This window comes from Erythrolamprus reginae, chromosome 2 (assembly GCF_031021105.1).
Source record: "Erythrolamprus reginae isolate rEryReg1 chromosome 2, rEryReg1.hap1, whole genome shotgun sequence".
Classification (NCBI taxonomy): Eukaryota; Metazoa; Chordata; class Lepidosauria; order Squamata; family Dipsadidae; genus Erythrolamprus; species Erythrolamprus reginae.
Window position 1 is genome coordinate 198,533,939 of NC_091951.1, and position 72,089 is coordinate 198,606,027.

The 72,089-nt window shown below is 41.2% G+C and overlaps 3 protein-coding genes across 3 annotated transcripts; all 3 read left to right on the forward strand.

The window, feature by feature from the left end:
- Positions 1–4,696: 4,696 nt before the first annotated feature.
- On the forward strand, positions 4,697–13,559 carry LOC139161667 (lysozyme C-1-like). The gene is made up of 4 exons (XM_070741102.1): positions 4,697–4,845; positions 5,036–5,197; positions 7,325–7,403; positions 13,274–13,559. The coding sequence occupies exons 1-4, from the start codon at positions 4,710–4,712 to the stop codon at positions 13,338–13,340; spliced, it is 444 nt and encodes a 147-aa protein (XP_070597203.1). The 5' UTR covers positions 4,697–4,709; the 3' UTR covers positions 13,341–13,559.
- Positions 13,560–26,306: 12,747 nt separating this feature from the next.
- On the forward strand, positions 26,307–30,876 carry LOC139161668 (lysozyme C-1-like). Its single transcript, XM_070741103.1, has 4 exons — positions 26,307–26,495; positions 26,686–26,847; positions 29,280–29,358; positions 30,610–30,876. The coding sequence occupies exons 1-4, from the start codon at positions 26,360–26,362 to the stop codon at positions 30,674–30,676; spliced, it is 444 nt and encodes a 147-aa protein (XP_070597204.1). The 5' UTR covers positions 26,307–26,359; the 3' UTR covers positions 30,677–30,876.
- A 26,335-nt stretch (positions 30,877–57,211) lies between these two features.
- LOC139161666 (lysozyme C-3-like) lies at positions 57,212–60,355 on the forward strand. The gene is made up of 4 exons (XM_070741101.1): positions 57,212–57,399; positions 57,591–57,752; positions 58,758–58,836; positions 60,083–60,355. The coding sequence occupies exons 1-4, from the start codon at positions 57,264–57,266 to the stop codon at positions 60,147–60,149; spliced, it is 444 nt and encodes a 147-aa protein (XP_070597202.1). The 5' UTR covers positions 57,212–57,263; the 3' UTR covers positions 60,150–60,355.
- Positions 60,356–72,089: the final 11,734 nt, after the last annotated feature.

The following is a 72,089-nucleotide window of genomic DNA, read 5'->3' on the forward strand; positions in this document are numbered from 1 at the left end:
AAATCAAACATGAAAATAACCAAGAAAGTAAAATACAGTAGTACCCCTAGATACGAGCATAATTGGTTCCATAAGGGAGCTTGTATCTCGATGCAACTCGTATTCTGGAACAAATAACTTTTTTCCCCTCCGAGATAACCAAAAGCAAGGATTCTAACCAAAAGTAAGGATTCCTGCACCACCTAGTGGACACTCGGCTCGTATCCCGAATTTCAGCTCAGGAGTAGACAAGAAATGTCTCTCCTCTCCTAGCTCATATCTGGAAATACTCGCATGTATCTAGAGGTACTACTGTATTTAGGTATTTGGATATCAGCAAAATCCATGTCATTAAAAGAAGAGAATTCTAATAAATTGTTAAAAAAATTAAAAATGATTTAATAACTTGGAATAACCTGAAATTATCATTGTTAGGAAGAATTTCTACAATTAAAATGAATATTTTACCCAAGTTTTGTTTTTATTTCAAGTAATCCCGATAAACCCAGGAAAAGAATTTTTGAAAGAATTAACGTAAATAACAAAAAAAATTATATGGCAAGCAATGTTCCCTCTATTTTTTTCCCGGTGTGGGCGGAAAAGTATAGTGTCTGAGCGGCAGTCCCTTTGGGACTGGGTGGCATAGAAGTATAAACAAACAAACAAGCAAACAAATAAATAAATAAAAATTCCCTTCTTTTTTATTAAAAGAAATTAATAATAAAACAAAACCAAAATCTATTACAATACTATTATTACTATCTTCTCCTCTTTTTCCATTCCTGTCTCCTCCCCCCTTGTGTGTGTGTGTGTGTGTGAACTCTTGAACTATTTCCAATAACAGGTGAGCTACGGGGAATGCTGATGGCAAGATAAAAAACCTAGAATAAAGCAGTGTGCATTAGAAGACATAAAAGAAAGAGGAGGTTTAGCCTTCCCGAACTGGAAACTGTATTATCAAGCTGCATCCTTAACTTGGATTAAAGAGTGGCTTACCCTACAAAACAGAAGATTATTAAATTTAGAAAGTCAAGACTTAATGTTGGGTTGGCATGCTTGTTGTATGGTATGAAAAATATAGAACACATTCTTACTTTAAACCCTGCTGTTCTGTTCCAGAAAACTCCCTAATCTTATGTTCCCGGGTCTATTTGACCCGGACTGGAAATTGATCATTTTAGGTACTTATATTTGGTCTTTTTGAAAGCTTTTTTCACCTGGAAACAAGTTTGAACATTTCTGCAGACAATGGAATGAAAATTGAACTGACAAAATTAATCCTTATTGGTTTATTTTGCACATAAATGTACCTCCCCCCTGTTTTTTTAGGTTTATTGATAATTTTGCTTGCAAAATGCATTATATTTTACTAAATTGGTGTGGGATTGGTAGCTTGAACATTTCTGAACATAATGATATGAAAATTGAACTGGAATTTTTTTTTACAGAGACTCAAACTTGGCTCCGGGTCACATACGACCCAAACTGAACAGCAGGGTTTTAAGAGACATATAAACAGAAAAGCACTTATAGCTGTTTCGATTGATATAAAGAAAGATTATTTTTTAGTCCTACCAGAATGGATATCTCATATCGAAGCTATAACCCATCCAAACTTAATACAGAAGGGTAAGATATGGAAATATAAGGACTTAGTAGATAATCAGTGGAACTTAAAAACAAATCAGGACTTGTTGGAGTCAGGTATTGTTATAGATTAGTGGCAATATGCCCGGATTAAATTTAGGTTTTTCAAAGATTAAAAAACCATATATTCTTAGAAAAGATAACAATATCTTAGGCAAATTATTAACAACAAATCTGATTGGAAAAACATATAATATTTAATTAATTGCAAAAATATAGAATGGACAATAAAGGACAACATGATTAGTTGGTGTAGAAATTTAAATAAAGAGATAGACTTAAATACCTGGGATAAGGTATGGACATATAATTGGAAAATAACAAAGTCAACTTCCTTTAAAGAAAATCAAATTAAGATGTTTTATAGATGGCACTTGCCACCAAATTGAATTGCAAAAATGTTTCAAACTAAGTCACCTAATCGTTGGAAATGTAAAATAGAAATAGGTACCTATTATCATACTTGGTGGACATGCCCAAAAGCAAAAGAATATCGGAACCTAATAGAAAAATGGTTAAGAGAAATAACCCAGCAAGAAATCAAGAAAACACCAGAATTTTTCTTATTAGGTATACCAAATAATAAATATAAAAAAGATATATATTATTTAATAGTTCATATATTAATAGCAGCTAGGATAGCCTTTGCTCAACAATGGAAGGAATCTGAGATTCCAAAAGAAACAGACATACTTAAAAAAGTTCTGGAATGTTCTGAGCTCCATATGATGACAAGAAGGTTAAACAATAAAGAAGAATCAGAATTTTATAATGTATGGCAAAATGTATATATTTGGTGGGAAATAAAGAAAAAGGGATAATTTTGTTGTTATACTATTTTAAATATATTTCAACTAGTAGTTTTATTGTATTAGAGAGTGATTATTTACAATACAAATGTAGATTCCTTTTTTTCTTATTCTATAATTTTCTTTACTTTAGTTTGATTTAATGCATAATTTAAGAATTTCTATATATGTTTATATAAATTTTAGATGTGTTTTTTATTCTTTATTTATTATGTTATAATTAATACTTTTACACACCTTAAAGATGACGTTAAAAAATGATAAGATTTTTTTCTTTGTTTTCTTTTTTCTTTTTAATGTACTTGTTAATGACTTTTTCTTGAGCAGAGCGACTGTAGCTCCACTGTATGTTATATGTTATGTATGTCATGTTTGTTTATGCAAATTAATAAAAATATTATTTTTTTTAAAAGGAAACTACTAAGCAAGATTCAACCTGTAAAATCTTCCAGTCTGTAATAATTTTAACTAGACAGAATGCAGATTCCTTTTTGAGATTTCATTCAATGGGATTTGCAGTACAGCATTCTAGTGAGAATTGAATGCCAGGCTAATCTGTATTTCAAGGACCCAGGAGGATTCAGCTGTTAATTTCAGCAGAACTAGATGTGTCTTCAGTCTTAAGTTCCCATAGCCAAATGTAGCTCATTGTGTTCCCCAATACCTCTAAATCTGTGTCACAATAACTCAGGACCACTGGTGGCTCTTCCTGGAAAATTTGAAAGCTATTTATCTGAATACAAGTAACCATGGTAAAAACAAAAAGGAATAATTTGGAACCATGTAAAAGTTGATATGGAGAAGTGCAGAATACACAAACATTTATAACAATGATTCCAATTCAGGAATGGAATCATGTCACTGAGGGCCAGTAATGAGGAAGCAAAAAGGGGTTCATGGTCTTTTAAAAGAGAGCAGGGTGAAGGCTGTGTGGATCTTGGAGAATAATAATAATCTGAGAAAGCTGCAAAATAGAAAGTTATTTCCAAATATTTGCATAAAATTAATGTATAAAGCAGGAAAAAATAAGAGAGAAATTTTGGGTGATATTTTATGAATGGATGGAGAGTTAAGACTTTCCTGCTTTCTGGGATCCAAGACGTATTACTGTTTAGTAGATCAGATCAGAAATATAGGGCAGATAAAAACCAGTGCCTTGAATCCCCCAGAAACCAAGTGGAAATTAACTAACCCCATCCCTATCTCTGCTGCCCACTTCATGACCAGATCTGGCTTCTGAATAGTCTTCTGCGACAACCTATGTAGAGTTCACTGCATAACATGAATAATTTACAAAGCCTGGTTGCGCAATTCAGCAATTTCAGATGATGGTGGGAAAAATTATTTACTGTATATTGTCACTAAGAGCTGACAGATAATTGATGACACATAATCAATCAATGTTGTTTTGAGAAATCAATGAATTTTTATTATAGCCATTCATTTTATCTGCATTTCTTCACCATGGCCACAAATCAAACAAATTAAATTAAGTTTAAAGAATTCAAGATAATGTTTCAGAAAGTTTTTTTTAAAATAAAGCATCCTGGTAAGAGTTACAGTTGCTAGAAGGTATGAATTCATTGTCCATCCATGTCAGATTCTCTTATAAAAGCAGAAAATACCAAACTAGAACCTCATCCATACTTTTCTAGCTCTCCCCCTTTAAGTACCATCAAGGAGGATAATAAGGCAATGAAAGGAAATAAAATAAAGTTATCTGAGTAATTTCAGTATGTTGCATTTCTCCACAAACTTCATCAGATTGAAAAAAAAAACATTCAAAGAAAAGTTGTATAGAAGCAACCAAACAGAAAAATCAACCAAAGGAGAGAGAGAAATGTCTTTGGAATGGAGGTCCAAAAAAATAAAAAAGGCAGCAGTCACCACACAATAAATGCCCTCTTCCTTTTCCACATACATCAGATGCAAAACATATTAAAAAATGATACGGCTTCAACCATCACTTGTTCATTTTTGGCACTTCATTCACTTTGACCCCGGATCTCCCATGGAGCTAAAAATTCTTTCCTTACATATTTTTTTATTTCGGTTGGGCTTCTTACAAAATTAAAATTGACAGTTAAAAATATATTTTTTTCTTCCTCTTTCTCCTCAACATCCTCTCTTGATCTGTTACTGCTTCAAGTTTGGAAATTACTATTGCTACATACTTATCATTCGCTCTTGAGTTTCCACTTTCACAAGCTGTGACTATAAAATCCAGTAGATGCACCAGAGAAGTCAGAACATCTCCTCGGAGAAGCTGTAGCAATGAAGGCCTTGGCACTCGCTCTCCTCTTCGTCTTCACTGCAGCCAATGAAGCAAAAATATATGAAAAGTGTGTATTGGCTTCAATTTTAAAAAGAAGTGGCATGGATGGATATCGCGGGATCAAATTGGCCGATTGTGAGTTTACTCTTTCTATCTCTCTATTTTGGCCTGGTCCAGGTTTTCAAGAGGGATGGGTCCTTGGAACCTTCCTTAGTTGGGGGAAGAATGACTGAAGATGGTTAAATATGCTGTGTAAGAAACCAGGATAGTTTTTCATTTATAGCAGTAACCTTTTATACTCCTTTGTCTGTTTGCTTTCTTCCAGGGGTCTGCATGGCTTATCATGAAAGCAAATACAATAGCCAAGTTGTGGGGCCACCAAATACGGATGGCAGTCGTGACTATGGGATTTTCCAGATAAACAGCCGCTATTGGTGCAACAATAACCAGGGCCCTACAGCTAATGGCTGCAATAAGCCTTGCAGTGGTAAGACACCTAGTATTCAGAATAAAGTACAGTATCTTGATGAAAAGAATGCAACAGTTGTTAGGCTGTTTCAAAATTCTGTTATTTTTATTGTTGTTGTTATGCTGTAATATTCCTGCAATCCTTATAATGTTTGTTTCCTGATCTGACCTACTACCAAGTGTACCTATTACACTAGAAAAGGGGAAATAGGTAAGGTGAATCTTTTGAACAGGAGTTTTAATCCTTCTTCTCCTTTAGTGCTCTTTGTACTTGTTCAGTTTTGCCCAGCGCTTCAGGAAGTTTAGTGTTGAATCATCTTGCCTCTCAAAGTTCCCGCTTGGGTTCTTACCACTGTTGCCAGTAGGCTGCGCGCGTGAGCGCGCGCGCACACCAAAATGCCACCCTGCGCACCCTTTTCCATAGGCGCGCAGTCCCCATCCCCCTGCCAGCCCGCGGGCGGGGGGGTGGGGGCAGGGAGGTGCCGGCAGTAGAAGGCGCTGCCCCCGCCCGATCCGCTCCCTCTCCTCCTCTTCCAACGAAAGAAACGCGCGGAAGCTGCTTGCTTTCCATGAAAGCAGCGCGCCTTTTAAACATGCTGCTTTCCTGCACCTCTTTCCTGGGGGGGGGGAGTGGCCTCCTCCTCCCCCCACCCAGGAAAGAGTTGCAATAAAGCAGCGTGTTTAAAAGGCACGCTGCTTTCACGGAAAGCAAACCCGGCTTTCCTGGCCGGCACAGGTCTTTCCTGCCGCTCTCCTCCGAAAACACAATGGAGGTCCATGATGACAGGCGAAGCGAGGTGGAGCAATGCGAGGCTCAAGATGGTGGCGGAAGACCTCCGTTGTGTTTTTGGCTGGGGGGGGAGGAGGACCTTCCTGGCTTTCCCGGGCAGCTGGCTCTAGCCTTGTGCCGGTCAGCAAAGCCGGAGACGTGGAGAGAAAGGAAAGAGAGGGAGGGAAAGAGGAGAGGAAAGAAGGAGGGAGGGAGGGAAGGGAGAGAAAAGTGAACGAGAGGGAGAGAGAAAGGGAGGAAGAGAGGAAGGAAGAAAGAGATAAATATAAAGGGAGAGAGGGAGAAAGAGAGGGAGGGGAAGAGGGGAAGGAAGGAAAAGAGAGAGAGAAAGAGAAAAAAGTGGAAGGAAGAGAGAAGGAAAGAAAGGGAAAAAGAAAGAGAGAGAGAGAGAAGATAGGAAGGAAGAGACAGGGAGAGAGGGAAAGAAAGAAAGAGTGAGAGAGGAGAGAGGAAGGAAGAGTGAGAAAGAGTGAGAGAGGGGAAGAAAGCAAAAGAGAGAGAGGAGTGGAAGGAAGAGAGAGGGAGAGAGAAATGATAGAAAAAAAGGGGGAAGAAAAATGAGAAAATGATTGAGGCAGAGAATGACAGGAAAGAGAGAGAAATAGAGAGAGAAGTGATTCTTGATTTAAAGCATATGGTAAAAGCACTTAAATAATAAGAGAGAGAAAACCCCCCAGCCCTCACCTGTTTTTATTAATAGTTATGTTTTTGGATTTGCTGGTTATTTTAGTTTTAATAGTAATAGAGTTTTGTTTTGTTTTATTATTAATTTATTTTAATAAAAAAGTAGGGATTTTATTTATTGATTGATTGATTGACTGATTGATTGATTGATTGATTGATTTGTTTGTTTGTTTGTTTATTTGTTTATTTATTTATTCATTCATTCATTTATATATTTATTTGTTTATTTATTTATTTATACTTCTATGCCGCCCAGTCCCAAGGGGACTGCCACTCAGACACTATACTTTCCCGCCCACCCCGAAAAAAAATTAGAGGGAACATTGGTTCTTACCATCTCAAGGTTCCTGCTGGGTTATCTGTGATAGTATCCTAGCCACCATATTTTCTTACCCTTCCGCAATCTTCTCCTCCACTTTGTACTCTATTTTCCAAATTGTCACAAATCCTTTAAGTTCCTTCACACAGCCATATCTCATTTTGGGCCTCCACACCACCCACCACACGGTTAGTCAATGTATAAAAATTAGGTTATAGAAGTGAATACATTACATAATAACTATTTAGGTCCTACAATTTAAATGCCACTTGGGTAAGAATCTGCTTTAAATAGCAATATTATGCAAGTCTTTGATTTTTTTTTTTGAAACATCTATTTGTCTTTCCTGGCAGATTTCACAAATGATGACATCACAGATGATATTGAGTGTGCTAAGAGAATTGTCCGTGATCCCCAAGGGATGGATGCCTGGTAAGTCAATCTTCCATTAATGTCTTCCACTTGTAACATTGGGTAGCAATTGAACTGTCTTGAAAGTTAATTATCTTTCTTTAAATTATTATACAACTTTTAACCCTGATGGTAAGATACAATTTCTTGAATATGGCAATTTGTATTTTTCTTGCTAGAGAGGTTGGTTGATGCCTATTATAGCTGGATAATTTCTTCCCAGTAATTTCCCATCTGTTGCCCACTTTTGTGCTTCTCATTTGTTTTAATATCTTTTATCACAAGTTAAGCATTGGAGTTTGGTATAGAATTGGGGCATGTACCAGAAAAAATAACAGATGGCCCTTTAAACACGAAGGCTTTGATCCCATGGAAGAGTTCAACAAGATCAGAGAACTGGTAAACAAAGAATACAGGGAGAGAAGTAGGGAGAGATCATTTGTTGTGAAACTTCCAATCCAATCCAAAACGGGCTGCAGCAGCAAACGGTTAGATGGGAATTTGAACTCCCATTAGCCCTAAGCTAGTATAGACCCAGATGTGGGTTACTCGCGGATCTGTATGGTTTGCTCAAACTGATAGCAAACTGCTGGTGACATTACCATGACATCATGGAATTGGTTTGGTTGCTGGAGTCTCTGGAGGCCATCATCCCCCTTTTTTTAAAAAATGATTTTTTTTCTGATTTTTTTTTGGGGGGGAGGATTTTTTCCTATTTTATTTTCTTCTGCATATGCGTAGAACCTGAGTTTCCAGCATTGAACATGCATCATCATATTTGTTTTGGATTTTTTAAAATTATTATTATTATGGTATTTGTTGCCACTGTGTATGAGTGCGCCTGCTGTGAAGGAGGAAGCGAACCAGCAGCGGGGTAAATTAGAACCCACCCCTATGTTGGAACCAAAGTATCTCTTGGGCATTACTAGTCATATGGGTTTTGTTGTAAGAAATTGAAAGTTAGGACTATTTTAACTAAAACAAAAACAAAAACAAAAAAAAGTGTTGAATTTTAACCTGGTGGAAATGAAATCATTGACAAACCAGCAAAGAACTTTATCAATCAATATACAGGAAAGATCATATCCGGTTCCGGGTGAGCAGTGAGGAGCATGGTGGGTCCGCTGCTCCCCTGAAATGACGGGAATCATCAGGAAAATGGGTCAATCCGGGCTTAAGACGGTTGGTGATGGGTCGGAGCCCACTAGCCACTTTGTCCCCCTACTTCTGTGATCTTGAGGGTCGGGAACTTTCCCGCCTGTTGGGGGGGCCGCCGAGAAAGACCGCGGCAAGGAAAGGTGGCCAGTTGAGATATGGAGATGGCGGCGGCGTTCGGCGTTTGGTGTTTGGCGGAGCCTCGCAGAGGACACAACCTCTGTGAGATGCAGCCTTGCCGGAGAGAGGGGAGAGGACGAAGGAACGCCGAGCCATTGCTGAGGGGGTGTCGAGGGTGCCGAGGGAGAGCTGACAGAGCGCGGCACCAGAGGAACATCTTGCCGGCGCGGAGAATGGCGGCGGGACCGGACAGAGGTCGGAGGCTCGCGGCGCCGGCGGAGAGGTGATGAGAGAAATTATGGGGAGTAAAGGGAGCCGAGTCCCCTGCTGAGATGGATCCCCAGCTCGACTCCGGAGGTGAGAGGTCTGGTGCCGAGATGGTGATGACTGGGAGCGGCAGAGACAACACGGGGGAGAGAGAGAGAGAGAGACAGCGGGGAAGAATGGAGTCCAGTGTCGGAAGCTAGCCGTAACACCAACAGACGAACGAGGACATTTAGGGGCAATTAAGTTAGCCCCCTCCCGTTGGCACCAGTGGGTGAGAGCTACTGCGGGCCAAGGGGAGTCAAAAAACTGAGGACTATTCTATTTACTCCCCCCCCCCTCTTCCCCTTTTAACCTTAATTTCTGTGATCTATGTATATTACTGCTGAAAGACTATGCTCCCGGTGGACTGTGGATGAATTGAAGAACACTGCCCCCTTGTGGACTGTTTTTAAAAAGACACCCAGAAAGAGAGAAAATTTTTTAAGATCAAGGCTTTTAAATTAGACTAAGACCTAAGACCTGTGAAGACCAGAAGAACATCATGCCTGGACTGACTGATTACTGATGATTGAAGAATATTTTTAAGATCTGTTCATACCATCAACGAAATTAATTTTATATTAATCTATATTAACTTATAATTTTAGTGTATATTGTATATAGTTATATTTTTAACAGTTTTTAGTGTTTTTAAATTGTTATTAACTGCCATTTTATACTATTATTAATTTAATTGATTTTTAACGTTATTAGGGTTCTAAGTAATGGATGATTGGGATAAATTTGCTTGTGGTTACGAATGGAATGACTGGTACGATATGGGCGGGGGCGGGGGGGTATGGTATGGATGAGTGTATCGAGAGTAGTGTGAATGATATGTCTGGCCCACCTGACGCCCGGGAGACAGGAGAGGGAGGGGCACCGATCTCTGGGGTGGCAGGGGGTCGGAATATCCCTGTGTTGCTGGGGAGAGGCAGATATGGCGGGGGCCACAGAGTTAGCCGTTCCAGGGGAACGAGGGACCGTTGCTTAATAACGGTCCCCTGTTCTGGCTCTGTGAGCCCAATCTTGGGTACTGGTGATGAGTGTAACTCTGGCCCTGGGCTCAGGTTGCTGCTGTTGAATGCCAGGTCGGTGGTTAATAAAGCTCTCCTCATCCGGGATTTGATCCTGGATGAGGAGGCCGACCTGGCATGTATTACTGAAACCTGGCTGGGCCCGGAGGGAGGTGTTCCTCTCTCTGAAATTTGCCCAGCCGGGTTTCAGATATGGCATCAACCGCGACCCCAGGGGAGGGGGAGGAGTGGCTATTGTAGCCAGGGAGAGCCTTTGCCTGCGTGGACTCATTGCTCCGGAAATAGCGGGTTGCGAGTCTCTCTTGATGAAGTTGGACTTAGGAGTTCAGGTGGGCTTATTTCTCACGTACCTGCCTCCCAGCTGCGTGTCAAAAGCCCTGCCTGTGCTACTCGAGGAGGTAGCCGGGTTGGCGGTAGAGTTCCCCAGACTTATTGTCTTGGGGGACTTCAATCTGCCGTCACTCGGCGAAACCTCTGGGTTGGCACAGGAGTTCATGGCCACCATGACAGCCGTGGACCTGACTCAAGTAGTTCAGGGTCCGACTCACGAGGGAGGGCACGCACCTGACATGGTATTCCTTTCCGAGCAATTGAGTAATGGTCTGAGACTAAGGGGCTTAGAAGTGTTGCCTTTGTCATGGTCAGACCATTTTCTACTACGGCTTGACTTCCTGGCTCCAATCCTCCCCCGCAGGGAGGCGGAACCAATAAAGATGTTCCGCCCCAGGCGCCTGATGGACCCAGAAGGCTTTCAGACGGCGCTTGGGGTTATTCCAGAGGCACTCGTCCACAGTTCGGCGGAGTCTCTCGCGGAGGCCTGGAACAGGGCTGCAGCGGGGGCTCTTGACCGGATTGCGCCTTTGCGACCTCTCCATGGCGCTAGACCCCGTAGAGCCCCATGGTTCAACGAGGAGCTCCGGGAGTTGAAACGCCAAAAGAGATGTCTAGAGAAGCGATGGAGGAAGAGTAGGTCTGAATCCGATCGAACACTTGTAAGAGCTTTTATTAAGACTTACAAAGTGGCGCTCAAGGCGGCAAGATGCGCGTACCATGCCGCCTTGATTGCATCAGCGGAATCCCGCCCGGCCGCTCTGTTTAGGGTGACCCGCTCCCTTCTCAACCAGGGGGGAGTTGGGGAGCCCTTACAGAGTAGTGCCGAGGATTTTAACACGTTTTTCGCTGATAAAGTCGCTCGGATCCGGGCCGATCTCGACTCCAATTGTGTAACAGAGTCGACTGACAACGAGTCAGTCGAGGTGACTGGGGCACGTACTTGTCCACCTGTCTGGGAAGAGTTTGATCTGGTGACACCTGATGAAGTGGACAAGGCCATCGGAGCTGTGAGTTCCGCCACCTGCTTACTGGATCCGTGTCCCTCCTGGTTGGTTTCGGCCAGCAGGGAGGTGACACGGAGCTGGGCCCAGGAGATTACCAACGCTTCCTTGGGGAGGGGAGTTTTTCCATCACTCTATAAAGAAGCGCTTGTGCGCCCCCTCCTCAAGAAGCCCTCTCTGGACCCAGCCGTACTTAACAACTATCGTCCAGTCTCCAACCTTCCCTTTATGGGGAAGGTTGTCGAGAAGGTGGTGGCACTCCAGCTCCAGCGGTCCTTGGAAGAAGCCGATTATCTAGGTCCCCAGCAGTCGGGTTTCAGGGCCGGTTACAGCACGGAAACCGCTTTGGTCGCGTTGATGGATGATCTCTGGCGGGCCCGGGACAGGGGTTTATCCTCTGTCCTGGTGCTCCTTGACCTCTCAGCGGCTTTCGATACCATCGACCATGGTATCCTTCTGCACCGGCTGGAGGGGTTGGGAGTGGGAGGCACTGTCCTTCAGTGGTTCTCCTCCTACCTCTCTGGCCGGTCGCAGTCGGTGTTAGTGGGGGGTCAGAGGTCGACTCCTAGGTTTCTCCCTTGTGGGGTGCCTCAGGGGTCGGTCCTCTCCCCCCTGCTATTCAACATCTACATGAAACCGCTGGGCGAGATCATCCAAGGACATGGGGTGAGGTATCATCAATATGCGGATGATACCCAGCTTTACATCTCCACCCCATGCCCAGTCAACGAAGCGGTGGAAGTGATGTGCCGGTGCCTGGAGGCTGTTGGGGCCTGGATGGGTGTCAACAGACTCAAGCTCAACCCGGATAAGACGGAGTGGCTGTGGGTTCTGCCTCCCAAGGACAATTCCATCTGTCCGTCCATCACCCTGGGGGGGGAATTATTGACCCCCTCAGAGAGGGTCCGCAACTTGGGCGTCCTCCTCGATCCACAGCTCACATTAGAACAACATCTTTCAGCTGTGGCGAGGGGGGCGTTTGCCCAGGTTCGCCTGGTGCACCAGTTGCGGCCCTATCTGGACCGGGACTCATTGCTCACAGTCACTCATGCCCTCATCACCTCGAGATTCGACTACTGTAATGCTCTCTACATGGGGCTACCTTTGAAAAGTGTTCGGAAACTTCAGATCGTGCAAAATGCAGCTGCGAGAGCAGTCATGGGCCTACCTAGGTATGCCCATGTTTCACCATCACTCCGCAGTCTGCATTGGTTGCCGATCAATTTCCGGTCACAATTCAAAGTGTTGGTTATGACCTTTAAAGCCCTTCATGGCATCGGACCAGAATATCTCCGAGACCGCCTCCTGCCGCACGAATCCCAGCGACCGATTAGGTCCCACAGAGTGGGCCTTCTCCGGGTCCCGTCAACTAAACAATGTCGGTTGGCGGGCCCCAGGGGAAGAGCCTTCTCTGTGGCGGCCCCGGCCCTCTGGAACCAACTCCCCCCGGAGATTAGAACTGCCCCTACCCTTCCTGCCTTCCGTAAACTCCTTAAAACCCACCTTTGTCGGCAGGCATGGGGGAACTGAAACATCTCCCCCGGGCACGTTTAACTTATGCATGGTATGTCTGTGTGTGTGACTGTTAGCATATGGGTTTTTTTTAAATATTTAAATATTTTAAATTTGTCTGATTGCTTATGATTTGTTTTTTACATGTTGTGAGCCGCCCCGAGTCTTCGGAGAGGGGCGGCATACAAATCTAAGTAATAAATAAAATAAATAAATAAATAAGATGAATGAAAGATAGGTGCCGCTGGCTATCTGGGAATTCCTGTCTCCTGCTTGTGGGAGAAGGACTTGGACTAGAGACCTCCAAGGTCTCTTCCAATTCTGTTATTCTCATATTCTGTTATTCTTGAAGTAGGTTTACATAACCAAACAAACAACTATGTATGTGGTTTGGAAAGACATGCAATATTCTTATTCTTACTTCTAGGGTTGCCTGGAGGAACCACTGCAAGGGAAAAGATGTGTCGTCATTCATTCAGGGCTGCCGGCTCTGAGATGGATGAGCCTGCATTTCTCTTCTACATTTCTCCTCTTGTGATTAAAATGATACTATTTCTTACATAATCTATCTTTCATAATTCAATTCGAAGCATGTACCCACAAGTTGGGAAGAACACGTTTGTCTGCATACAAATAATGATTTAAAATCATTTTTAAACTCTTCAAATATTGCTTGAAAATGTTCAATAAAATGGGTATTGTGCATTTTGCAATTTTCATGTCATCCTTCATTATTCTCACATAACTGAACTAGTTAGTAATCTTTTCTATGGCAGGGGAGAACTGTGTAATCAAATACATCACTGGTTCAAAACTTGGCATCACCTAAGAGAGATCTTGATGCATCTCTTCATACAATATGAGTGAACTACAGTAGAAACTCTGGTCACGACCATAGTTTGTTCTGTTACTTTGATCACAAACTGATTTGGCTATGATTCAAACCTAATTTTGGAAATATGGCGCTTACCAAAAAATGGTGCGGTAGGTGAAATTGGCTATGAAAAAAATATGATTTTTTTTTTAGGTCAGAACCTGATTTGGTCGTGGTCAAAAGAGTTTTTGACCAGAGCTTCTACTGAAATTCTTCCATGAATATTCTAAATTGGCAATCAAGGCCAGACAATATCTAGGATGTACCTCCAGTTATATTAAGCCTTGGTTTTTGCTGTACAGTATAACTGATGTCTGAATTTAGAATCTGGTGGCCATCTTACTATCATCCATTATCCTGGCAGATACCAGAGTGTAGGAAATAGATGCAGATAGCGTCGTTTTTGCAAAGAAAGCAATTGTTGAAAAATGTGGATTTAAAAGTTCAGTAGGACATTGGGATATTAAAGGTACAGAGTTCAGGACTGGAATACAGGAAGGGTCTGATATTCTGATAAACGAGTCAGCTTGGGCAAGCAGATTAGTTAACAGTTTTAATCACACCACTTTCAATAATTGATTAGAAAATCATTATTAAAAACCTGGAATGAAATTAAAAGGAAATATTACTCTAAAATCCCTAGATGGTTATCTACCATGGAAGCTATCTGCTACCCAAATTTGATAGACCCAACAAAAACATTAAAATACGCAGATATTCTTTATTCAAATGGGAACCTAAAAACCAGACAAGAACTAGAACTACAAAATCATAAATTAGAATTGTGGACCTATACCCAAATAAAATCTAGATACAACAAAGATAAACATACACCCGGCATTGAAATCACCACAAAACCTCTAGACAAAATATTGACAGGGTATGAGGACAAACAGATTACTAAAATTTATCAACTACTTTTAGAACATGAAAAAATAAAAGACACAATTAAAAATCCTATGGTAGCATGGGCTAAAAATGTTCAACATGATATTCATCTAGCAGATTGGGAAAAAACATGGAATACAATATCTAAAATAACACTGTCAGCTGCATGTAAAGAAAATTATTACAAACTCTTCTACAGATGGTAAATGCCATCATCAAGATTAGCAAAAATATATCTGACATTACAAGACACCTGTTGGAAATGTAAAAAAGAAAAAGGTTCCTTTTTTCATATGTGGTGGTCCTGCCCCAAAATTCAAAGAATATGGAAAACAACTCATAATTGGCTCACCGAAATTATAAAAGAGAAGATAGAATACACACCAGAAGGTTTACTCTTAGGAATTTGGAAAAGATCTTATACCAAACAAACGCTCTTCCTCATAACACATATAAGCACTGCAGTCAGAATCTCATTGGCACAAACATGGAAAAATGAACAAACTCCATCAGAGAGCTTAATTATTGATAAAATATATAAATGTATTGAGATGGATGAAATGACAAATTCAATTAAGGGGATTGAAAGTAAAAAATCTAAACGAATTTTGGAAAAATGGCACGAATGGATTCGAAACAAAGGTTGAAAATGTAACAATACAAAGTATCAGTATACAAAAGAAGGATAATAATTACCTTAGGAAGTATGGCTTTTATTACTCTTTTTCTTCCCAATGTATCTCTTTCTATATCAATTAGTAAAATTTATTTATGATAATTAAATGTAAATATACAAAATATAAAGAAATGTATCAGAAAGGTAATAGAAATGGATTAAGATCTGTTAAACTAGAACAAAACATGTGAGAAATACTGCTTTTACTCCTTATTCTTTTACTTTTTCTTTCTTTCTTTTTTCTTTTCTTCTTTTTTATTTCTGGAAAACAATAAAGATACTTTATAAAAAAACAGTTTTAATCACACAAGTCTAGTATATAGTGGAAAAAATAATTAAATTCTTGCCTCAATTTATTATGCTTGTGCTGCAAGGATTATAAGGAAACAAGAAATATAGGTTAAGAAATAAAAAGGAAAAAAGGTAGTCTGGAAAAAGAAGAACTGGGCAAAATGTGGGGAAACAGATTAAGTATGGGGAAATTCGTTGAGAAACAGGCATTCTGGGAAGATTGTCTTTGCAAATGAATGGATGAATGGATAGATAAATAGATAGATAGATAGACAGACAGACAGACAGACAGACAGACAGACAGACAGACAGATAAATAAATCTTTGAAACCAAATACCTTTCATTTTTTTACATGATTATTAAACAGGATAAAATGTCCTGTTTTCTTTTTTCGACTTCTATGTCACACAATCCCAAAGGACTCAAGGCAGATTACAATAATAATATAAATAGAAAAACAAATAAAAATACATTTGAAGAGTCTTCATACATTCTAGATAATTTATTCTGGTCTCATCTGTAATAACTCTCAAAAGTAGGTTGAATCAAAGGCAAGCTCAAATCAGTCAAATAGCAATTGTGTATTGAGAGGGCAACACAATGACAGCTTTTAGTATTTATACAAACTAGCCCCAGCAACAGGCAGCTTTTACAAGGATACATTTTTAGCGCCAAAAGAGGCCAACCAATCAACATTTAATAAACAACTCTGAACTTTTGACTTTTACCCTGTAACTGGGTAGGTAACTGGGCAGAATATCTAACACTCCTCCCCTCTTAGTTCAGATGCAGGTCAGTCAGAGAGACACGTGACAAAGTCCTCCAATCGGTTGGGCTTTCTTGTTTCTCTCTGTGACCTGCGCAGTTCAGTTGAGTCTTGAAACTCGAAGAGTGAGGACGTTGGCTCATCTGCGATTCCCGGAGAGGCTCCAGTCCTGGCCTGTGGAGACCCTCTCTGCGTAGAGTCCGCAGGACCATCGCCGGCCTCTTCTGGACCTGTTTCCCCAGCGGTGGAGCGGCGATGACCCGGTAAGTCCCAGTCTATTTCAAATTGTCCGGGTCGCGCTTGCGAACGGGTTTGCCGGAAAAAGTTCCCTGTGGGGCGTGAAGAGTCATATTCTTTGTTAACGTTTGGTGAGGTTTCTTGGTGGAGGCCAGTTGTTTCCAACCGTTTCCTAATATGATCAATATGTCTTTTCCATAGGCGACCGTCCTCGAGGAGGACATGGTATGTTTTAGGTGCGGTTTTGTCCATTATTGTTCCTTTAGCCCATTTCAACCTGCCATCGAAGTTCTTTGCAAAAACCCCTTGCCCCACATTTAATGTTCTTTCTGGGGAATTTGAGCAGTATTCTCTACTGCTTAAGAAGGCAGGATGCAACCTATCCAAGGGGGACCTCAACTTTTTGCCCATTAATAGTTCTGCAGGGCTTTTGTGTGCTACTGAACTATGGGTGATGTGCTGGGTCAAGAGAAATGTGTCTAACCGTTCATGAATGTTCCCAGGTTCTGTCCTCCTAATAGCCTCTTTTGCCACGCCGACAAATCTTTCAGTCATACCATTAGCCCAAGCTGCATGAGGGGAAACTAAGGCATGCCTGATGCATAACTGGGCAAGGAATATCTCCATTTGCTTGGATGTGAATTGTGGCCCATTATCCAAAACCAACACAGATGGGCACCCATGGGTAGCAAATAAGCAGCACAATGCAGTGGCTCCCATTACTACAATCTCTAGCCACTTTGAGTATGCATCTACCACAACCAGGAACATGTGGGGCCCTATTGACCCAGCAAAATCAACATGAATTCATGACCAAGGGGATTGTGGTCTTGATTCCTGGCAAGGGGGACAAGTGGCTACCCACTGTTCAATGGCTGAGTCCAAGCCAGGCCACCAGAGGTGTCCTCTGGCCAAGGCCTTCATTCTAACCACGCCAGGATGATCTTGATGTAGCATTTCCATAAGTTTTTTTTGTAATGATTTGGGGATTACTATTCTGTCCCCCCACAATATACAATCTCTCATGACAGATAATTCCATATGCTTACTTTTAAAGTCTTGTACTAAGGTGTCATCTTTATCGGTGGTCTGGCAGGCAGAGAATCGGAGATGTCACCCGGAAATCAGCGACACCCTCAGAGGCCATCGAGGAGTGACCAGCGAAGGCCAGGGGTCCTATGGGAGCCAAGAGACTGGTGGTGGAACTGAGGAATTGAGAAGAGACCTGGGAGGGCACCAAAGAGCTAGAAAAAGGGGTAATTAACATCAAGAAGAGACCCTTCCTTATAACCAGGCTGATACATTCCCCTTGGGACCTTGAACATTGTTATAATCCAGAACCAACTAAGAATTTAACACTACATTGCTACAGGCTAATTTCCTAATTTAATATATATATATATTAGAGTTTAGAGTCTTAGAGTTTTAAATTTTAGATATTTTTTCTTTGTTTTGTGTTTTAATAATCAATTCAATCTATATTTTAATTAAATTATTGGAAGGGTTTAATTAATGAATAATTGGAGTGAGTTTGGAAACATATATGGAATGAATGACTCGTACAGATGGGATGGGATGGGATGGGGGAGAATATTGCATGGATGAGGTGAATGGAAATCATATGACTGATATAATTGGCCTACCTGAGGCTGGAGAGGCAGGAGGGGAGTGGGCATCTATCTCTGGGGTGGAAGAGGGTCGGAATATCCCGGTGTTGCTGGGGAGAGGCAGATATGGTGGGAGCCATGGAGCTAGACGTTCCAGGGGAATGAGGGATCGTTGCTTAATAACAATCCCTTGTTCTGGTTCCGTGATGAGTGTAATTCTGGTGATGAGTGTAATTCTGGCCCTGGGCTCTGGTTGCTGCTACTCAATGCCAGGTCGGTGGTAAACAAAGCTCTCCTCATCTGGGATTTGATCCTGGATGAGGAGGCCGACCTGGCATGTGTAACTGAAACGTGGTTGGGCCCAGAGGGAGGAGTTCTTCTCTCTGAAATCTGCCCAGCCGGGTTTCAGATATGTCATCAACCTCGATCCCAGGGAAGGGGGGGGAGTGGCTATTATAGCCAGGGAGAGCATGTGACTATGTAGACTTGTTGCTCCAGAGATTGCGGGTTGCGAGTCCCTCCTGGTGAAGTTGGAATTAGGGGTTCAGGTGAGCTTGTTTCTCACGTACCTGCCTCCCAACTGCATGGCACAAGCCCTGCGTGTGCTACTCGAGGAGGTAGCTGGGTTGGCGGTGGGGTTCCCCAGACTTTATGGTCTTGGGGGACTTCAACCTGCCGTCGCTCGGCAAATCCTCTGGACTGGCACAGGAGTTCATGGCCACCGTGGCAGCCATGGACCTGACCCAAGTAGTACAGGGTCTGACTCATGAGGGGGGGCACGCACCCGACATGGTATTCCTCTCTGAGCAACTGAGTAATGGTGTGAAACTAAGGGGCTTAGAAGTATTGCCTTTGTCATGGTCAGACCATTTTCTGCTGTGGCTTGACTTCCTGGCTCTAATCCTCCCCCGCAGGGAGGCAGAACCGATTAAGTTGTTCCGCCCCAGGCACCTGTTGGATCCAGAAGGTTTTCAGAGGGCACCTGGGGTTATTCCAGATACACTTCTCCACAGTTTGACAGAGTCTCTGGCTGAGGCCTTGAACAAGGCTGCAGCGGAGGCCCTTGACCGAATTGTGCCACTGCGACCTCTCCGCAGCACTAGACCCCGTAGAGCTCCATGGTTCAACAATGAGCTCCGGGAGTTGAAATGCCAGAAGAGACGTCTAGAAAAGCGATGGAGGAAGAGTAAGTCCGAATCCGATCGAACACTTGTAAGAGCTCATATTAAGACTTACAAAGTGGCGCTCAAGGCAGCAAGATGCACGTATCATGCTGCCTTGATTGCATCAGCGGAATCCCACCTGGCCGCTCTGTTTAGGGTAACCCACTACCTTCTGAACCAGGGGGGAGTTGGGGAGCCCTTGCAGAGTATTGCCGAGGATTTTAACACCTTTTTTGCTGACAATGAGTCAGTTGAGGTGACTGGGGCTAAACGTCTTTGTCCATCTGTCTGGGGGGAGATTGACTTGGTGACACCTGATGAAGTGGACAAGGCCATTGGAGCTGTAAGTTCTGCCACCTGTCTACTGGATCCGTGTCCCTCTTGGTTGGTTTCGGCTGGTCGGGAGGTGACACGGAGCTGGGTCCAGGTGATTGTCAACGCCTGCTTGGGGAGGGGGTCCTTTCCGGCTCCTTATAAGGAAACACTTGTGTGCCCCCTCCTCAAGAAGCCTTCCCTAGACCCAGCTGTGCTCAATAACTACCGTCCAGTCTCTAACCTTCCCTTTATGGGGAAAGTTGTTGAGAAGGTGGTGGCTCTTCAACTCCAACGGTCCTTGGAAGAAGCCGATTATCTAGGCCCTCAACAGTCTGGATTCAGGCCCGGTTACAGCACGGAAACTGCTTTGGTCACACTGATGGATGATCTCTGGCGGGCCCAGGGCAGAGGCTTGTCCTCTGTCCTGGTACTTCTTGACCTCTCAGCGGCTTTCGATACCATCGACCATGGTATCCTTCTGCGCCGGCTGGAGGGGTTGAGAGTGGGAGGCACTGTTCTTCAGTGGTTCTCCTCCTACCTCTCCGGTTAGTCACAGTCAGTGTTAGTGGGGTCAGAGGTCATCCTCTTGGTCTCTCCCTTGTGGGGTGCCTCAGGGGTCGGTCCTCTCCCCCCTGCTATTTAATATCTACATGAAACCGCTGGGTGAGATCATCCAAGGGCATGGGGTGAGGTATCATCAATATGCCGATGATACCCAGTTATACATCTCCACCCCATGTCCAGTCAATGAAGCAGTGGAAGTGATGTGCCAGTGCCTGGAGGCTGTTGGGGCCTGGATGGGTGTCAACAAACTCAAACTCAACCCAGACAAGACGGAGTGGCTGTGGGTCTTGCCTCCCAAGGACAATTCCATCTGTCCGTCCATTAACCTGGGGGGAGAATCATTGACACCCTCAGAGAGGGTTTGGAACTTGGGTGTCCTCCTCGCTCCACAGCTCACATTAGAGAAACACCTTTCAGCTATGGCGAGGTGGGCGTTCGCCCAGGTTCGCCTGGTGCACCAGTTGCGACCCTATTTGGACTGGGAGTCAGTGCTCACAGTCACTCATGCCCTCATCCCCTTGAGGCTCAACTACTGTAATGCTCTGTACATGGGGCTACCTTTTAAAAGTGTTCAGAAACTTCAGATCGTGCAGAATGCAGCTGCGAGAGCAATCATGGGCTTTCCTAAATTTGCCCATGTTACTCCAACACTCTGCAGTCTGCATTGGTTGCCGATCAGTTTCCGGTCACAATTCAAAGTGTTGGTTATGACCTATAAAGCCCTTCATGGCACTGGACCAGATTACCTCAGGGACCGCCTTCTGCTGCACGAATCCCAGCAACCAGTTAGGTCCCACAGATTGGGTCTTCTCCGGGTCCCATCAATCAAACAATGTCGCTTGGTGGGGCCCAGGGGAAGAGCCTTCTCTGTGGCGGCCCCAGCCCTCTGGAACCAACTCCCCCCAGAGATCAGAATTGCCCCCACCCTCCTTGCCTTTCGTAAGCTGCTTAAAACCCACTTCTGCCGCCAGGCATGGGGGAATTGAGATACACTTTCCCCCTAGGCCTTTACAATTTTATGCATGGTATGTCTGTAGGTATGATTGGTTTTTATAATAATGGGTTTTTAACTGTTTTTAGTATTGGATTATTCTTGTATGCTGTTTTGCTACTGTTGTTAGCCGTCCGGAGTCTGCGGAGAGGGGCGGCATACAAATAAATAAATGAATGAACGAATGAACGAATGAACGAATGAACGAATGAACGAATGAACGAATGAACGAATGAACGAATGAACGAATGAACGAATGAACGAATGAACGAATGAACGAATGAACGAATGAACGAATGAACGAATGAACGAATGAACGAATGAACGAATGAACGAATGAACGAATGAACGAATGAACGAATGAACGAATGAACGAATGAACGAACGAATGAACGAATGAATGAATGAACGAATAAATAAATAAATACCTGCGGAATTTTACAAGTTGAATAGTAACATACTAGCAACAAATATGTTAGAGATTTTTAACAATATAATCTTAGATGGTAAAATCCCTAAAACATGGTCAGAAGCCCTAATAACTTTAATACATAAACCTGATACAGAAAAAGAAAAAATACAAAACTACAGACCAATTTCATTATTAAATGTGGATTATAAAATTTTCGGCTCGTATCCCGAATTTCAGCTCAGGAGTAGACAAGAAATGTCTCTCCTCTCCTAGCTCATATCTGGAAATACTCGCATGTATCTAGAGGTACTACTGTATTTAGGTATTTGGATATCAGCAAAATCCATGTCATTAAAAGAAGAGAATTCTAATAAATTGTTAAAAAAATTAAAAATGATTTAATAACTTGGAATAACCTGAAATTATCATTGTTAGGAAGAATTTCTACAATTAAAATGAATATTTTACTCAAGTTTTGTTTTTATTTCAAGTAATCCCGATAAACCCAGGAAAAGAATTTTTGAAAGAATTAACGTAAATAACAAAAAAAATTATATGGCAAGCAATGTTCCCTCTATTTTTTTTCCGGTGTGGGCGGAAAAGTATAGTGTCTGAGCGGCAGTCCCTTTGGGACTGGGTGGCATAGAAGTATAAACAAACAAACAAGCAAACAAATAAATAAATAAAAATTCCCTTCTTTTTTATTAAAAGAAATTAATAATAAAACAAAACCAAAATCTATTACAATACTATTATTACTATCTTCTCCTCTTTTTCCATTCCTGTCTCCTCCCCCCTTGTGTGTGTGTGTGTGTGTGTGAACTCTTGAACTATTTCCAATAACAGGTGAGCTACGGGGAATGCTGATGGCAAGATAAAAAACCTAGAATAAAGCAGTGTGCATTAGAAGACATAAAAGAAAGAGGAGGTTTAGCCTTCCCGAACTGGAAACTGTATTATCAAGCTGCATCCTTAACTTGGATTAAAGAGTGGCTTACCCTACAAAACAGAAGATTATTAAATTTAGAAAGTCAAGACTTAATGTTGGGTTGGCATGCTTGTTGTATGGTATGAAAAATATAGAACACATTCTTACTTTAAACCCTGCTGTTCTGTTCCAGAAAACTCCCTAATCTTATGTTCCCGGGTCTATTTGACCCGGACTGGAAATTGATCATTTTAGGTACTTATATTTGGTCTTTTTGAAAGCTTTTTTCACCTGGAAACAAGTTTGAACATTTCTGCAGACAATGGAATGAAAATTGAACTGACAAAATTAATCCTTATTGGTTTATTTTGCACATAAATGTACCTCCCCCCTGTTTTTTTAGGTTTATTGATAATTTTGCTTGCAAAATGCATTATATTTTACTAAATTGGTGTGGGATTGGTAGCTTGAACATTTCTGAACATAATGATATGAAAATTGAACTGGAATTTTTTTTTACAGAGACTCAAACTTGGCTCCGGGTCACATACGACCCAAACTGAACAGCAGGGTTTTAAGAGACATATAAACAGAAAAGCACTTATAGCTGTTTCGATTGATATAAAGAAAGATTATTTTTTAGTCCTACCAGAATGGATATCTCATATCGAAGCTATAACCCATCCAAACTTAATACAGAAGGGTAAGATATGGAAATATAAGGACTTAGTAGATAATCAGTGGAACTTAAAAACAAATCAGGACTTGTTGGAGTCAGGTATTGTTATAGATTAGTGGCAATATGCCCGGATTAAATTTAGGTTTTTCAAAGATTAAAAAACCATATATTCTTAGAAAAGATAACAATATCTTAGGCAAATTATTAACAACAAATCTGATTGGAAAAACATATAATATTTAATTAATTGCAAAAATATAGAATGGACAATAAAGGACAACATGATTAGTTGGTGTAGAAATTTAAATAAAGAGATAGACTTAAATACCTGGGATAAGGTATGGACATATAATTGGAAAATAACAAAGTCAACTTCCTTTAAAGAAAATCAAATTAAGATGTTTTATAGATGGCACTTGCCACCAAATTGAATTGCAAAAATGTTTCAAACTAAGTCACCTAATCGTTGGAAATGTAAAATAGAAATAGGTACCTATTATCATACTTGGTGGACATGCCCAAAAGCAAAAGAATATCGGAACCTAATAGAAAAATGGTTAAGAGAAATAACCCAGCAAGAAATCAAGAAAACACCAGAATTTTTCTTATTAGGTATACCAAATAATAAATATAAAAAAGATATATATTATTTAATAGTTCATATATTAATAGCAGCTAGGATAGCCTTTGCTCAACAATGGAAGGAATCTGAGATTCCAACAGAAACAGACATACTTAAAAAAGTTCTGGAATGTTCTGAGCTCCATATGATGACAAGAAGGTTAAACAATAAAGAAGAATCAGAATTTTATAATGTATGGCAAAATGTATATATTTGGTGGGAAATAAAGAAAAAGGGATAATTTTGTTGTTATACTATTTTAAATATATTTCAACTAGTAGTTTTATTGTATTAGAGAGTGATTATTTACAATACAAATGTAGATTCCTTTTTTTCTTATTCTATAATTTTCTTTACTTTAGTTTGATTTAATGCATAATTTAAGAATTTCTATATATGTTTATATAAATTTTAGATGTGTTTTTTATTCTTTATTTATTATGTTATAATTAATACTTTTACACACCTTAAAGATGACGTTAAAAAATGATAAGATTTTTTTCTTTGTTTTCTTTTTTCTTTTTAATGTACTTGTTAATGACTTTTTCTTGAGCAGAGCGACTGTAGCTCCACTGTATGTTATATGTTATGTGTGTCATGTTTGTTCATGCAAATTAATAAAAATATTATTTTTTTTAAAAGGAAACTACTAAGCAAGATTCAACCTGTAAAATCTTCCAGTCTGTAATAATTTTAACTAGACAGAATGCAGATTCCTTTTTGAGATTTCATTCAATGGGATTTGCAGTACTGCATTCTAGTGAGAATTGAATGCCAGGCTAATCTGTATTTCAAGGACCCAGGAGGATTCAGCTGTTAATTTCAGCAGAACTAGATGTGTCTTCAGTCTTAAGTTCCCATAGCCAAATGTAGCTCATTGTGTTCCCCAATACCTCTAAATCTGTGTCACAATAACTCAGGACCACTGGTGGCTCTTCCTGGAAAATTTGAAAGCTATTTATCTGAATACAAGTAACCATGGTAAAAACAAAAAGGAATAATTTGGAACCATGTAAAAGTTGATATGGAGAAGTGCAGAATACACAAACATTTATAACAATGATTCCAATTCAGGAATGGAATCATGTCACTGAGGGCCAGTAATGAGGAAGCAGAAAGGAGTTCATGGTCTTTTAAAAGAGAGCAGGGTGGAGGCTGTGTGGATCTTGGAGAATAATAATAATCTGAGAAAGCTGCAAAATAGAAAGTTATTTCCAAATATTTGCATAAAATTAATATATAAAGCAGAAAAAATAAGAGAGAAATTTTGGGTGATATTTTATGAATGGAGGGAGAGTTAAGACTTTCCTGCTTTCTGGGATCCAAGACGTATTACTGTTTAGTAGATCAGATCAGAAATATAGGGCAGATAAAAACCAGTGCCTTGAATCCCCCAGAAACCAAGTGGAAATTAACTAACCCCATCCCTATCTCTGCTGCCCACTTCATGACCAGATGTGGCTTCTGAATAGTCTTCTGCGACAACCTATGTAGAGTTCACTGCATAACATGAATAATTTACAAAGCCTGGTAAATTCAGCAATTTCAGATGATGGTGGGGAAAATTATTTACTGTATATTGTCACTAAGAGCTGACAGAGAATTGATGACACATAATCAATCAATGTTGTTTTGAGAAATCAATGAATTTTTACTATAGCCATTCATTTTATCTGCATTTCTTCACCATGGCCACAAATCAAACAAATTAAATTAAGTTTAAAGAATTCAAGATAATGTTTCAGAAAGTTTTTTTTTAAATAAAGCATCCTGGTAAGAGTTACAGTTGCTAGAAGGTATGAATTCATTGTCCATCCATGTCAGATTCTCTTATAAAAGCAGAAAATACCAAACTAGAACCTCATCCATACTTTTCTAGCTCTCCCCCTTTAAGTACCATCAAGGAGGATAATAAGGCAATGAAAGGAAATAAAATAAAGTTATCTGAGTAATTTCAGTATGTTGCATTTCTCCACAAACTTCATCAGATTGAAAAAAAAAAACATTCAAAGAAAAGTTGTATAGAAGCAACCAAACAGAAAAATCAACCAAAGGAGAGAGAGAAATGTCTTTGGAATGGAGGTCCAAAAAAATAAAAAAGGCAGCAGTCACCACACAATAAATGCCCTCTTCCTTTTCCACATACATCAGATGCAAAACATATTAAAAAATGATACGGCTTCAACCATCACTTGTTCATTTTTGGCACTTCATTCACTTTGACCCCGGATCTCCCATGGAGCTAAAAATTCTTTCCTTACATATTTTTTTATTTCGGTTGGGCTTCTTACAAAATTAAAATTGACAGTTAAAAATATATTTTTTCCTTCCTCTTTCTCCTCAACATCCTCTCTTGATCTGTTACTGCTTCAAGTTTGGAAATTACTATTGCTACATACTTATCATTCGCTCTTGAGTTTCCACTTTCACAAGCTGTGACTATAAAATCCAGTAGATGCACCAGAGAAGTCAGAACATGTCCTCGGAGAAGCTGTAGCAATGAAGGCCTTGGCACTCGCTCTCCTCTTCGTCTTCACTGCAGCCAATGAAGCAAAAATATATGAAAAGTGTGTATTGGCTTCAATTTTAAAAAGAAGTGGCATGGATGGATATCGCGGGATCAAATTGGCCGATTGTGAGTTTACTCTTTCTATCTCTCTATTTTGGCCTGGTCCAGGTTTTCAAGAGGGATGGGTCCTTGGAACCTTCCTTAGTTGGGGGAAGAATGACTGAAGATGGTTAAATATGCTGTGTAAGAAACCAGGATAGTTTTTCATTTATAGCAGTAACCTTTTATACTCCTTTGTCTGTTTGCTTTCTTCCAGGGGTCTGCATGGCTTATCATGAAAGCAAATACAATAGCCAAGTTGTGGGGCCACCAAATACGGATGGCAGTCGTGACTATGGGATTTTCCAGATAAACAGCCGCTATTGGTGCAACAATAACCAGGGCCCTACAGCTAATAGCTGCAATAAGCCTTGCAGTGGTAAGACACCTAGTATTCAGAATAAAGTACAGTATCTTGATGAAAAGAATGCAACAGTTGTTAGGCTGTTTCAAAATTCTGTTATTTTTATTGTTGTTGTTATGCTGTAATATTCCTGCAATCCTTATAATGTTTGTTTCCTGATCTGACCTACTACCAAGTGTACCTATTACACTAGAAAAGGGGAAATAGGTAAGGTGAATCTTTTGAACAGGAGTTTTAATCCATCTTCTCCTTTAGTGCTCTTTGTACTTGTTCAGTTTTGCCGAGGGCTTCACGAAGTTTGGTGTTGAATCATCTTGCCTCTCAAAGTTCCTGCTTGGGTTCTTGCCATCTCAATGTTCCTGCTGGGTTATCTGTGATAGTATCCTATCCACCATATTTTCTTACCCTTCCTCAATCTTCTCTCTACTACCAAGTGTACCTATTACACTAGAAAAGGGGAAATAGGTAAGGTGAATCTTTTGAACAGGAGTTTTAATCCTTCTTCTCCTTTAGTGCTCTTTGTACTTGTTCAGTTTTGCCCAGCGCTTCAGGAAGTTTAGTGTTGAATCATCTTGCCTCTCAAAGTTCCCGCTTGGGTTCTTACCACTGTTGCCAGTAGGCTGCGCGCGTGAGCGCGCGCGCACACCAAAATGCCACCCTGCGCACCCTTTGGCGCGCAGTCCCCATCCCCCTGCCAGCCCGCGGGCGGGGGGGTGGGGGCAGGAAGGTGCCGGCAGTAGAAGGCGCTGCCCCCGCCCGATCCGCTCCCTCTCCTCCTCTTCCAACGAAAGAAACGCGCGGAAGCTGCTTGCTTTCCATGAAAGCAGCGCGCCTTTTAAACATGCTGCTTTCCTGCACCTCTTTCCTGGGGGGGGGGAGTGGCCTCCTCCTCCCCCCACCCAGGAAAGAGTTGCAATAAAGCAGCGTGTTTAAAAGGCACGCTGCTTTCACGGAAAGCAAACCCGGCTTTCCTGGCCGGCACAGGTCTTTCCTGCCGCTCTCCTCCGAAAACACAACGGAGGTCCATGATGACAGGCGAAGCGAGGTGGAGCAATGCGAGGCTCAAGCTGGTGGCGGAAGACCTCCGTTGTGTTTTTGGCTGGGGGGGGAGGAGGACCTTCCTGGCTTTCCCGGGCAGCTGGCTCTAGCCTTGTGCCGGTCAGCAAAGCCGGAGATGTGGAGAGAAAGGAAAGAGAGGGAGGGAAAGAGGAGAGGAAAGAAGGAGGGAGGGAGGGAAGGGAGAGAAAAGTGAACGAGAGGGAGAGAGAAAGGGAGGAAGAGAGGAAGGAAGAAAGAGATAAATATAAAGGGAGAGAGGGAGAAAGAGAGGGAGGGGAAGAGGGGAAGGAAGGAAAAGAGAGAGAGAAAGAGAAAAAAGTGGAAGGAAGAGAGAAGGAAAGAAAGGGAAAAAGAAAGAGAGAGAGAGAGAAGATAGGAAGGAAGAGACAGGGAGAGAGGGAAAGAAAGAAAGAGTGAGAGAGGAGAGAGGAAGGAAGAGTGAGAAAGAGTGAGAGAGGGGAAGAAAGCAAAAGAGAGAGAGGAGTGGAAGGAAGAGAGAGGGAGAGAGAAATGATAGAAAAAAAGGGGGAAGAAAAATGAGAAAATGATTGAGGCAGAGAATGACAGGAAAGAGAGAGAAATAGAGAGAGAAGTGATTCTTGATTTAAAGCATATGGTAAAAGCACTTAAATAATAAGAGAGAGAAAACCCCCCAGCCCTCACCTGTTTTTATTAATAGTTATGTTTTTGGATTTGCTGGTTATTTTAGTTTTAATAGTAATAGAGTTTTGTTTTGTTTTATTATTAATTTATTTTAATAAAAAAGTAGGGATTTTATTTATTTATTTATTGATTGATTGATTGATTGATTGACTGATTGATTGATTTGTTTGTTTGTTTATTTATTTATGTTTGTTTGTTTGTTTGTTTGTTTATTTATTTATTTATTTATTTATTTATTCATTCATTCATTCATTCATTCATTTATATATTTATTTGTTTATTTATTTATTTATACTTCTATGCCGCCCAGTCCCAAGGGGACTGCCACTCAGACACTATACTTTTCCGCCCACCCCAAAAAAAAATTAGAGGGAACATTGGTTCTTACCATCTCAAGGTTCCTGCTGGGTTATCTGTGATAGTATCCTAGCCACCATATTTTCTTACCCTTCCGCAATCTTCTCCTCCACTTTGTACTCTATTTTCCAAATTGTCACAAATCCTTTAAGTTCCTTCACACAGCCATATCTCATTTTGGGCCTCCACACCACCCACCACACCGTTAGTCAATGTATAAAAATTAGGTTATAGAAGTGAATACATTACATAATAACTATTTAGGTCCTACAATTTAAATGCCACTTGGGTAAGAATCTGCTTTAAATAGCAATATTATGCAAGTCTTTGAATTTTTTTTTGAAACATCTATTTGTCTTTCCTGGCAGATTTCACAAATGATGACATCACAGATGATATTGAGTGTGCTAAGAGAATTGTCCGTGATCCCCAAGGGATGGATGCCTGGTAAGTCAATTTTCCATTAATGTCTTCCACTTGTAACATTGGGTAGCAATTGAACTGTCTTGAAAGTTAATTATCTTTCTTTAAATTATTATACAACTTTTAACCCTGATGGTAAGATACAATTTCTTGAATATGGCAATTTGTATTTTTCTTGCTAGAGAGGTTGGTTGATGCCTATTATAGCTGAATAATTTCTTCAAAGTAATTTCCCATCTGTTGCCCACTTTTGTGCTTCTCATTTGTTTTAAAATCTTTTATCACAAGTTCAGCATTGGAGTTTGGTATAGAATTGGGGCATGTACCAGAAGAATTAACAGAGGGCCCTTTAAACACGAAGGCTCTGATCCCATGGAAGAGTTCAACGGGATCAGAGAACTGGTAAACAAAGAATACAGGGAGAGAAGTAGGGAGAGATCATTTGTTGTGAAACTTCCAATCCAATCCAAAACGGGCTGCAGCAGCAAACGGTTAGATGGGAATTTGAACTCCCATTAGCCCTAAGCTAGTATAGACCCAGATGTGGGTTACTCCCGGATCTGTATGGTTTGCTCAAACTGATAGCAAACTGCTGGTGACATTACCATGACATCATGGAATTGGTTTGGTTGCTGGAGTCTCTGGAGGCCATCATCCCCCTTTTTTTAAAAAAGGAATTTTTTTCTGATTTTTTTTTGGGGGGGAGGATTTTTTCCTATTTTATTTTCTTCTGCATATGCATAGAACCTGAATTTCCAGCATTGCACGTGCATCATCATATTTGTTTTGGATTTTTTAAAATTATTATTATTATGGTATTTGTTGCCACTGTGTATGAGTGCACCTGCTGTGAAGGAGGAAGTGAACCAGCAGCGGGGTAAATTAGAACCCACCCCTATGTTGGAACCAAAGTATCTCTTGGGCATTACTAGTCATATAGGCTTTATTGTGACAAATTGAAAGTTAGGACTATTTTAGCTAAAACAAAAAAAAAGTGTTGAATTTTAACCTGGTGGAAATGAATTCATTGACAAACCAGCAAAGAACTTTATCAATTAATATACAGTAAAGATGAATGAAAGATAGTTGCCGCTGGCTATCTGGGAATTCCTGTCTACTGCTTGTGGGAGAAGGACTTGGACTAGAGACCTCCAAGATCTCTTCCAATTCTGTTATTCTCATATTCTGTTATTCTTGAAGTAGGTTTACATAACCAAACAAACAACTATGCATGTGGTTTGGAAAGACATGCAATATTCTTATTCTTACTTCTAGGGTTGCCTGGAGGAACCACTGCAAGGGAAAAGATGTGTCGTCATTCATTCAGGGCTGCCGGCTCTGAGATGGAGGAGCCTGCATTTCTCTTCTACATTTCTCCTCCTCTTGTGATTAAAATGATACTATTTCTTACATAATCTATCTTTCATAATTCGATTCGAAGCATGTACCCACAAGTTGGGAAGAACACGTTTCTCTGCATACAAATAATGATTTTAAATCACTTTTAAGCTCTTCAAATATTGCTTGAAAATGTTCAATAAAATGGGTATTGTGTATTTTGCAATTTTCATCTCATACTTCATTATTCTCACATAACTGAACTAGTTATTAATCTTTTCTATGGCAGTGGAGAAATGTGTAATCAAATGCATCACTGGTTCAAAACTTGGCATCACCTAAGAGAGATCATCATGCATCTCTTCATACAATATGAGTGAACTACAGTAGAAAATCTGGTCACGACCATAATTTGTTCTATTACTTTGAGGACAAACTGATTTGGTTATGACTCAAACCTAATTTTGGAAATATGGCTCTTACCAAAAAATGGTGCAGTAGGTGAAATTGGCTATGAAAAAAATGTGATTTTTTTTTAGGTCAGAACCTGATTTGGTCATGCTGAGAAGAGTTTGTGACCAGAGCTTCTACTGAAATTGTTCCATGAATATTCTAAATTGGCAATCAAGGCCAGACAATATCTAGGATGTACCTCCAGTTATATTAAGGCTTAGTTCGTGCTGTACAGTATAACTGATGTCTGAATTTAGAATCTGGTGGCCATCTTACTAGGATCCATTATCCTGGCAGATACCAGAGTGTAAGAAATTGATGCAGATAGTGTCGTTTTTGCAAAAAAAGCAATTGTTGAAAAATGTGGATTTAAAAGTTCAGTAGGACATTGGGATATTAAAGGTACAGTGTTTGGGACTGGAAAACAGGCAGGGTCTGATATTCTGAAAAATGAGTCAGCTTGGGCAAGCAGATTAGTTAACAGTTTTAATCACACAAGTCTAGTATATCCCTACTAGGAGGCACTTGTGCGCCCCCTCCTCAAGAAGCCTTCCCTGGACCCAGCCATTCTCAACAACTATCATCCAGTCTCCAACCTTCCCTATATGGGGAAGGTTGTTGAGAAGGTGGTGGCGCTCCAGCTCCAGCGGTCCTTGGAAGAAGCCGATTATCTAAGCCCTCAGCAGCCAGGATTCAGGCCCGGCTACAGCACAGAAACTGCTTTGATGGATGACCTCTGGCGGGCCCGGGACAGGGGTTTATCCTATGTCCTGGTGCTTCTTGACCTCTCAGCGGCTTTCGATACCATTGACCATGGTATCCTTCTGCGCCGGCTGGAGGGGTTGGGAGTGGGAGGCACTGTTCTTCAGTGATTCTCCTCCTACCTCTCCAGTCGGTCACAGTCGATGTTAGTGGAGGGCCAGAGGTCAACCTCTAGGTTGCTCCCTTGTGGGGTACCTCAGGGGTCGGACCTCTCCCCCCTACTATTTAATATCAACATGAAACCACTGGGTGAGATCATCCAAGGGCATGGGGTGAGGTATCATCAGTACGCAGATGATACCAAGCTTTACATCTCCACCCCATGTCCAGTCAGCGAAGCAGTGGAAGTGATGTGCCGGTGCCTCGAGGCTGTTGGGGTCTGGATGGGTGTCAACAGACTCAAACTCAACGGAGTGGCTGTGGGTTTTGCCTCCCAAGGACAATTCCATCTGTCCATCCATTACCCTGGGAGGGGGAAATCACTGACCCCCTCAGAGATGGTCTGCAACTTGGGCGTCCTCCTCAATCCACAGCTCACATTAGAGAAACATCTTTCAGCTGTGGTGAGGGTGGCGTTTGCCCAGGTGCCGCCCGGTGCACCAGTTGCAGCCCTATTTGGACCAGGGGTCACTGCTCACAGTCACTCATGCCCTCATCACCTTGAGGCTCGACTACTGTAACGCTCTCTACATGGGGCTACCGCTTAAAAGTGTTCGGAAACTTCAGATCATGCAGCTTCCCTATATATGCCCATGTCACACCAACACTCCTCAGTCTGCATTGGTTGCTGATCAATTTCCAGTCACAATTCAAAGTGTTGGTTATGACCTATAAAGCCCTTCATGGCATTGGACCAAAATATCTCTGGGACCAACTTCTGCCACACAAATCCCAGCGACCAGTTAGGTCCCACAGAGTTGGCCTTCTCCGGGTGCCATCGACTAAACAATGTCATTTGGTGGGGCCCAGGGGATGAGCCTTCTCTGTGGCGGCCCCGACCCTCTAGAACCAACTCCCTCAGAGATCAGAATTGCCCCCAGCCTCCTCACCTTTTGTAAGCTTCTTAAAACCCATCTTTGTCATCAGGCATGGGGGAACTGAGATATTCCCCTCCCCCTAGGCCTATACAATTTATGCATGGTATGTTTGCATGTATTATTTTTCTTCTAAGCCACCCCGGGTCTACAGACAGGGGCAGCATACAAATCTAATAAATAAATAAATAAATAAATGAATGAATGAATGAATGAATGAATGAATAATATGTAAACAGATATTTTGCTCTTGAGTTAAAACGGTATATACAAGGATTTGTATATACCTGATTTGGTGGTGGGGTGTTAATGTTTGTCTCGTGGTGGGTACTACTCACAGAGCACCTGTTTTATGTTGTGTGTGTGTTCATATTTTTAAAAAATCAATTAAAAATTAATTAAAAAGAGAGTATAACCCGTATTAAGAGAAAGGTAAAGAAAATGATGTACCAGTTTAAAGAAAATCTGTTAAAAAGGATTTTTTTAAAGAAAAATATTTTATAAGGGTAGTTTGTAGGGAGAAAGTTTAATGCAATATTGAAGTTTAAAGCTTTTATGTTAAAATTAAAGAATAATATGTATTACAAAGTTTTGATTTATTTTAAAGTTCTTTTTTGTTTTAAAAAAGTTTAGTACAAGAAAAGGGTTTTTCCTCCTTTTTATGCCAAAGAATTTGAAAGAATACAATAAATTTTATAAATGAAAATGGTGACAGTTCACAAAGATTACTAGGTGCAAATAAAAATACACATTATTTCCATAGCAAGAAGGATAAAGCAGGAATGAGTAAATTGATTACTTTATATAAAGAGGAAAATATGTTCTTATTTGGATATCACTTCTGGAATTTGTGCTTGTGAAGTAAAAAAAATGACACTTTGATCTTGGTTTTGTTGATTGGAAAGATTTAGTGTTATAGAAATGGCTAGTTATATATTAATGTGTAAAAGTAAAAAGTTGAGGTTGGAATGTGTTTATCTTGTACTGTGCTAGTAAGAGTTGGAAGAAATACCCTCTCTTCTTTTTTTTCCTCTTCCCTCTTGTATTTCACACCCCCTTTTCCTCATTCTCTTTCCCTCCCTTATTTTCCTATTTTCTCTTCTCTTTTGTATTTTACATAATAAAAATAAAAATGATAAAAGAGAATAGGGGGAAAATCTGGAGGTCTGGAAACATGACAGTTGGCACTTAAATGCATATTTACAGGTGTATATTTACACATAATGGATGTAAAACAAGATGGATTAATGATATCAGCAAGTATTATAGGTCCAATTGGCAAAAGTAAGTTCAGGACTATATAGGTTGGAAACCTGTGTAAGAGACTCCATCCTGCAGTGGATAGATAATGGCTAAAATGATAATTGTTATTAACAGTTTTCTTATATAGGTTCTCCTGCTTTAAGATATTGAGATCTTTGTTTTCCAAGATATATTTTTAATGTTCTCTAAGCCACTACAATTAAATTTCTTAAGCAAAATGACAATGGTGTTCTTGATGATTGTAAAATATGACAAATAGATCAAATACGATCTTCCAAGAACCTTCTTTCATCACAACCTACACTGTATCAGTGGGTTGGAGCATGGGTTGTTCTCTTTAAATAGGAACAAAATACACTGATCCTCATCAGGAAATTAGGGTCAATTAAAACGATCCCTTTAAACTTCATCCAAAGATGATTTTGTTCTGGACAAAAAATGGGCAGAAGAAAAAGTTGCAATAAGAGCAAGGTACAGGTTGTAGTCTGGTGGGAAAGGACTGAATGTACTTACACTTACTAGTAGAAATGGTGGATAATATAATTCTATTCCTGTTATCTATGTGTTAACCTTAATTTTATTGGGAATAGATTTAGACTAAAGGTGTCTTCTCTGAACATTTTGAATAATATTGGGAAAATAAGATCATATGGAAGATGGTGGATTGGAGCAGACAACTGATGCAGAGGTCCCATTAACTGCCCCCCTCCACACAGTGCTGGAAAATTGGTTCATTGATGCTGTCAATGCTACCCTTCATCAGTTAGATCCTTATCCCTTGTGGATGGTGACTCCTGGAAGGTGACTAGCAGGTGGGGTCAGGTATTGATTGCATTGTCACTACACGAGAAGACATTTCTGGACCTTTTAAGACTCTTTAAACTTTTGCATTTCATATGGAAACCAAAGACCCAGAGTATGGAAGAAGAATGGAGGGGGCACACACTGCAAGATGCTTGGTGTGCAGTCTGTGTTGATTTGGGGAGACATGTCATCTGCCGGTGTTGGTCCACTGTGCTTCATTAATTCCAGGGTCAACATAACTATGTAGTAGGAGATTTTGGAGCACATGCTTTATGGGGACGCTGACTTCATTTTCCAGCAGCTTGAAAATGTTCAATAAAATGGGTATTGTGCGTTTTGCAATTTTCATCTCATCCTTCATAGGTAGGTGAAATTGGCTATGAAAAAATGTGATTTTTTTTTTTAGGTCAGAACCTGATTTGGTCATGCTGACAAGAGTTTGTGACCAGAGCTTCTACTGAAATTCTTCCATGAATATTCTAAATTGGCAATCAAGGCCAGACAATATCTAAGATGTACCTCCAATTATATTAAGGCCTGGGTTTTGCTGTACAGTATAACTGATGTCTGAATTTAGAATCTGGTGGCCATCTTCCTATGATCCAATATCCTGGCAGATACCAGAGTGCAAGAAATTGATGCAGATAGCGTTGTTTTTGCAAAGAAAGCAATTGTTGAAAAATGTGGACTTAAAAGTTCAGTAGGACATTGGGATATTAAAGGTACAGAGTTCAGGGCTGGAATACAGGAAGGGGCGTGGAGAGAATCAGGGAGAGATCATTTGTGAAACTTCCAATCCAATCCAAAACGGGCTGCAGCAGCAAACAGTTAGATGGGAATTTGAACTCCCATTAACCCTAAGCTAGTATAGACCCAGATGTGGGTTACTGCCGGTTCTGTATGGTTTGCTCAAACTGATAGCAAACTGCTGGTGACATTACCATGACATCATGGAATTGGTTTGGTTGCTGGAGTCTCTGGAGGCCGCCATCCCCCTTTTTTTAAAAAAGGAATTTTTTTCTGATTTTTTTTGGAGGGGGAGGATTTTTTTCCTATTTTTTTTTCTTCCTCAATATCCGTAAAACCTGAGTTTCCAGCATTGCACATGCATCATCATATTTGTTTTGGATTTTTTAAAATTATTATTATTATTATGGTATTTGTGACCACTGTGTATGAGTGCACCTGCTGTGAAGGAGGAAGCGAACCAGCAGTGGGGTAAATTAGAACCCACCCCTATGTTGAAACCAAAGTATCTCTTGGGCATTACTAGTCATATGGGTTTTATTGTGACAAATTGAAAGTTAGGGCTATTTTAGCTAAAACAAAAAAACGTGTTGAATTTTAACCTGGTGGAAATGAATTCATTTACAAACCAGCAAAGAACTTTATCAATCAATATACAGGAAAGATGAATGAAAGATAGTTGCCGCTGGCTATCTGGGAATTCCTGTCTCCTGCTTGTGGGAGAAGGACTTGGACTGGAGACCTCAAAGGTCTCTTCCAATTCTGTTATTCTCATATTCTGTTATTCTTGAAGTAGGTTTACATAACCAAACAAACAACTATGCGTGTGGTTTGGAAAGACATGCAATATTCTTATTCTTACTTCTAGGGTTGCCTGGAGGAACCACTGCAAGGGAAAAGATGTGTTGCCATGCATTTCTCCGCCTCTTGTGATTAAAATGATACTATTTCTTACATAATCTATCTTTCATAATTCAATTCGAGGCATGTACCCACAAATTGGGAAGAACACGTTTCTCTACATACAAATAATGATTTTAAATCACTTTTAAAGTCTTCAAATATTGCTTGAAAATGTTCAATAAAATGGGTATTGTGCATTTTACAATTTGCATGTCATCCTTCATTATTCTCACATAACTGAACTGGCTATTAATCTTTTCTATGGCAGGGGAGAACTGTGTAATCAAATACATCATTGGTTCAAAACTTGGCATCACCTAAGAGAGATCATCATGCATCTCTTCATACAATATAAGTGAACTACAGTAGAAACTTTGGTCACGACCATAATTAGTTCTATTACTTTGATCACAATCTGATTTGGTTATGATTCAAACCTAATTTTGGAAATATGACGCTTACCAAAAAATGGTGCGGTAGGTGAAATTGGCTATGAAAAAAAATATGATTTTTTGACCAGAGCTTCTACTGAAATTGTTCCATGAATATTCTAAATTGGCAATCAAGGCCAGACAATATCTAGGATGTACCTCCAGTTATATTAAGGCTTGGTTTTTGCTGTACAGTATAACTGATGTCTGAATTTAGAATCTGGTGGCCATCTTACTATGATCCATTATCCTGGCAGATACCAGAGTGTAGGAAATTGATGCACATAGTGTCGTTTTTGCAAAGAAAGCAATTGTTGAAAAATGTGGATTTAAAAGTCCAGTAGGACATTGGGATATTAAAGGTAAAGAGTTCAGTGCTGGAATACAGGAAGGGTCTGATATTCTGATAAACGAGTCAGCTTGGGCAAGCAGATTAGTTAACAGTTTTAATCACACATCTAGTATATAGTGGATAAATTAATTAACTTGTTGCATCAATTTATTATGCTTATGCTGCAAGAATTATAAGGAAACAAGAAATATAGGTTAAGAAATAAAAAGGAAAAAAGGTAGTCTGGAATAAGAAGAACTGGGCAAAATGTGGGGAAACAGATTAAGTATGGGGAAATTCGTTGAGGAATAGGCATTCTGGGAAGATTGTCTTGGCAAATGAATGGATGAATACATAGATAGATAGATAGATAGATAGATAGATAGATAGATAGATAGATAGATAGATAGATTGTTGGATGAAGGTGGTGCCGTGGATATTGCCTACCTGGACTTCAGCAAAGCCTTTGATACGGTTCCACATAAAGAGCTGATAGATAAATTAGTGAAGATTGGACTTAATCCCTGGATAGTTCAATGGATTTGCAGCTGGCTGAAGCGTAGACATCAGAGAGTTATTGTTAATGGCGAGTATTCTGAGCAGAGTCAGGTTACAAGCGGTGTGCCACAAGGATCTGTTCTGGGTCCTATTCTTTTTAATATATTTGTGAGTGACATAGGGGAAGGTTTGGTAGGGAAGGTTTGCCTATTTGCCGATGACTCTAAAGTGTGCAATAGGGTTGATATTCCTGGAGGCGTCTGTAATATGGTAAATGATTTAGCTTTACTAGATAAATGGTCTAAGCAATGGAAACTGCAGTTTAATGTTTCCAAATGTAAAATAATGCACTTGGGGAAAAGGAATCCTCAATCTGAGTATTGTATTGGCAGTTCAGTGTTGGCAAATACTTCAAAAGAAAAGGATTTAGGGGTAGTGATTTCTGACAGTCTCAAAATGGGTGAACAGTGCAGTCAGGCGGTAGGGAAAGCAAGTAGGATGCTTGGCTGCATAGCTAGAGGTATAACAAGCAGGAAGAGGGAGATTATGATCCCACTATATAGAATGATGGTGAGACCACATTTGGAATACTGTGTTCAGTTCTGGAGACCTCACCTACAAAAAGATATTGACAAAATTGAACGGGTCCAAAGACGGGCTACAAGAATGGTGGAAGGTCTTAAGCATAAAACGTATCAGGAAAGACTTAATGAACTCAATCTGTATAGTCTGGAGGACAGAAGGAAAAGGGGGGGACATGATCGAAACATTTAAATATATTAAAGGGTTAAATAAGGTCCAGGAGGGAAGTGTTTTTAATAGGAAAGTGAACACAAGAACAAGGGGACACAATCTGAAGTTAGTTGGGGGAAAGATCAAAAGCAACATGAGAAAATATTATTTTACTGAAAGAGATCCTTGGAACAAACTTCCAGCAGATGTGGTAGATAAATCCACAGTAACTGAATTTAAACATGCCTGGGATAAACATATATCCATCCTAAGATAAAATACAGAAAATAGTATAAGGGCAGACTAGATGGACCATGAGGTCTTTTTCTGCCGTCAGACTTCTATGTTTCTATGTTTCTATGATAGATAGATAGATAGATAGATAGATAGATAGATAGATAGATAGATAGATAGATAGATAGATAGATAGACAGACAGACAGACAGACAGACAGACAGACGGACAGACAGATCTTTGAAACCAAATATCTTTAGTTTTTTTACATGATCATTAAACATGATAAAATGTCCCCTAATGTTGTTTATTCTTTTATTCAACTTCTATCTCACACAATCCCAATGGACTCAAGGTGGCATACAATAATAATATAAATAGAAATACAAATAGAAATACATTTGAAGACTCTTCATACATTCTAGATAATTTATTCTGGTCTCATCTACCTAAGGGACATCATTTAATAAAAATTTTCTTGGAGATCATAACAAAACATCTGAACCGAGGTGGTGCAGTGGCGCGGTGGTTAGAGTGTAGTACTGCAGGCTACTTCAGCTAACCGCTGGCTGCTGTTCAGCAGATCAAATCTCACCAGCTCAAGATTGACTCAACCTTCCAATATTTGGAAGTGGGTAAAATGAGGGCCAAGATTGTTGTTGTCAATATGCTGACTTCTAAATAGCTTAGAGAGGGCTGTAAATGAAGCAATTGCTATAATGTGAATTCAACCCTTTTGGCTGTCTATTTTCCTACTGATTATCTGTATTACCAAAATTCTTAGTCCACTTTATCATGCATTGTTTAATCTGTTCTTCTTATGCTTCAAATGTCAACAATTTTGTACATTTTTATAATTACAATTCATGTTCATCATCAAAACATGATTATATTTCAAATTCTAGTTCTCAACTTTATACTATGTCTTTTTAAAATCTGTTTTATTTCAGTCAACTGAAAATTCAGTTATTATTATTAGTTTAATTTTAATTTAAAAATCATTGACAATTATGTCTATCTGCTAATCATTGCACTCTTGATCTGATTTTAAATACCCTTTGAAGATTTTCCAATGTTTGATATGTCAGCTATTTATCTTTGCCAGTTCTTTTCCATAACATGCTTCTTGAGCTGAGAGACTTCAAGGTATTTGTGGCTACAACTTGGGTTTATATTCATTGCATATTTTTAATAGTGCATGATGAAGGGAGATATTTTTGAGGGAAGGACAACTCCTGACAGTTGTGACAACTGAAAAAACCCAACTGCATTTCCTCATGGTAACTTGAAGTTACTAAGTTACTAAGAGAAGCAAGGAAAGTCCCCAAGGTTGCAGGCTGCTAGAGAAAGAATTTTATTGAACACAATAAAAGGGAGAACATGAGTAGAACTGAGCTGTAATCTAATATGGATTTGTTTAGCTGTTTCTATTCTATTTCTCTGAACACAGCTTACAATGAATGAGAAGAATTTAAAACCTCATAGTGGTTGTCGCGGGGAGGTGGGAGATACACAAAAATTAATCAGGCCAATTTAGAAGTGATGTCATTGAGACATACGTAGTAATGAGGAAACAGAAAGAGGTTCTGGGTCTTTTAAAAGAGAGCAGGGTGGAGACTGTGTGGATCTCAAATGTGAGGTCAGATTCTTGATTTCTGGGATACAAAATATATTATTGTACTGTTAAATAGATTAGATGTGAAATATCCCAAACCAGTTAGATCTTACTAGACAGACAGACAAAAGCTGAGGCAAGGTAGAGTTGCAGGAACAAACCAAACTTGTTGCAATTCAATTAAAATTAAATTATATTAATGAAATTTAAGATTGTGTTTCAGAAAGCATTGAATAGCAATAACCTTAGCAATAGCATTTATATTTATATACCACTTCATAGTGCTTTAACCTTCTATAAGCTGTTTGCAGAAAGTAAATATTTTGCCCCAAACAATCTGGGTCCTCATTTTACCAAGCTTGGAAAGATGGAAGGCTGAGTCAAGCTTGAGCCTACTGAGATTTGATCTGCCAAACTGCTGCCAGCTGGTGATCAGCAGAAATATCTTGCAGTACTACACTCTAACCACTGCACCACCAAGTCAAATAAAGAACCCTGTTAAGAGTTGCAAATTCCTAGAATGCATTAATTCATTGTGCAACCATGTCAGATTTTCCTGCATGTTTCAAGTGCAAGAAATCAGGAATCAAGGTTGTTCAAATGAATTCAAATTTATTGCATGCAGCTGGACTGTTGTGGCCACAAAGGAATTCCAGCTTGATTAAATATTTAACCCTTCCTTTGACCCCAGTCTGGTATTCTCCTGCAATATTATCCAGAAATACAAAATTAGAGCTTCTTTCCCACCTTTCTCTTTCTATATATGTGATATGATATGCATATATGTGATATGATATATATATCATATCACAAGCAACTGTGTTCTTTTTGCCAATGATGTAAAACTTTTCAGCACCATTGACAACACGTTTACTCTCCAAAAAGACCTCGACTTAGTCTCAGATTGGTCTAACACATGGCAACTTCAAATATCAGCCAACAAATGCTCTAACCTCCACATCGGCAAAAAGAATCCTAACCTCATATATAAACTGAATAAACAAAATCTCACAGCCAACTCCCACTCAGTAAAAGACCTTGGAATACGAATATCAAATGACCTAAGTGCCAAAGCCCACTGCAACAATATCGCCAAAAAGGCTTCTAGAGTTGTTAACCTGATCCTACATAGCTTCTGCTCCGGCAATCTCACACTACTCACAAGAGCCTACAAAACGTTTGCCAAACCCATCCTAGAATACAGCTCATCTGTATGGAACCCATACCACATCTCGGACATCAACACCCTTGAAAACATCCAAAAATATTTCACCAGAAGAGCTCTTCACTCCTCCACTAGAAACAGAATACCCTACGAAAATAGATTAACAATCCTGGGTCTAGAAAGCTTAGAACTACGATGCCTAAAACACGATTTAAGTATTGCCCACAAGATCATATGCTGCAATGTCCTACCTGTCAATGACTACTTCAGCTTCAACCGCAACAACACAAGAGCACGCAACAGATTCAAACTTAATATTAACCGCTACAAAATTGACTGTAAAAAATATGACTTTAACAATCGAGTTGTCGAAGCGTGGAACTCATTACCAGACTCAATAGTGTCAACTCCCTCAGACTATCCACAATTGACCTCTCCAGGTTTCTAAGAGGTCAGTAAGGGGCGTACATAAGTGCACCAATGTGCCTTTCGTCCCTTGTCCAATTGTCTTTCCTTTATCTCATATATCATATATATTTTCTTCCTTTTATATATCTTCTCCTCTATTTTATATTTTTCTTTATATATATTACCTCATGTCTATTCTCTTCTATGCATTGTGTACTGGACAAAATAAATAAATAAATAAAATAAATATATTGCTTTTCTTCAGAAAATTCATTAGACAAAAGAAATATATGCTGGGACACAATTGCAGGGGAAAAAACAAACAGAAAAATTCAAATAAGCTTTTGGTTTCCCAGAAAGGAATACAGTGATCCCTCGATTTGCGCGTTCTCGATTAGCGCGAAACGCTGCAACGCGGTTTTTCAAAAAATATTAATTAAAAAATAAGTCCGCGTTTTTTTCCTACACCACGGTTTTTCCCGCCCGATGACGTCATACTGATTGCTGATTGGCCAAAATCTCGACCATTGCCGCCAGCGCTGCCCCAAGAAAGCCGGTGAGAGGAAGGAAGGAGGGAAGGAGGGAGGGAGAGAAGGGAAGGAGGGAGGGAGAGAAGGGAAGGAGGGAGGGTTGCCATTGCCGCCAGCGCTGCCCCAAGAAAGCCGGTGAGAGGAAGGAAGGAGGGAAGGAGGGAGGGAGAGAAGGGAAGGAGGGAAGGAGGGAGGGTTGCCATTGCCATTGCCGCCAGCGCTGCCCTGTGGGTAGCGGCGAGGAGCCCGGAAAAATCACCATTGCATTGCCAGCCTCCGAACTTGCGTCGCTCCACCTTCTGCGCATGTGCAGCCATGGAACAAAGGGCGTGCATGCGCAGATGGTGTTTTTACTTCCGCATCCAGTATAACGCGGAAATCGGTTAGCGCGGGAGGTCTTGGAACGTAACCCCCGCGCTAACCGAGGGATCACTGTATGTTTAGGGGTTTGAAAAGTCCAAAAAGTCAAGAAAATAGCAATCACCACACAATAAAAGTTCTGTTCCCTTTTCAAACACATCACTTGTGTTTGGAATGACACACTTATTTATTTTAGGAACCTCTCATGCAAAATTTTCTTTTTGCTTCAACTCTCTCTTATGTTTAACTCAATTTGGGGCTAAGTAATTATTATTGCTTACGTACTTCCTTTATAATCCTTGCAGAGGTGCCAATTTTTCAAGCTGTGACTATAAAACCTAGAATAAGTATGCTAGCTAGAGGAATACCTGGTAGGTAGATTCTTTTCTTTATTTACCTTCCCCCAAACTAAGGTGCGTCTTATACTCCTGTGTGCCTTATACTCTGAAAAATATGATAATAAAATCAATTAAGAATAAACAAAAAGAAAAAAAAAACAAAGAGGAAACCAAAAATGCAAGAAAAAAACCAAAGCAAAAGAACTGGGAAAAAATGGTTTCTGATACCTTTACAGCAGTTATAAACTCAAAACTATTACAACCTCTCTCTTTCTAAAATTACATTTTATTGCTCCTTTCCATAATCTATTCTAACTAATCATCAAAACCATATATCATATTAATTTTTTATACAAAAATCTCATAAGAACTTCTAATCACCAATAAGTAGTTCAAATAAATCAATTTACCTCTTTAAGCAAAATTCTACCAGTCATTCCTTCATAATAAATACTGTCAAACCTTTCCATTTTTCCATATATGGTAATCCCATTTTAGTAATTATATGTTAAAATAATCTTGCATGGATTTTTTCCTGTTTATCCATTAATCCTAAAATGGAAGATTCGGACATCAATAGTATATTGATCTATACAATCATCCGATATAGCCCTTCATGTTGTCCACATTTCCAACATACACTTGAAGAACTACACATTCTAGATCATTTTTCTGACCTCATATACAATGGGATTTTTGTTGACACAATCTAAATGACCAAAATTCTTATCCCAATATGTGATTAATGAAAAACCCAACTGGAGGAATTTTCTTATAGTAACTTTCTTTGTAAATGAAGAGAGACACAGGCTGCTGGAGAAAGGATTGATAGAGACAATGAAAGATTGGATATAAATGGGGTGTGAATAAGTGGAAAAGTGTTTGTTATGTACATTGCTGAGTTTGGTTTACGGTCAGTCTCACATTCACAGCCCTGATGAAGAGCCATATTCAAATCAATTTCAAGGAACAACACGGAACGTAAGGAACAACCAAAGAGTGAATGAATTTAAAATAATAATAAAACTTCACTGGCTACAAGGTACATTTGTTCTTTCTCACACAGAGAGACAAACACACACATACAGAGACAGACAGACCCTGACACACACACACACACAGAGATCCAAGGTTATCCAAATTCTTATGAACTAGGATGACAAACACTCATCAGAAGTTGTCAGACTTGATCCAAAGATGGCTGAAAGAGTGGATGGGCTTGTGCATCTTTTATCACCCAAAGTCTAATTTAATCTGCTCTGCTTTGCTTTACTGATTGACAAGACCAGCAGCTATACCAGTGATGGAGAACCTTTTTTTCCCCCGGTGCCAAAAGAGTGTGGGCATGTGCTATCATGCATGTGCGAGTGCCCAGACACATAATTCAATTCGGGGCGGCTCACAGCAATGATAAAAACAATATACAGTAACAAATCTAATATTAAAGTTTAAAATAACAATTTTACATTAAAAAGCCTAACCCCCCCCCCCAAAAGCATACATACAAACATATCATACATACAACTACATAGGCAAGGGGGGGTGTCTCAGTTCCCCCATGCCTGACGGTAGAGGTGGGTTTTAAGAAGTTTACGAAAGGCAAGGAGGGTGGGGGCAGTCCTGAACTCTGGGGTGAGCTGGTTCCAGAGGGTCGGGGCTGCCACAGAGAAGGCTCTTCCCCTGAGTCCTGCCAGACGACATTATTTAGTCGACGGGACCTGGTGAAGGCCAACTCTGTGGGACCTAACTGGCTGCTGGGATTCGTGCGGCAGAAGGCAGTCTTGCAGATATCCTGAAGGGCTTTATAGGTCATAACCAACACTTTGAATTGTGACCAGAAACTGATCAGCAGCCAATGCAGGCCGCAGAGTGTTGGCGAAACGTAGGCAGATCTTGGAAGCTGCATGATGGCTCTTGCAGTCATGTTTTGCATGATCTGAAGTTTCCGAACACTTTTCAAAGGAAGCCCCATGTAGACAGTGTTGCAGTAGTCGAACCTCGAGGCGATAAGGGCATGAGTGACTGTGAGCAGTGACTCCCGGTCCAAATAGGGCCACAACTGGTTCATAAACCTGCGCAAATGCCCCCCTCGCCACAGCTGAAAGATGTTTCTCTAATGTGAGCTATAGATCGAGGAGGATGCCCAAGTTGCGGACCCTCTCTGAGGGGGTCAGTAATTCCCCCTCCCAGGGTGATGGACGGACAGATAGAATTGTCCTTGGGAGGCAAAACCCACAGCCACTCCGTCTTATCAGGGTTGAGTTTGAGTCTGTTGACACCCAACCAGACCCCAAAAGCCTCTAGACAACGGCACATCACTTCAACTGCTTCGTTGACTGGACATGGGGTGGAGATGTACAGCTGGGTATCATCGGCGTACTGATGATACCTCACCCCATGCCCTTGGATGATCTCACCCAGTGGTTTCATGTAGATATTAAATGGCAGGGGGGAGAGGACCAACCCCTGAGGCACCCCATAAGGGAGAGACTTAGAGGTCGACCTCTGACCCCCCAAAAACACCAACTGCGACTGACTGGAGAGGTAGGAGGAGAACCACTGAAGAACAGTGCCTCCTACTCCCAACCCCTCCAGCCAGTGCAGAAGGATGCCATGGTTGATGGTCTCGAAAACCACTGAGAGGTCAAGAAGCACCAGGACAGAGGATAAACCTCTGTCCAGGGCCCGCCAGAGATCATCCATTGACATGACCAAAACAGTTTCCATGCTGTAACCGGGCCTGAAACACGACTGTTGAGGGCCTAGATAATCGGCTTCTTCCAAGGACAGCTGGAGCTGGAGTGCCACCACCTTCTCAACAACCTTCCCCATAAAGGGAAGGTTGGAGACTGGATGATAGTTATTAAGTATGGCTGTGTCCAGAGAAGGCCTCTTGAGGAAGGGGCGCACAAGTGCCTCCTTGAACGGAGACGGAAAGGACCCCCTCCCCAAAGAAGCATTGACAATCTCCTGGATCCAGCTCCGTGTCACCTCCCTGTCGGCCGAGACCAGCCAGGAGGGACACGGATCCAGTAAACAGGTGGCGGAACTCACAGCTCCAATGCCCTGGTCCACCTCATCAGGTATCACCAGATCAAACTCTTCCCAGACAGGTGGAGAAATACGGGCCCCAGTCACCTCGACTGACTCATTGTCAGTTGACTCTGCTATCCAATCACAGTCGAGGTCCGCCCGGATCCGAGCGACTTTATCAGCAAAAAATTTGTTAAAGTCCTTGGCACTACTCTGAAAAGGCTGCCCAAATCCCCGCTGGTTAAGAAGGGAGCTGGTCACCCTAAACAAAGCGGCCGGGTGAAATTCTGCTGATGCAAACAAGGCGGCATGATACGCACATCTTGCCGCCTTGAGCGCCACTTTGTAAGTCTTAATATGAGCTCTTACAAGTGTTCGATCAGATTCTGACTTATTCTTCCTCCATCGCTTCTCTAGACGTCTCTTCTGGTATTTCAACTCCCGAAGCTCCTCGTTCAACCATGGAGCTCTATGGGGTCTAGTGCCATGAAGAGGTCACAATGGCGCAATCCGATCAAGAGCCTAGTCAGTTCCGCCTCCCTGCGGGGAAGGATTGGAGCCAGGAAGTCAAGCCGCAATAGAAAATGGTCTGACCATGACAAAGGCAACACTTCTAAGCCCCTTAGTCTCAGACCATTACTCAGTTGCTCAGAGAGGAATACCATGTTGGGTGCATGTCCCCCCTCATGAGTCGGACCCTGTACTACTTGAGTCAGGTCCATGGCTGTCATGGTGGCCATGAACTCCTGCGCTAGCCCAGAGGTTTCACTGAGCGACAGTAGGTTAAAGTCCCCCAAGACAATAAATCTGGAGAACCCTACCGCCAGCCCGGCTACCTCCTCGAGCAGCATAGGCAGGGCTGTTCACACGCAGCTGGGAGGCAGGTACGTGAGTAACAAGCCCACCTGAACCCCTAAGCCCAACTTCACCAGGAGGGACTTGCAACCCACAATCTCTGGAGCAATGAGTCTACGCAGGCAAAGGTTCTCTCTGGCTATAATAGCCACTCCTTCCCCCCTTCCCTGGGGTCGGGGCTGATGCCATACCCGAAATCCAGCTGGGCAAATTTCAGAGAGAGGAACTCCTCCCTCCGGGCCCAGCCAGGATTCAGTCATGCATGCCAGGTTGTCCTCTCATCCAGGATCAAATCCCGGATCAGGAGTGCTTTATTTACCACTGACCTGGCACTGAGTAGCAGCAGCCTGAGCCCAGGGCCAGAATTAAACTCATCACCAGTGCCTTGAGTTGAGGTAATGGAGCCGGAAGAAGGAATCGCTACTAAGCAGAGATCCCTCCTTCCCCTGGAATAGCTAGCTCCATGGCTCCCGCCATATCTGCCTCTCCCCAGCAAGACCGGGGTATTCTGACCCTTTTTACCCCAGGGATAGGTGCCCCCACCCCTCCTGCCTCTCCAGCGTCAGGTGTGCCACGAATTTCATTTGTACCGTATCCATTCACCTCATACCTACTATATTTTCAATTTTTACTCTAGCTATTCATTTTATCTGTATTTCTTCAACTTGGCAACAAACTAAACTGTTCTGTCGGGCTCTCTAGTAGACTCCTCCCAAAAATTCACAGGTACAAATTTCAGACATACACATGTTTGAAAATTCAAAACAATGTTCTGTATAATGAAAATTCACTTAAACTAAGCCCTCTTTTGGTAGAGCAAAGAGCACTCATCTCCAAACAAACTGGTAATTTGTACAAGTCCCTTATCAGTTCTGTGATACTTAGCTTGCAGCTGTGAGGCAATTCACAGTCCTTCTTCTTTCACAAAGTGAAACACACTTTACTCTGGTTTAGTTTCAAAGTGGGGAAAGATCAGCACACAAAAGGTCAAAGTCAGTAAAGCAGTCACGAAAGACAACGATCAGATAATCCTCCACAATGGCGAAACCCACAGGCTGCTATTTATAGCAGCCTCACTAATTACCACAGCCCCACCCAACCACAGGTGGCCTCATTTTCTTTGATAATAATCTCTCAGTTGTTGTTGCCTATGCATCGCTCTCTGCATGCGTGGCTGTATCATTAACTCTTGTTCTGAATCCAAGGAGGAGCTAGATAATTGATCTCCTTCTGAGCTGTCTGCCACACTCTCCTCCTCCCTGTCGCTCATATCTTCTTGGTCAGAGGAGCCTTCATCATCAGATTCCACTGGGGGCAAAACAGGCCTGCAGCATGTGGATGTCTCCCCCACATACCCAGTCCTTGGGGCAGGAGCTGGGCCAGAGCTAACCACAACACCATCCCCTCCCGGAAGGCCCCTCCTCTGGCTCCAGCGCAAGGGACGAGGTTTCTGGGGAAATTGGACATGAACTGCTCAGATAAGGACGGGAGCATAAACCAGGACAGCCTCCACCCACGAACAATCGTCAGGCTCATCCTCCACTCATTGCACAAGATATTGAAAACAATCGTCCACCCAACGGAAGTCCTGGATGGCATGGACCATGACCTCGAGTAAACGATCTCAAACACAGGGGGCAGGCAACAAAGGGACACTGGGACAAAGGGGGCACTCAGGAGAAATAGGTACCAAAAGGGAACAGTGGAAAACGGGGTGAACCCACAGGTTGGCAGACAACGTAAGCTGATAAGCCACCGGACTGATGACCTTCGCAATCGGGAAAGGGCCCATGAAGCATGGATCCAGTTTACGTCAAGGTAATTCCGAAGCGATGTGTTTGGTGGATAACCACACCTGGTCACCAACAGCCAACGGGGGGACATCTCGCCGAGACCGGTCCGCCACCCGTTTGTAATCCTCTTTGGCCTTAATTAAATACCACTTCACCAGCTCATAAACCGCGTGCAGTTCCAATAAGAAGTCCTCTGCTGCGGGGACCGGGGAATCTAACAGGGTTAATGGGAAAAACCGGGGATGGAAGCCATAGTTAGCATAAAAGGGCTTGAGTCTTATGGACGTATGCCGTGAGTTATTGAATGCAAACTCCGCTACCGGGAGGAAATGTGACCAATCAGCCTGCCGGTCGGACACAAAGCACCACAGGTATTGTTCCAAAATGCCAATGGTTTTTTCTGTTCCGCCATCAGTCTGAGGGTGCTGGGTCGAAGCAAGACACACTTGAACATGTAAAGCAGACATAAGCTCTTTCCAGAACCATGCTGTGAACTGAGTTCCTCAGTCCGACACAACTCGATCTGGAAGTCCATGGATCCGGAAGACATGTTGCAAAAACAATTTAGCGGTGTCATGGGATGTGGGTACCTTGTGAAAGGGGATGAAATGGACCATTTTTGTCAACATGTCCATCACCACCATGACTGTGGTGAACCGTGACAAGGGGGGCAAGTGTGTGACAAAGTCCATGGACACAGCTCCCCAGGGCCTCGTGGGCGTTGGCAATGGTTGTAATAATCCTGGCGGGGGCCCTGTGGCTGACTTGGCTGCATGACACCGTTCACATGTGGCAACATATGAGTGAACATTATCTTGGATTCGCGGCCACCAAAATGTTCGGGAGGCCGCCGAGAAGCCCCGCCGCCTGGCTGTCACCTTTTAAAACAGCCGGGGGGCTTCTCGGCGGCCTCACGAATGCCGAACCTGGAAGTTCGGGTTTGGCATTTGGGTTCAGGAGGACGCTGAGAAGCCCCCCGGCTGTTTCAAAAGGTGACAGCCGAGCGGCGGGGCTTCTCAGCGGCCTCCCGAACCCAAACGTTTGCCAAACGTCCAGGTTCGGCATTCGGGAGGTCGCCGAGAAGCCCCGCCGCCCATCTGTCATCTTTTGAAACAGCCAGGGGGCTTCTCGGTGGCCTCCCGAATGCCGAACCCGGAAGTTCGGGTTTGGCATTCGGGTTCAGGAGGACGCTGAGAAGCCCCCCGGCTGTTTCAAAAGGTGACAGCGGGGCGGCGGCGTTTTTTTGCGGGGGAGGTTTTGTTGCACAGATTAATTGATTTTACATTGTTTCCTATGGGAAACAATGTTTCGTCTTACGAACTTTTCGTCTTATGAACATCCCCCGGGAACCAATTAGGTTTGTAAGACGAGGTATTACTGTATAAGTCTAAGTGCTATTGCTATGTGAATTCAACCCTTTTGACTGTCTATTTTCCTACTGATTATCTGTATTACCAAAATTCTTAGTCCACTTTATCATGCATTCTTTAATCTGTTCTTTTTCTGCTTCAAATGTCAACAATTTTGTACATTTTTATAATTACAATTCATGTTCATCATCAAAACATGGTTATATTTCAAATTCTAGCTCTCGACTTTATACTGTCTTTTTAAAATCTGTTTTATTTCAGTCAACTGAAAATTCATTTATTATTATTAGTTTAATTTTAATTTAAAGAACATTGACAATTATATCTATCTGCTAATCATTGCACTCTTGATCTGATTTTAAATACCCTTTGAAGATTTTCCAATGTTTGATATGTCAGCTATTTATCTTTGCCAGTTCTTTTCTATAACATGCTTCTTGAGCTGAGAGACTTCAAGGTATTTGTGGCTACAACTTGGGTTTATATTCATTGCATATTTTTAATAGTGCATGATGAAGGGAGCTATTTTTGAGGGAAGGACAACTCCTGACAGTTGTGACAATTGAAAAAACCCAACTGCATTTCCTCATGGTAACTTGAAGTTACCAACTTCCTTTATGAATTAGGAGAAGCATGGAAAGTCCCCAAATTTGCAGGCTGCTAGAGAAAGAATTTTATTGAACAAAATAAAAGGTAGAACATGAGTAGAACTGAGGTGTGGATCTCAAATGTGAGGTCAGATTCTTGATTTCTGGGATACAAAATATATTATTGTACTGTTAAATAGATTAGATGTGAAATATCCCAAACCAGTTAGATCTTACTAGACAGACAGACAAAATTTGAGGCAAGGTAGAGTTGCAGGAACAAACCAAACTTGTTGCAATTCAATTAAAATTAAATTATATTGATGAAATTTAAGATTGTGTTTCATAAGCGTTGAATAGCAGTAACCTTAGCAATAGCATTTATATTTATATACCACTTCATAGTGCTTTAACCTTCTCTAAGCGGTTTACAAAAAGTAAATATTTTGCCCCCAACAATCCGGGTCCTCATTTTACCAAGCTTGGAAAGATGGAAGGCTGAGTCAAGCTTGGGCCTACTGAGATTTGATCTGCCAAACTGCTGGCAGCTGGTGATCAACAGAAATATCTTGCAGTACTGCACTCTAACCACTGTACCACCAAGACAAATAAAGAACCCTGTTAAGAGTTGCAAATTCCTAGAATGCATTAATTCATTGTGCAACCATGTCAGATTTTCCTGCATGTTTCAAGTGCAAGAAATCAGGAATCAAGGTTGTTCAAATGAATGCAAATTTATTGCATGCAGCTGAATTCAATAAGGACTGTTGTGGGCACAAAGGAATTCCAGGTTGATGAAATATTTAACCCTTCCTTTGACTCCAGTCTGGTATTCTCCTGCAATATTATCCAGAAATACAAAATTAGAGCTTCTTTCCCACCTTTCTCTTTCTATATATGTGATATGATATATATGTGTGTGTGTGTGATATGATATATGTATCATATCACAAGCAACTGTGTTCTTTTTGCTGATGATATAAAACTTTTCAACACCACGGACAACACGTTTACTCTCCCAAAAGACCTCGACTTAGTCTCAGCTTGGTCTAACACCTGGCAACTTCAAATATCAACCAACAAATGCTCTACCCTCCACATCGGCAAAAAGAATCCTAACCTCATATATAAACTAAATAAACAAATTCTCACAGCCAACCCACACTCAGTAAAAGACCTTGGAATACTAATATCAAATGACCTAAGTGCTAAAGCCCACTGCAACAATATCACCAAAAAGGCTTAACCTGATCCTATGTAGCTTCTGCTCCGGCAAACTCACACTACTCACAAGAGTCTACAAAACTTTTTCCAGACCCATCCTAGAATACAGCTCATCTGCCTGGAACCCATACCACATCTCGGACATCAACACCCTTGAAAACATCCAAAAATATTTCACCAGAAGAGCTCTTCACTCCTCTACTAGAAACAGAATACCCTACGAAAATCCTGGGTCTAGAAAGCTTAGAACTATGATGCCTAAAACACGATTTAAGTATTGCCCACAAGATCATATACTACAATGTCCTACCTGTCAATGACTACTTCAGCTTCAACTGCAACAACACAAGAGCACTCAACAGATTCAAACTTAATATTAATCGCTACAAACTTGACTGTAAAAAATATGACTTTAACAATCAAGTTGTCGAAGTGTGGAACTCATTACCAGACTCAATAGTGTCAACCCCTAACCCCCAACATTTCTCCCTCAGACTATCCACTATTGACCTCTCCAGGTTTCTAAGAGGTCAGTAAGGGGCGTACATAAGTACACCAGTGTGCCTTTTGTCCCTTGTCCAATTGTCTTTCCTTTATCTCATATATCATATATATTTTCTTCCTTTCATATATCTTCTCCTCTATTTTATATTTTTCTTTATATATATTACCTCATGTCTATTCTCTTCTATGCATTGTGTACTGGACAAAATAAATAAATGAATGAATGAATGAATGAATGAATGAATGAATGAATGAATGAATGAATGAATAAATAAATAAATAAATAAATAAATAAATAAATAAATATATTGCTTGTCTTCACAAACCTCATCAGACAAAAGAAATATATGCTGGGACACAATTGCAGGGAACAAAACAAAAAAAAAAAAATTCAAATAAGCTTTTGGTTTCCCAGAAAGGAATATGTTTAGGGGTTTGAAAAGTTCAAAAAGTCAAGAAAATAGCAATCACCACACAATAATAGTTTTGTTCCCTTTTCAAACACATCACTTGTGCTTGAAATGACACACTTGTTTATTTTAGGAACCTCTCATGCAAAATTTTCCTTTTGCTTCAACTCTCTTATGCATAACTCAAGTTGGGGCTAAGTAATTATTATTGCTTATGTACTTCATTTATAATCCTTGCAGAGGTGCCAATTTTTCAAGCTGTGACTATAAAACCTAGAATAAGTATGCTAGCCAGAGGAATACCTGGTAGGTAGATTCTTTTCTTTATTTACCTTCCCCCAAACTAAGGTGCGTCTTATACTCCTGTGTGCCTTATACTCTGAAAAATATGATAATAAAATCAATTAAGAATAAACAAAAAGAAAAAAAAACAAAGAGGAAACCAAAAATGCAAGAAAAAACCAAAGCAAAAGAACTGGGGGAAAATGGTTTCTGATATCTTTACAACAGTTATAAACTCAAATCTATTAAAGTTTAAAATAACAATTTTACATTAAAAAGCCTAAAAAACCTCAAAAAAGCATACATCCAAAAATATCATACATACAGCTACATAGGCAAGGGGGGATGTCTCCATTCCCCCATGCCTGACAGCAGAGGCGGGTTTTAAGAAGTTTACAGAAGGCAAGGAGGGTGGGGGCAGTCCTGAACTCTGGGGTAAGCTGGTTCCAGAGGGTCGTAGCCGCCACAGAGAAGCCTCTTCCCCTGAGTCCTGCCAGACGACATTGTTTAGTCAACGGGACCTGGAGAAGACCAACTCTGTGGGACCTAACCGGCCGCTGGGATTCGTGCGGCAGAAGGCAGTCTTGCAGATATCCTGAAGGGCTTAATAGGTCATAACCAACACTTTGAATTGTGACCAGAAACTGATCAGCAGCCAATGCAGGCTGCAGAGTGTTGGCGAAACGTAGGCAGATCTTGGAAGCCGCACAATGGCTCTCGCAGCCGTGTTTTGCACGATCTGAAGTTTCCGAACACTTTTCAAAGGAAGCCCCATGTAGACAGTGTTGCAGTAATCGAACCTCAAGGCGATAAGGGCATGAGTGACTGTAAGCAGTGACTTCCGGTCCAAATAGGGCCACAACTGGTTCATTAACCTGCGCAAATGCCCCCCTCGCCACAGCTTAAAGTTGTTTCTCTAATGTGAGCTGTCGATCGAGGAGGATGCCCAAATTGCGGACCCTCTCTGAGGGGGTCAGTAATTGCCCCTCCCAGGGTGATGGATGGACAGATAGAATTGTCCTTGGGAGGCAAAAACCACAGCCACTCCGTCTTATCAGGGTTGAGTTTGAGTCTGTTGACACTCATCCAGACCCCAACAGCCTCTAGACAATGGCACATCACTTCAATTGCTTCATTGACTGGACATGGGGTGGAGATGTACAGCTGGGTATCATTGGCGTACTGATGATACCTCACCCCATGCCCTTGGATGATCTCACCCAGAGGTTTCATGTAGATATTAAATGGCAGGGGGGAGAGGACCGACCCCTGAGGCACCCCATAAGGGAGAGACCTAGAGGTCGACCTCTGACCCCCCAAAAACACCAACTGCGACTGACTGGAGAGGTAGGAGGAGAACCACTGAAGAACAGTGCCTCCCACTCCCAACCCCTCCAGCCGGTGCAGAATGATACCATGGTCAATGGTACCGAAAGCCGCTGAGAGGTCAAGAAGCACAGGGACAGAGGATAAACCCCTGTCCTGGGCCCGCCAGAGATCACCCATCAACGCAACCAAAGCAGTTTCCGTGCTGTAACCATGCCTGAAACACTACTATTGAGGGCCTAGATAATCGGCTTCTTCCAAGGACAGCTGGAGCTAGAGTGCCACCACCTTCTCAACAACCTTCCCCATTAAGGGAAGGTTGGAGACTGGACGATAATTATTAAGTACGGCTGTGTCCAGGGAAGGCTTCTTTAGGAGGGGGCGCACAAGTGCCTCCTTGAACAGAGCCGGAAAGGACCCCCACCCCAAAGAAGCATTGACAATCTCCTGGATCCAGCTCCGTGTCACCTCCCTGTCGGCCGAGACCAGCCAGGAGGGACACGGATCCAGTAAACAGGTGGCGGAACTCACAGCTCCAATGGCCTTGTCCACCTCATCAGGTGTCACCAGATCAAACTCTTCCCAGACAGGTGGAGAAATACGGCCCCCAGTCACCTCGACTGACTCATTGTCAGTTGACTCTGCTATCCAATCAGAGTTGAGGTCCACCCCGATCCGAGCGACTTTATCAGCGAAAAATTTGTTAGTCCTCGGCACTACTCTGAAAGGGCTGCCCAACTCCCCCCTGGTTAAGAAGGGAGCGGGTCACCCTAAACAAAGCGTCCGGGTGAAATTCCGCTGATGCAAACAAGGCGGCATGATACGCGCATCTTGCTGCCTTGAGCGCCACTTTGTAAGTCTTAATATGAGCTCTTACAAGTGTTCGATCAGATTCTGACTTACTCTTCCTCCATCGCTTCTCTAGACGTCTCTTCTGGCATTTCAACTCCCGAAGCTCCTCGTTGAACCATGGAGCTCTATGGGGTCTAGTGCCGCGGAGAGGTCCCAACGGCGCAATCCGGTCAAGAGCCACCGCTGCAGCCTTTTTCCAGGCCTCAGCAAGAGACTCTGCCTAACTGTAGATGAGTGTATCTGGAATAATCCCAAGCGCCCTCCGAAAGCCTTCTGGATCCATCAGCATCTGGGGCAGAACCTCCTAGTTGGTTCTGCCCCCCTGCGGGGAAGTATTGGAGCCAGGAAGTCAAGCCGCAATAGAAAATGGTCTGACCATGACAAAGGCAACACTTCTAAGCCCCTTAGTCTCAGACCATTACTCAGTTGCTCAGAGAGGAATACCATGTTGGGTGCATGTCCCCCCTCATGAGTCGGACCCTGTACTACTTGTGTCAGGTCCATGGCTGTCATGGTGCCCATGAACTCCTGCACTAGCCCAGAGGTTTCACTGAGCAATGGTAGGTTAAAGTCCCCCAAGACAATAAATTTAGGGAACCCTACCGCCAGCCCGGCTACCTCCTCGAGCAGCACAGGCAGGGCTGTTGACATGGAGCTGAGAGGCAGGTACGTGAGTAACAAGCCCACCTGAACCCCTAAGTCCAACTTCACCAGGAGGGACTCACAACCCGCAATCTGTGGAGCAACGAGTCTATGCAGGCAAAGGCTCTCTCTGAGCTGTCTGCCACACTCTCCTCCTCCCTGTCACTCATGTCTTCTTGGTCAGAGGAGCCTTCATCAGCAGATTCCACTGGTGGCAAAACAGGCCTGCAGCATGTGGATGTCTCCCCCACATACACAGTCCTTGGGGCAGGAGCTGGGCCAGAGCTAACCACAACATAAACAAATTAAATTAAGTTTATAGAATTCAAGATAATGTTTCAGAAAGTTTTTAAATAAAGCATTCTGTTAAGAGATACAAGTTGCTAGAATGTATGAATTCATTGTCCATCCATGTCAGATTCTCTTATAAAAGCAGAAAATACAAAACTAGAACCTCATCCCCACTTTTATAGCTCTCCCTCTTTATGTGCCATCAAAGAAGATAATAATGCAATAAAAGAAAAGAAAATAAAGTTCTCCGAGTAATTTCAGTATGTTTCATTTCTCCACAAACTTCATCAGTCCAAAAAAGAAAAAAAAAACCACTCAAAGAAGTGATGTATTGAAGCAACCAAACAGAAAAATCAACCAAATGAGAGAGAGAAATGTCTTTGGAATGGAGGTCCAAAAAAATAAAAAAAGGCAGCAATCACCACACAATAAATGCCTTCTTCCTTTTCCACATTCATCACATGCAAAACATATAAAAAATGATATGGCTTCAATCATGAAATTGTGTCCATCACTTGTTCATTTTTGGCACTTCATTCACTTTGACCCAGGATCTCTCATGGAGATAAAAATGCTTTCCTTACATATTTTTTTTATTTCAGTTTGGCTTCTTACAAAATTAAAAATGTTAAAGTTAAAAATATTTTTTTCTTCCTCTTTCTCCTCAACATCCTCTCTTGATTTGTTATTGCTTCAAGTTTGGAAATTACTATTGCAACATACTTTATTATCGTTTGCTCTTGTGTTTTCACTTTCACAAGCTGTGACTATAAAATCCAATAGCTGCACCAGAGAAGTCAGAGAAGCTGCAGCAATGAAGGCCTTAGCTCTCGCTCTCCTCTTCCTCTTCATTGCAGCCAATGAAGCAAAAATATATGAAAGGTGTGAATTGGCTTCACTTTTCAAAAGACACGGCATGGCTGGATATCGCAACGTCAAACTGGGCGATTGTGAGTTTACTCTTTCAATCTCTCTATTTTAGCCCAGTCCAGGTTTTCAAGAGAGATAGGTCCTTGTATCCTTCCTTAGTTGGGGGGAAGAATGATTGAAGGTGATTAAATATGCTGTGTAAGAAACCAGGATAGTTTTTCATTTATAGCAGTAACCTTTTATACTCCTTTGTCTGTTTGCTTTCTTCCAGGGGTCTGCATGGCTTATCATGAAAGCAGATACAATAGTCGAGCTGTGGGGCCCCCAAACACGGATGGCAGTCGTGACTATGGGATTTTCCAGATAAACAGCCGTTGGTGGTGCGACAATAACCAGGGCCCTACAGCTAATGGCTGCAATAAGACTTGCAGTGGTAAGACACCTAAGGACCGCCTTCTGCAGCACGAATCCCAGCGACCGGTTAGGTCCCATAGAGTTGGCCTTCTCCGGGTCCCGTTGACTAAGCAATGTCATTTGGCGGGACCCAGGAGAAGAGCCTTCTCTGTGGCGGCCCCGACCCTCTGGAACCAGCTCCCACCAGATATCAGAGTTGCCCCCACCATCCTTGCCTTTCGCAAGCTCCTTAAAACCCACCTCTGTCATCAGGCATGGGGGAATTGAAATTTCCCTTCCCTTAGGCTTATAGAATTTATATATGGTATGCTAGTATGTATGAGTGGTTCTTTAAATTGGATTTTTTTTAGATTGTTTTTAATATTAGATTTGTTTACATTGTCTTTTTATATTGTTGTTAGCTGCCCCGAGTCTTCGGAGAGGGGCGGCATACAAATCTAATAAATACAAATACAAATACAGAATAAAGTATCTTGATGAAAAGAATGCAAGAATTGTTAGGAGCTTTCAAAATTCTGTTATTGATTCAGTTATTGTTGTTATGCTGTAACATTCCTGCAATCCTTATAATGTTTGTTTCCTGTTCTGACCTACTACCAAGTGTACCTATTACACTAGAAAAGGGGAAATAGGTAACGTGAATCTTTTGAACAGGAGTTATAATTCTTCTTCACCTTTAGTCTGATGTTTGCTGTTGAATCATCTTGCCTCTCAAAGTTCCTGTTTGGGTTCTTGCCATCTCAATGTTCCTGCTGGTTTTCTGTGACAGTATCAAAACCACCATATTTTCTTACCTTTCCTCAATCTTCTCCTCCGCTTTGTACTCTATTTTCCAAATTGTCACACGACCCACCACATTGTTAGTCAATGTATAAAAAGTAACTTACACTGTTAAAGAAGAGAATGCATTATATAATAACAATTGAGGTCCTAAAATGCCACTTGGGTAAGAATCTGCTTTAAATAGCAATATTATGCAAGTCTTTGGAAAAAAATTTGGAAAAAAAAATGTCTTTCCTGGCAGCTTTCACAAATGATGACATCACTGATGATATTGAGTGTGCTAAGAGAATTGTCCGTGATCCCCAAGGGATGAATGCCTGGTAAGTGAATCTTTCATTAACATCTTAAACTTGTAACATTGGGTAGCAATTGAACTGTCATGAAAGTGAATTATCTTTCTTTAAATTATTATACAACTTTTAACACTGATGGTAAAATACAATTTCTTGAATATGGCCATTTGTATTTTTCTTGCTAGAGGGGTTTGTTGATACCTATTATAGCTGGATAATTTCTTCCCAGTAATTTCCCATCTGTTACCCACTTCTGTGCTTCTCATTTGTTTTACAATCTTTTATTACAAGTTCAATATTGGGGTTTGGTACTGAGTTGGGGAAGGTAGCAAAAGAATTTGACAGATGGCCTTTTAAGCACCAAGGCTCTGAACCCATGGAAGAGTTCAACAGGATCAGAGAACTGGTTAGCAAAGAATACAGGGAGAGAATCAGGGAGAGATCATTTGTGAAACTTCCAATCCTTGGTTGAATAGGAAAACGGGCTGCAGCAGCAAACAGATTGGAATTTGAACTCCCATTAGCCCTAGCAAGTATAGACCCAGAAGTTGGTTCCTCCCAGTTCTGGATGGTTTTCTCAAACTGATAGCAAACTGCTGGTGATATTACCATGACATCATGGAATTGGTTTGGTTGCTATCAGTCTTTGGAGGCCGCCATCCCTTTTTTAAAAAAATGGATTTTTTTTTCTGATTTTTTTTAGGGGGGGATTTTTTCCTGGTGTATTTTTTTTCTTTTGCACATGCATAGATCCTGAGTTTCCAGCATTGCACATGCATCACCATATTGGTTTTGGATTTTTAAAAATTATTATTATTATTATGGGATTTGTTGCCACTGTGTATGAGTGCACCTGCTGTGAAGGAGGAAGCGAACCAGCAGTGGGGTAAATTAGAACCCACCCCAACCAAAGTATCTCTTGGGCATTACTAGTCATATAGGCTTTATTGTGACAAATTGAAAGTTAGGACTATTTTAACTAAAATAAAAAAAAATGTTGTATTTTAGTCTGGTGGAAATGAATTCATTGACAAACCAGCAAAGAACTTTATCAATCAATATACAGGAAAGATGAATGAAAGATAGTTGCTGCTGGCTATCTGGGAATTCCTGTCTCCTGCTTGTGGGGGGAGGACTTGGACTAGAGACCTCAAAGGTCTCTTCCAATTCTGTTATTCTCATATTACGTTATTCTTCAAGTAGTTACATAACCAAACAAACAACTATGCGTGTGGTTTGGAAAGACATGCAATATTCTTATTCTTACTTCTAGGGTTGCCTGGAGGAACCACTGCAAGGGAAGAGATGTGCCGTCATGGATTCAGGGCTGCCGGCTCTGAGATGGAGGAGCCTGCATTTTTCCTTCTCTTGTGATTAAAATGATACTATTTCTTACATAATCAATCTTTCATAATTCTATTCGAAGCATGTACCCACAATTTCGGAAGAACAAGTTTCTCTGCATACAAATAATGATTTTAAATCACATTTAAACTCTTCAAATATTGCTTCAAAACCTTCAATAAAATGGGTATTCTGCATTTTATCATTTTCATGTCATCCTTCATTATTCTCACATAACTGAACTGGCTATTAATCTTTTCTATGGCAGGGGAGAACTGTGTAATCAAATGCATCACTGGTTCAAAACTTGGCATCACCTAAGAGAGATCATCATGCATCTCTTCATACAATATGAGTGAACTACAGTAGAAACTCTGGTCACGACCATAATTTATTCTATTACTTCGATGACAAACTGATTTGGTTATGACTCAAACCTAATTTTGGAAATATGGCTCTTACCAAAAAATGGTGCAGTAGGTGAAATTGGCTATGAAAAAAAATGTGATTTTTTTTTTTAGGTCAGAACCTGATTTGGTCATGCTGAGAAGAGTTTGTGACCAGAGCTTCTACTGAAATTGTTCCATGAATATTCTAAATTGGCAATCAAGGCCAGACAATATCTAGGATGTACCTCCAGTTATATTAAGGCTTGGTTTTTGCTGTACAGTATAACTGATGTCTGAATTTAGAATCTGGTGGCCATCTTACTATGATCCATTATCCTGACAGATACCAGAGTGTAAGAAATTGATGCAGATAGCGTCGTTTTTGCAAAGAAGGCAATTGTTGAAAAATGTGGATTTAAAAGTTCAATAGGACATTGGGATATTAAAGATACAGAGTTCAGGACTGGAAAACAGGAAGGGTCTGATATTCTGATAAACAACTCAGCTTGGGCAAGCAGATTAGTTAACAGTTTTAATCACACAAGTCTAGTATATCCGTACAAGGAGGCACTTGTGCACTCCCTCCTCAAGAAGCCTTCCCTGGACCGAGCCATTCCCAACAACTATCGTCCAGTCTCCAACCTTCCCTTTATGGGGAAGGTTGTCAAGAAGGTGGTGGTGCTCCAACTCCAATGGTGCTTGGAAGAAGCCGATTATCTAGGCCCTCAACAGTCAGGATTCAGGTCCGGCTACAGCATGGAAACTGCTTTGGTCGCGCTGATGGATGATCTCTGGCAGGTCCAGGACAGGGGTTTATCCTCTGTCCTGGTGCTTCTTGACCTCTCAGCGGCTTTTGATACCATCGGCCATGGTATCCTCTGCGCCAGCTTGAGGGGTTGGGAGTGGGAGGTACTGTTCTTCAGTGGTTCTCCTCCTACCTCTCCGGTCAGTCACAGTCAGTGTTAGTGGGCAGTGTTCCCTCTAATTTTGGGGGGGTGGGTGGGCGGAAAAGTATAGTGTCTGAGTGGCAGTCCCTTCAGGACTGGGCGGAACAGAAATAATAAATAAATAAATATAAATAAATAAATAAATAAATATAAATAAATAAATAAATAAATAAATAAACAAACAAACAAACAAACAAACAAACAAACAAACAAACAAAAAACCCACTCTGTTTTGCCTCAGAGAATTTCAAAATAAAATACTGTACTGTGTGTCTATAACAATGAGCTCATAATAGGGCAACTCTATCAATATCAAAATGCCACTTAAATAGTTGAGCTAGTTTCAAACTAGATTTTGATTTTCTTTCTCTCTTCCTTACTCCCATTCTTTTTCTTTCTCTTTTCCTTCCTCTCTTTTTTCTATCTGTTTCTCTCTCTTCCTCTCTTCCTCTCTCTCTCCTTCCCTCTCACTCTTTCCCTCTCGGCTTCTGGGCAGGTTTGGAAAACTCTGAGTTGATGATGATTTTTAAGTGAGCGATTGCTCACTGCTCATCTTAGAGGGAACTATGTTAGTGGGGGCCAGAGGTCGACCTCTAGGTTGCTCCCTTGTGGGGTACCTCAGAGGTCGGTCCTCTCCCCCCTACTATTTAATATCTACATAAAACCGTTGGGTGAGATCATCCAGGGGCATGGGGTGAGGCATCATCAGTACGCAGATGATACCCAGCTTTACATCTCCACCCCATGTCCAGTCAGCAAAGCAGTGGAAGTGATGTGCCGGTGCCTGGAGGCTGTTGGAGTCTGGATGGGTGTCAACAGACTCAAACTCAACCCTGATAAGACGGAGTGGCTGTGGGTTTTGCCTCCCAAGGACAATTCCATCTGTCCATCCATTACCCTGGGGGGGATCACTGACCCCCTCAGAGAGGGTCCGCAACTTGGGCGTCCTCCTCGATCCACAGCTCACATTAGAGAAACATCTTTCAGCTGTGGCAAGGGGGGCGTTTGCCCAGTTTCGTCTGGTGCACCAGTTGCGGCCCTATTTGGACCAGGGGTCACTGCTCACAGTCACTCATGCCCTCATCACCTCGAGGCTCAACTACTCTAATGCTCTCTACATGGGTCTACCTCTGAAAACTTCAGATCGCGCAGAATGCAGCTGCGAGAACAATCATGGGCTTCCCTAAATATGCCCATGTCACACCAACACTCCGCAGTCTGCATTGGTTGCCGATCAGTTTCTGGTCACAATTCAAAGTGTTGGTTATGACCTATAAAGCCCTTCATGGCATTGGACCAGAATATCTCCGGAACCGCCTTCTGCCGCACGAATCCTAGCGACCAGTTAGGTCCCACAGAGTTGGCCTTCTCCAGGTCCCGTCGACTAAACAATGTTGTTTGGCGAGGCCCAGGGGAAGAGTCTTCTCTGTGGCGGCCCCGACCCTCTGGAACCAACTCCCCCCAGAGATCAGAATTGCCTCCACCCTCCTCACCTTTCATAAGCTTCTTAAAACCCATCTTTGTCATCAGGCATGGGGGAACTGGGATATTCCCTTCCCTCTAGGCCTATAAAATTTATGCATGGTATGTTTGCATGTAGTCTTCCAGGACAACCTATGTAGAGTTCACTGCATACCATGAATAATTTACAAAGCCTGGTTGCGCAATTCAGCAATTTCAGATCATGGTGGAAAAAAATATTTACTGTATATTGTCACTAAGAGCTGACAGAGACTTGATGACACATAATCAATCAATGTTATTTTGAGGAAATGCTGAATTTTTACTCTAGCAATTCATTTCATCTGTATTTCTTCAACTTGGCAACAAACTAAACAAATTAAATTAAGTTTATAGAATTCAAGATAATGTTTCAGAAAGTGCTTAAATAAAGCATTCTGTTAAGGGATGCAAGTTGCTAGAATGTATGAATTCATTGTGCATCCATGTCAGATTCTCTTATACATGAAACCGCTGGGAGAGATCATCCAAGGACATGGGGTGAGGTATCATCAATATGCCGATGATACCCAGCTTTACATCTCCACCCCATGCCCAGTCAACGAAGTGGTGGAAGTGATGTGCCGGCGCCTGGAGGCTGTTGGGGCCTGGATGGGTGTCAACAGACTCAAACTCAACCCGGATAAGACGGAGTGGCTGTGCGTTTTGCCTCCCAAGGACAATTCCATCTGTCCGTCCATTACCCTGGGGGGGGAATTACTGACCCCCTCAGAGAGGGTCCGCAACTTGGGCGTCCTCCTCGATCCACAGCTCACATTAGAAAACCATCTCTCAGCTGTGGCGAGGGGGGCGCTTGCCCAGGTTCGCCTGGTGCACCAGTTGCGGCCCTATCTGGACCGGGACTCATTGCTCACAGTCACTCATGCCCTCATCACCTCGAGGTTCGACTACTGTAATGCTCTCTACATGGGACTACCTTTGAAAAGTGTTCGGAAACTTCAGATCGTGCAGAATGCAGCTGCGAGAGCAGTCATGGGCTTACCTAGGTATGCCCATGTTTCACCATCACTCCGCAGTCTGCATTGGCTGCCGATCAATTTCCAGTCACAATTCAAAGTGTTGGTTATGACCTTTAAAGCCCTTCATGGGATCGGACCAGAATATCTCCAAGACCGCCTTCTGCCGCACGAATCCCAGCGACCGATTAGGTCCCACAGAGTGGGCCTTCTCCGGGTCCCGTCAACTAAACAATGTTGGTTGGCGGGCCCCAGGGGAAGAGCCTTCTCTGTGGCGGCACCGGCTCTCTGGAACCAACTCCCCCCGGAGATTAGAACTGCCCCTACTCTTCCTGCCTTCCGTAAACTCCTTAAAACCCACCTTTGCCGTCAGGCATGGGGGAACTGAAACATCTCCCCCTGGGCATGTTTAATTTATACATGGTATGCCTGTGTGTGTGTCTGTTAGTATATGGGGTTTTTTAAATCTTTAAATATTTTAATTAATTGGATTACTTATGATTTGTTTCACTTGTTGTGAGCCGCCCCGAGTCTTCGGAAAGGGGCGGCATACAAATCCAAATAATAAAAAAATAAATAAAAGCAGAAAATACAAAACTAGAACCTCATCCCCACTTTTCTAGCTCTCCCTCTTTATGTGCCATCAAAGAAGATAATAAGGCAATAAAAGAAAATAAAATAAAGTTCTCTGAGTAATTTCAGTATGTTGCATTTCTCCACAAACTTCATCAGTCCAAAAAAGAAAAAAAAAACCACTCAAAGAAGTGTTGTATTGAAGCAACCAAACAGAAATATCAACCAAATGAGAGAGAGAAATGTCTTTGGAATGGAGGCCCAAAAAAATCAAAAAGGCTGCAGTCATCACACAATAAATGCCTTCTTCCTTTTCCACATACATCACATGCAAAACATATAAAAAACGATACAGCTTCAATCATGAAATTGTGTCCATCACGTTTGTTTTGGCACTTCATTCACTTTGACCCAGGATCTCTCATGGAGCTAAAAATGCTTTCCTCACATATTTTTTTATTTCAGTTTGGCTTCTTACAAAATTAAAAATGATAGTTAAAAATATTTTTTTCTTCCTCTTTCTCCTCAACATCCTCTCTTGATTTGTTATTGCTTCAAGTTTGGAAATTACTATTGCAACATACTTTATTATCATTCGCTCTTGAGTTTCCACTTTCACAAGCTAAGCATGATAAAATGTCCCCTAATGTTGTTTACTCCTTTATTTGACTTCTATGTCCTTTAGCCGCCCTGAGTCTGTGGAGAGGGGCGGCATGCAAATCTAATAAATAATAATTAATAATAATAATAATAATAATAATAATAATAATAATAATAATAATAATAATAATAATGTAACACAATCCCAATGGACTCAAGGCTGCTTACAATAATAATAGAAATACAAATGGAAATACATTTGAAGAGTCTTCATACATTCTAGATAATTTATTCTGGTCTCATTTACTAAAGGGACATCATTTAATAAAAAAATTCTTGGAGATCCTAACAAAACATCTGAACCAAGGTGGCGCAGTGGCACAGTGGTTGGAGTGTAGTACTGCAGGCTACTTCAGCTAACTTCTGTCTGCTGTTCAGCAGTTCAAATCTCACCGGCTTAAGATTGACTCAACCTTCCAATATTTGGAAGTGGGTAAAAGGAGGACCAAGATTGTTGGTGTCAATATGCTAACTTCTAAATAGCTTAGAGAGGGCTGTAAATGAAGCAGTTGCTATAATGTGAATTCAACCCTTTTGACTGTCCATTTTCCTACTGATTATCTGTATTACCAAAATTCTTATTCCACTTTATCATGCATTCTTTAATCTGTTCTTCTTATGCTTCAAATATCAACAAGTTTGTACATTTTTATAATTACAATTCATGTTCATCATCAAAACATGATTATATTTCAAATTCTAGCTCTCGACTTTATACTGTCTTTTTATTTATTATTTATTTATTATTTAGATTTGTATGCCGCCCCTCTCCATGGACTTTTTATAATCTGTTTTATTTCAGTCAACTGAAAATTCGGTTATTATTATTAGTTTAATTTTAATTTAAAAATCATTGACAATTATATCTATCTGCTAATCATTGCACTCTTGATCTGATTTTAAATACCCTTTGAAGATTTTCCAATGTTTGATATGTCAGCTATTTATCTTTGCCAGTTCTTTTCTATAACATGCTTCTTGAGCTGTGAGACTTCAAGGTATTTGTGGCTACAACTTGGGTTTATATTCATTGCATATTTTTAATAGTGCATGATGAAGGGAGCTATTTTTGAGGGAAGGACAACTCCTGACAGTTGTGACAACTGAAAAAACCCAACTGCATTTCCTCATGGTAACTTGAAGTTACTAAGTTACTAAGAGAAGCATGGAAAGTCCCCAAGGTTGTAGGCTGCTAGAGAAAGAATTTTATTGAACACAATAAAAAGTAGAACATGAGTAGAACTGACCTGAAATCTAATATGGATTTGTTTAGCTGTTTCTATTCTATTTCTCTGAACACAGCTTACAATGAATGAGAAGAATTTAAAACCTCATAGTGGTTGTCGCGGGGAGGTGGGAGATACACAAAAATTCATAACAATCAAGCCAATTTAGAAGTGATGTCATTGAGACCTACGTAGTAATGAGGAAGCAGAAAGGGGTTCTGGGTCTTTTAAAAGAGAGCAGGGTGGAGACTGTGTGGATCTCAAATGTGAGGCCAGATTCCTGATTTCTGGGATATAAAATATATTATTATACTGTTAAATAGATTAGATGTGAAATATGCCAAACCAGTTAGATCTTACTAGACAGACAGACAAAATTTGAGGCAAAGTCGAGTTGCAGGCACAAATCAAACTTGTTGCAATTCAATAAAAATTAAATTATATTAATGAAATTTAAGATTGTGTTTCAAAAAGCATTGAATAGCAGTAACCTTAGCAATAGCATTTAGATTTATATACCACTTTACAGTGCCTTAACCTTCTCTAAGTGGTTTACAGAAAGTAAACATATTGCCCCCAACAAGGGGCGGCATAAGCGCACCATTGTGCCTACCGTCCCTGTCCTATTGTCTACTTTTTATCATTACTCTGTTAAGAGTTTCAAATTCCTAGAATGCATTAATTCATTGTGCAACCATGTCAGATTCTCCTGTATGTTTCAAGTGCAAGAAATCAGGAATCAAGGTTGTTCAAATGAATGCAAATTTATTGCATGCAACTGAATTAAATAAGGACTGTTGTGGGCACAAAGGAATTCCAGCTTGATGAAATATTTCACCAACTTTCATCAGACAAAAGAAATATATTTCATGATGTCAGTAGGTGGTCTAATAGGGAGTTGTTTAAGAGGGATGGTTTGCATCCATCATACAGAGGTACCCAGGTGCTCAGTGAGGAATTCAGAACTTTTTTGGACAGTCATTTAAACTAGGTAAAGGAGACAGAGATGTAACTGATGTGGATGATTTCTGTCCCCGACCAATGAGGATAAATCAGTTTCTGGAAGCTTATGAAAAGGGAGCTGCAAATAAAATAGATGTAGTTGTTGATGATAAGGGGCAAACTAATAATGAAAATAATGTTCTTCGGGTAATGTGCACGAATGCTCAAAGCTTGAGCAACAAGCTCTGTGAGTTAATGGCCATAATATCTAGAGATAATTTGGATCTGGTTGCCATAACTGAGACATAGTTTAAGGATTCTAATGAATGGGAAATATCCATACCAGGACATACACTGTATAGGAAGGATAGAATAGAGAGAAGGAGAGGTGGAGTAGCCATTTATGTTAAAGAAAGTCTAAAAACAACACTAATTCAAAATACATGTAAAGATCTGGAGACTCTCTGGATTTGCATGCAAAATAAAGAAGGTTCTGTCATTAGAATTGGGGTGATCTATAGGCCTCCAGGGCAATCTGAGGAATATGGCAAGATGGTGGATGAAATTACCCAATTGGCAGTAAAGGGAGATATTGTGGTTATGGGTGATTTCAACATGCCTGATGTTGACTGGAATATCTCCAGTGTCCTTACATGCTAAAGTAAGAATATAGTAGAGGCCTTTACAGGAGCAGCTCTGGCGCAGCTGGCTAAGACACCATCTAGAGGGGAGAATATTCTAGATTTAGTTTTTACGAATGGGAATTGGGTTTCAGAGGTCAAGGTGGGAGAAAATTTAGGTTGCAGTGACCATCTATGTATGTGGTTTGATGTAAAAACTGTGAGCAATCCTATACTGCAACCAAAGTATTGGATTTCAGAAAAACAAATTTTAATGCAATGGGGGAATGTTTAAATAATGAATTAAAGGGGGGGATAAAATGGCAGGAGTGAGCACCCAGTGGACTGTATTAAAAAAGGCCATCTTAAAAGCCACTGGACTGTATGTAAGACAAATAACTAAAGGTAAAAGGAAGAAGAAACCGCTATGGTTTAGCAATGATGTAAGGGCTAGAGTCAATGAAAAAAAGGCTGCCTATAGGAGGTATAAAGAGTCTGGAAGTATAGCTGATAGAGAGGTGTATAAAATGAGACAGAAGGGGGTGGAACAGATAATATATGCTGCTAAAGCCTCAAAAGAGGAAGAAATCTGTAAAGAAGGGGGATAAAACCTTCTTCAGATATATTAGTGATAGGAAGAAGAAAAACTGCAGCATCAAGAAGCTTAGTACCAGGAATAATACATGCATTGATGGGAATAAGGAGATCACTGACCATTCCAATAGCTGCTTCTGTTCAGTTTTCTCAAAAGACACCTTACAAAATAATACTATAGAGGGATATAGCATTGCTTCCAGCTGTATGGATTCATCTCCAGTGATCTCAGAAGCTGATGTCTTAGAAGAACTTGAACGATTAAAGATAAATAAGACAATGGGTCCAGATGGCATCCAACCCAGAGTTCTTAAAGAACCTAGATCTGTCATTGCTACCCCCCTGACTGATTTGTTTAACCAATCCCTGTTAACAGGAGATGTTCCTGAGGATTGGAGAATGGCCAGTGTTGTGCCTATCCACAAGAAGGGCAGTATTTTATTTTATTTATTTTATTTATTTATTTTGTCCAATACACAATGAGGGTTTTAGTGGGTATATATCTATATACACATAGTAAAATACATGATGAAGGTTATAGAGGAGATACTCATAGTAAAATATATCTAAGAAATAATAGAAAAGAAGGTATAGTAATAGAACATATCAACGAAAGAATAGAAGAAGAGATATAGGAATAGAAGAAAGGTATAGGAGATATAGGAGAGCAATAGGACAGGGGACGGAAGGCACTCTAGTGCACTTGTACTCGCCCCTTACTGACCTCTTAGGAATCTGGATAGGTCAACCATAGATAATCTAAGGGTAAATTGTTGGGGGTTTGGGGATGACACTATGGAGTCCGGTAATGAGTTCCACGCTTTGACAACTTGGTTACTGAAGTAATATTTTTTACAGTCAAGTTTGGAGCGGTTAATATTAAGATTAAATCTGTTGTGTGCTCTTGTGTTGTTGGGGTTGAAGCTGAAGTAGTCACCGACAGAAAAGACGTTACAGCATATGATCTTGTGGGCAATACTTAGATATTGTTTAAGGAGTCTTAGTTCTAAGCTTTCTAGACCCAGGATTGAAAGTCTAGTGTCGTAGGGTATTCTGTTTCGAGTGGAGGACTGAAGGGCTCTTCTGATGAAGTATCTTTGGACATTTTCAAGGGTGTTGATGTCTGAGATGTGATAGGGGTTCCAAACAGATGAGCTGTATTCAAGGATGGGTCTGGCAAAAGTTTTGTAAGCTCTGGTAAGTAGTGTGAGATTGCCAGAGCAGAAGCTACGTAGGATTAGGTTTACAACTCTTGAAGACTTCTTGGCTATGTTGTTGCAGTGGGCTTTGGCACTTAAATTTTTTGTTGTTAGTATACAGAGGTCTTTAACCGAGTGGGGATTATCTGTGATAATTTGATTATTCAGTTTGTATTTGGAGCTCAGATTCTTTTTCCCAATGTGTAGGACAGAGCATTTGCTAGTTGAGATTTGGAGTTGCCATGTGTTAGACCACTCAGAAACAGAGTTCAGGTCTTTTTGGAGAGTAGTTGTGTTATCGGTGGTGTTGAAGAGCTTTACATCGATGGTGAAGAGGACACAGTTGCTTGTGATGTAATCGCAAAGGTCATTGATGTAGAGAATGAAGAGCACTGGTCCCAGTACACTACTTTGGGAAACACCGCTTTTTACTGGAACAGGGGTGGATATGGTGCTTCCTATTTTGACCACTTGTTGTCTGTTTGACAGGAATGCTGTAATCCATCTGTGGAGGGATCCTGAGATTGATTGATTGATTGATTGATTGATTGATTGATTGATTGATTGATTGATTGATTGATTGATTGATTGATTGATTGATTGATTGATTGATTGATTGATTGATTGATTGATTGATTTATTTATTTATTTATTTATTTATTTATTTATTTATTTATTTATTTATTTATTTATTTATTTATTTATTTATTTATTTATTTATTTATTTATTTATTTATTTATTTATTTATTTATTTATTTATTTATTTATTTATTTATTTATTTATTTATTTATTTATTTATTTATTTATTTATTTATTTATTGGATTTGTAAAAGACCAAGAACCCCTTTCTGCTTCCTCATTACTAGGCCTCAATAACATCACTTCAGAATTTATTTATTTATTAATTAGATTTGTATGCCACCCCCCTCCGAGGACTCAGGGCTGCTCACACCATATACCAAAACCCCCCATAACAATACAGTTAATCCAAATAATATACTAAAAAGATTCTTTAAAATTCCAACTTTAAAACATTCATTTGCATTCATTCAATAAATCACAGTAAAGACATTTGTTGGTCAGGGGGAAGATCTAATGTCCTCAGACCTGGCGACAAAGATGTGTTTTTAAACTCTTTCAGAAGGCAAGGAAGGTGGGAGCAGTGCGAATTCCGGGAGAAGCTGATTTCAGAGGCTCCCACAGAGAAGGCTCTTCCCCTAGGCTCCGCCAGCCAATATTGTTTGGTCGACGGGACCCTAAGGAGACCAACTCTGTGGGACCTCACTGGACGCTGGGATTCATGCGGCAGAAGGCGGTCTCAGAGATAATCTGGCCCTATGCCAAGTAGGGCTTTATAGGTCATAACCAACACTACAAATTTTGTCCGGAAACTGATCGGCAGCCAATGCAGTTCGCGGAGTGATGATGAAATATGGGCATACCTTGGAAGGCCCATAACCGCTCGTATGGCTCCATTTTGGATGATTTGAAGTTTCTGAACACTCTTCAAAGGTAGCCCCATGTAGAGAGCATTGCAGTAGTCAAACCTTGAGGTGATAAGGGCATGAGTGACCATGAGCAAAGACTCCGTGTCCAAATAGGGCCGAAACTGATATACCAGGCGAACCGTCGCCACAGCCAAAAGATGGTGTTCTAAAGTCAGCTGTGGATCAAGGAGGATGCCCAAGTTGAGGACCCTCTTTGAGGGGGTCAATAATTCCCGCCCAAGGGTAATGGATGGACAGATGGACATGTCCTTGGGAGGCAGTACCCACAGCCACTCTGTCTTGTCTGGATTGAGCTTGAGCCTGTTGGCACCCATCCAGACCCCAACAGCCTCCAGACACCGGCACATCACTTCCACTGCTTCACTAAGTGGACATGGGGTAGAGATGTACACCTGAGTATCATCAGCGTACTGGTGGTAACTCACCACATGCCCTTGGATAATCTCACCCAGTGGTTTCATGTAGGTATTAAACAGCAGGGGGGATTGGACTGACCCTTGAGGATCCCCACAAGGTAGGGACCTAGGAGTTGACTTCTGACCCCCTGTTAACACTGACTGTGACTGACAGAGAAGTAGGAGGAGAACCACCGTAAAACGATGCCTCCCACTCCCAGCTCCTCCAGTCGGCGCAGAAAGATACCATGATCGATGGTATCGAAAACCGCTGAGAAGTCAAGAAGCACCAGGACAGAGGGTAAACCCCTGTCCCAGGCCTGCCAGAGATCATAAATCCATTGCGACCAAAGCAGTTTCCATGCTGTAGCCGGGTCTGAATACTGATTGCTGAGGGCCTAGAT

Excerpts from the sequence above, each read along its gene's own strand:
- LOC139161667 (XM_070741102.1), top strand. The coding sequence starts at position 4,710 with ATGAAGGCCTTGGCACTCGCTCTCCTCTTCGTCTTCACTGCAGCCAAT. Across the intron at positions 4,846-5,035 it reads CGGGATCAAATTGGCCGATT|GGGTCTGCATGGCTTATCAT; the intron begins GTGAGTTTACTC and ends GCTTTCTTCCAG. Across the intron at positions 5,198-7,324 it reads CTGCAATAAGCCTTGCAGTG|ATTTCACAAATGATGACATC; the intron begins GTAAGACACCTA and ends CTTTCCTGGCAG.
- LOC139161668 (XM_070741103.1), top strand. The coding sequence starts at position 26,360 with ATGAAGGCCTTGGCACTCGCTCTCCTCTTCGTCTTCACTGCAGCCAAT. Across the intron at positions 26,496-26,685 it reads CGGGATCAAATTGGCCGATT|GGGTCTGCATGGCTTATCAT; the intron begins GTGAGTTTACTC and ends GCTTTCTTCCAG. Across the intron at positions 29,359-30,609 it reads CCCCAAGGGATGGATGCCTG|GGTTGCCTGGAGGAACCACT; the intron begins GTAAGTCAATTT and ends TCTTACTTCTAG.
- LOC139161666 (XM_070741101.1), top strand. The coding sequence starts at position 57,264 with ATGAAGGCCTTAGCTCTCGCTCTCCTCTTCCTCTTCATTGCAGCCAAT. Across the intron at positions 57,400-57,590 it reads CAACGTCAAACTGGGCGATT|GGGTCTGCATGGCTTATCAT; the intron begins GTGAGTTTACTC and ends GCTTTCTTCCAG. Across the intron at positions 58,837-60,082 it reads CCCCAAGGGATGAATGCCTG|GGTTGCCTGGAGGAACCACT; the intron begins GTAAGTGAATCT and ends TCTTACTTCTAG.